The sequence below is a fragment of the Echeneis naucrates genome, chromosome 12, assembly GCF_900963305.1.
Source record: "Echeneis naucrates chromosome 12, fEcheNa1.1, whole genome shotgun sequence".
NCBI classification, from domain to species: Eukaryota; Metazoa; Chordata; class Actinopteri; order Carangiformes; family Echeneidae; genus Echeneis; species Echeneis naucrates.
The window spans coordinates 643,942-713,357 of record NC_042522.1 but is presented as its reverse complement, the minus strand read 5'-3'; the positions used below and the strand labels follow the sequence as shown (position 1 = coordinate 713,357).

Below are 69,416 nucleotides of genomic sequence, written 5' to 3'. Positions count from 1 at the left end.
CCAAAAAAAATGCCTGTTCCCCCGGGTCACATGCGCCCCACGACATCGCACCACGCCAAGGCAAGGGAAGGCAAGTTTATTTATAGAGCACAATTCCTACGCAGGGCTATTCAAAGTGCTTTACAGATACAGAAAAGAAAAATGAAAAGAAGGCAGATAAAATCATTTAACAAAACATAAATTAATAATTGAATGAATTAAATAAAAAAAAAAAATACAGATAAAATACTTTTAGTTGTCATATGCACACCGAAATGAAACAGTTTTCAGCCTGGATGTAAACGTTGTCAGAGTTGAGGCCTGTCTCACATCTTCTCAAAGTCTACTCCAGACTTAAAGCAGCATAAAACTAGAATGCAGTGGGTACCACATGAGACCACTCCCCGAGGTTCTCAGAGCCCGAGATGGTTCATATGGCTCTAGCATGTCAGAGATGTACTTTGGTGCTAGACCACAAAGAGACTTGTACACAAACAGAGCTTTTTTAAAGTCTATTCTCTGAGCGACAGGAAGCCGCAGAGACCTGAGCACTGGAGTAATATGGTCGTATTTCCTGGTTCTGGTCAGGACTCGAGCAGCGGCATTCTGGAGGTACTGCAGATGTTTTACATCTTGTCTAAAGAGTCCAGTGAGCAGAATATTACAGGAGCCTAACCCGCTGGATACAAACACATGGATTAATCTCTCCAATTCTGGTTTAGACAGTATTCCTTTGATTCTGGAAATGTTTTTTAGATGATGCTAATGCTGATGTTATTGATTTAATGTGGCTGTTAAAGTTCAGGTCTGAGTCTAAAATTACCCCTGAATGTCTAACCTGATTATTAGGTTTTAGAGAGAGAGTTTCGAGGTGACTGATAATGCTTTGTCTTTGTTTCTGTGGGCCACAGACAATGTCATCAGCTTTTTATGGGTTTAACTGGAGAAAATAGTTTTGCATACACTGATCTGTTCAATGCAGTGACAGAGTTTATCTATTGGCCCATGTTCACCTGTCATCAGATCTGAGTGTCATCTGAGTGTTAAGTTGTGGTAAAACACATAACTGCATATTAGCTGGCCTAATGGAAGCATGTACAGATTAAACAATAGGGGTCCCAGAATTAACCCTTGGAGCCCCACAGGTCATAGCCATTTGGTCTGAGACACAGTTGACAATTTCAACAAAGTATGCCCTGTCCTCGAAATAGGACTTAAACCAATTTAGAGCAGTACCAGAGATTCCCACCCAGTTTGCTAACTTCTGTAATAAGGTTACATGGTCAACTGTGTCAAAGGCATAGCTAAGACTGAGACTTTGCCTGTGTCTGTGTTCAGGCGGATATCATTAGTCACCTTGATTAGAGCTGCCTCAGTGCTCGGGCGAGGCCTAAAGCCTGATTGGAAAGTATCAAAAACACAGGACAGGAGAAAGTCAGTAAGTTGTTGGTATACAACCTTTTCAAGGACTTTGCCAAAGAATGGTAGGTTAGATATAGGCTGATAGTTGTTCAGTGCTGTGGCAATATGACTGCTCTTCTTTAGAAGAGGCTTGATGACAGTAGTTTTTAAGGCCTTTGGAACTGTTCCAGTCTGAAGTGAGATGTTGACTAGTTGGGCAAGTTGTGGTGACAAACTGCTCAGCACAGACTTGAGAAATCAAGTGGGTAACTCATCAAGGCAGCACGTAGATGGACTGCAGATGATCTCTTTGACTGTTTGTGAAATGTATCAGCTCTAGGTGTCTAGCTGGATGTAAAGTAGTTATTGGTGTTGTGGAGGTTATCAGAGTTTTAATTTCTTGAACTTTGTCATGAAAGAATATTAAAGAATATTGCAGACTCATTACACTTAGATGTAGATATTAGGTCTACTGGCAGTGAAGGCAGTGAAATTCGAGGGTTTGTTAATCTGTTTACTGTAGCAAACAGGACATGAGAGTTGTTACTGCCCCTCGTTCTACGCAAAGTCTGGTTGAACACACATAACTTTTCTTTATAGATCTCATAATGAATCTGAAGCTTTGACTTGCGTCATTTCTGTTTGGCTCTCCAGCATTCCTTTTTCTGTGCCCTGACTGAGTCTTCTTTACTCCATGGCGCTTTTTGCCTACTATTAACAATTCTAACCTTGACAGGAGTAATGGTATCCAAAATATTTAAAACACTTGCTGTAAAAGAGTTCAACAGGTCATCAACATTCAAATGCGGAGTATTTTCAAACCTAATCATTTCCATAAACTTTGTCCTTGTGCTGTTATTTATGAGTCTTCCTTGAACAACTGCAGACCCAGCTACCTGTTTGGGTGTAACAGACAAGTCGAAGAAAAACACAAAAATGATCAGATAAAGCAACATTGATGATGTTCACATTTAAGAAAGAAACACCCTTGGTAATGAGCACATCCAGAGTGTGCCCTCTGCTGTGGGTGGGCTCAGTCAAATGCTGAGTTAGAAAAACATTTCAAGGACCGCAGTGAGTTCTTCAGCGTGCCTGTCATTGGCTACAGCCACATGCACATTCAAGTCACCTGTAATGACCAAACAGTCAAAATCAGTGCACACAACTGAGAATAGTTCAGTAAAATCTTCAATAAAATTATTCTGTGGTTTGTAGAGGGTGATATAAAGTATGGAAGATTGTTTTAGCTCCATTTTGAATGACACATAATCAAATGATGAAAAAACCCCAAATCACAATTTGTGGCTAAGTATGTTGTCTCTGAATATGGCACAAACACCCCCACCCCTCTGGTTTCTTCGTGTTTCAGACACAAAATTGAAGTGAGGTAGACTAGACTCAATTAGGACTGCATTAGCTGTGTTTTCGTTGAGCCATGTCTAGGTTAAAAACATAAGTTTTCATCAAAATTGTAAGAAGAAATCTAATCTTTCTTAATCAATAGTTTTGATTAAGAAAGATTAAATTTCTCTGATTGGAGAGTCTAACTGTCCCTCTCTTATCTAATCCCTGTGGTTTGACAGTGGTTATTGTTTTAGAGGAGAACTGAAGGGAACCATTTTGATCCCAGATTTCACCAGAGTTTCAAGGTGATCAGGAAATCTCATGGATGACGTTGGAGAAGAGAACGACAGTGAAGCTTTTCTGGAGGGTGTAGAGGCAGCAGGTGTCCTAGGCCTGTGGTGTAGGTGATAGAGGAGCTGCTGCATCTGAAACCTATGTTGGGGATGCAGCAGGTGCTGCTGTAGTTGCTGTGGCCAAATCCTTTGCTGGGTCCTTGGTTAGTGAGGCAGGAGCCCTGCTCTCACTCCTCTCTTCTCTCTGTGGCAGCACAGGATCTGATTTGGGCCTAATCTGATGCCTCAGAGGATGGAGGAGGTTACCCGTCAGTCGTCTCACTCCACTTCTGTTCAGGTGTGGGCCTTTTCCATCAAACAGATCCTCTCTTTGCCAGAAAGCATTAAAGTTCTCGATGACATGCAGGCCTCTGGCCTCACAGACTTTGGACAGCCATGTGTTCAGTTGAAGCAGCCGGCTGAATTTTTTGATCCTCCTGTCAGCATTTGGGAGAGGTCCACTAATGAACGTGAGTATTACCACTTTATCAAGACTGTCAAACAGTTTATCAACGTCTTTTTTAAGATTTCAGACTGGTTCTTTATGATGTCCACCAGCTGCACCATGGCACTGCTGGAGGACTATGCCAATAGCAGAGTTAGGAGGGAGACGGGCTTCACGACTGAGGACCATAACGACTTCTTGGCCCATGATGATGACTGTCTGAGCCTTTTTGGATTCCCTAAAGCTATGCTCTTGGATCTATGTGCTGAACTGGGTCCAGCATTAGAGAGGGCAACACGCTGGAACCACGCCATATCGGTGCAGACGCAGGTCCTCATCCTGTTTTTAAATGCACAAAGTGTAGAGGTAACTGTCTTCAATAAAGTCCATGCATGGCGGCTTCCAGAAGTGCCAGGGGCCCACGTAGTATTGACAGCTTATCCTGACAGGAGTGACAGCCGTCAGGGAATACATATAGCAATGTACGTGGTCTGCAACAATGTGTTAGGGTTTTGTGGAGGTGAGGACCCAAATGCAGTAGCAGGTGCCAGCGGGGTGAAGGTGAATATTTTAATGTAAAGCAAAGACTTGATTAACAGAGCATTACAAAATCTTACTGAATAACAGCATTCCAAAATCTTGAAGAACACAGAGCATTACAAAAAAAAAAAAAAATCACTGAGCATAACAAAAATCACACAGAGCATAACAAAGGATCTGAGGCGAGGGGTGAACTGAACTGAACTGAAACCAGGACGTAAATAAAAACTGAACTGACAGCAAGGAGCTGGTAGGGAGCGGATTGGTTGTGAGGACACAAGGAAGAGGGGGACAACAAGACAGGTGAAACACTTTAGGGCAGGGGAGACAACCCACAGGCAGGAAACTTGACAGGACGAGATAAGGACTTAATAAAACAGGAAGCGACAAGACGCTGGAGACAGGACAAAAACCCAACAATTACATGTATGTGCATGCTGACTAGCGTTCCAGTAAGTCAGAAGAGTCTCACAGAGCCTTGAAAGATAGCCTAAAAACATATAAAAAAGCTCTCCGCAGTGCTAGAAGTTCATATTACTCAGCACTCATAGAAGAAAACAAGAACAACCCCAGGTTTCTCTTCAGCACTGTAGCCAGGCTGACAGAGAGCCATAGCTCAGTTGAACCAGTGATCCCCTTAGCTCTAAGCAGTGATGATTTTATTAACTTTTTTACAGACAAAATTCTCACGATCAGAGAAAGAATTTATCAGCTCTTGCCTACGTTAGATAAAAATCCCCTACTGAATACGGCAACTCCTGAATCAGCTGCAACGCCACTTTTACATCTGAATCTCTCAGAGCTAGCTTCTATAGTTTCATCATCCAGACCGTCAACCTGTCTATTAGACCCAGTACCAACTAGCCTCTTTAAAGAGATCTTTTATTTAATTGAGCTGTTCATTCTAGATTTGATTAATCTGACTTTATTTCTGGGTTATGTACCTCAGGCACTTAAGACTGCGGTCATCAAACCCCAGCTTAAAAAACCTAATCTTGATCCAGATGTTTTGGCAAATTATAGACCCATATCGAATCTTCCATTTATTTCTAAAATCATTGACAAAGCTGTAGTAAAACAACTACACGAGCATCTGGATGGGAACAGTTTGTTTGAAGAGTTTCAGTCAGGATTTAGAGCCCATCATAGCACAGAAACAGCGCTGGTTAAAGTCTCCAATGACATTCATTCATAATGGCCTCAGACAATGGATCAGCCTCCATACTTCTCCTTCTAGATCTTAGTGCTGCATTCGACACCATAAATAATAATATTTTTACTACAGAGACTAGAACGTGAAATTGGGATTAAAGGAACTGCACTAAGGTGGTTCAAATCCTACTTATCAGACAGACATCAGTTTGTTCATGTAAACAACAGCTCCTCCTCATGTACTGTAGTCAGTCATGGAATCCCGCAGGGTTCGGTACTTGGACCAATCCTCTTTACGCTTTATCTGCTTCCTCTAGGCAACATTATCAGGAAACACAGCATCAACTTCCACTGCTACGCTGACGATACTCAGCTGTACCTATCAATGAAGCCAAATGAAGTCACTCAGATAGTCAGACTGCAGGCATGTCTTGAAGACATAAAAGTCTGGATGACTGGAAATGTTTTACTTCTCAACTCTGACAAAACAGAAGTTATTGTACTCTGTCCTAAGCACCTCAGAAAAATACTATCTAATCATCTCATCAGTCTGGACGGCATAACTTTGGCTTCCAGCTCCACTGTAAGAAACCTTGGAGTAATTTTTGACCAGGACATGTCCTTTGTCCCTCACATAAAACAAGTTAGTCGGGCAGCTTTCTTCCACCTGAGAAACATTAGGAAAATCAGAAACATCCTTTCTCAGGATGATGCAGAAAAACTAGTCCATGCATTTGTAACTTCTAGGCTGGACTACTGTAACTCATTACTATCTGGATGTCCAAACAAATCTCTAAAATGCCTTCAATTAATTCAGAACGCTGCTGCACGAATATTAACAGGAACTAGGAAAAAAGATCATATCTCTCCCGTGTTAGCTGCTCTTCATTGGCTGCCAGTAAAATATAGAGTAGAATTCAAAATCCTTCTTTTAACGTATAAAGCTCTTATTGGCCAAGCTCCATCATATCTCAGAGAGCTCATAGTTCCTTACTGTCCTAGCAGGCCACTCCGCTCTCTAGATGGAGGTTTACTTGTGGTTCCTAGAGTCTCCAAGAGTAAATCTGGAGGCAGATCGTTCAGTTATCAGGCTCCTCTTCTATGGGACCAACTTCAAGCATCGGTCCGGGGGGCGGACTCTAGTAATTTTCAAGACCAGGCTTAAAACTTTCCTGTATGACAGAGCTTATAGTTAAAAAGTTAAAGTCCTCTACTCTTTAGCTATGCTGCTATAGGCCTAGGCTGCTGGGGGAAGGACTGAGCTTCTCTCTCTGTCTCTCTCTCTCTCTCTCTCTCTCTCTCTGTCACCCTCTCTCCTCCTCTCCCTCTTTCTCTCTCCCTCCCTCCTTGCATGCGCTGATAAGAACCATCAATCTTAAAAAACACAGTTTCACCCAGTTCTAAGCAATTATACTGCATTTACTAACCATATTTTGCCAAAGTCTCTGTCTCTCCCAGTTCCTCTCCTCTCTCTCCCTGTCCTCATCCTGCAGGTGGTGACTCATCGCCATCCCATGTTCCTGCAACACCTGCTGGTCCCATATTTCATGAATTCTTCACTACAGCTCAACTCCATGAACTTCATGCAGCAACATGTTCCTGCCTACACCCCCCCCCCTCCTCCAATGCCTGTCTCACTCTCTCTCTCTCTCTCTCTGTCTCTCTCTCCCACTCTCAACCCAACCGGTCGAGGCAGATGGCCGCCCCTCCTGAGCCTGGTTCTGCTCGAGGTTTCTGCCTCTTAAAGGAAGTTTTTCCTTGCCACTGTTGCCAAGTGCTTGCTCATCGGGGGAACCAGGGAGAGGTCGGGCAATTCCAGTTCAGAGCAGGAGGGAACACTGCTTCCCCTATCAAAAAACAGGGCAGACTGCAAGCAAGAGGCGTGACAAGAAGGAACCCCAGCTCTAAATCCTACCAATCTTCCAGTCTATATGGGGATTGTGTTTGATCAGCCAAGGGTGCCCAAGGATAAGGGGAGTTGTAGGGGTAGACAGGACATGAAATTGTATAGTTTCCTGAGAGATTGAATGTGAGTGGCTTGATGCGATGAGTTACTTTAGCCAGCAGGCGCCTGTCCACTGCCACCGCTGTCTGGGGTTCTTCCAGGGGTTCCAACAGTAGCCCAGCCTACTCAGCCAAGGCCTGGTCCAAAAAAAAAAAAAAATGTCCTCAGCCCCCCGAATCCACCAAAGCAATGTCAGCAATGAAGAGGGAGTTGTTAACGTGACTTAGGGTCTGGGGTAGAAGTGGCTTGACCCATCAGTACCCCCAACCTTACTGACAGGCTGCCCCTTTTGGCCGAACTGGACAGGTGGCAATGAAATGTCCCTTGGTTCCACAATACATGCACTTGCCAGCCTGCCTCAGTCTCTCCTCAGGGGTCAGATGTACTCTCCTGAGCTGCATGGGTTCATCCCAGGGGGTTCTCTGAGGCAGGCTGGTAGATGGAAAAGCAGGAGCACAGCGAGGCAGCAGTAGGGTTTGACTGGGAGTTTGGGCTCAATTTCAGTCTCGTCTCCTAGAGCATTGGCAGTTGTCCATCCTGTTGGACAAAGGGATCAAAGAGTTCAGGTTATTGGGTTCGATGTTAATTCATCCTTTAACTGTTCACTCAGTCCTCTCATGAAAGCAGCCATGAGAGGCTCCTCAGTCCAGTTCACCTCTGCTGCCAGAGTCCAAAACTCAATGGTGTAATCGGCCACTGTACGTGGACCCTGGGACAAGATTATTAAACGTAGAGAGACATTGTACTGGTAGTCTGGGTGGTCAAAAACTGCCTTGAACTCATTCAGAAACTGCTCATATGAGGTTTCACTAAATGAGCAGCGAGAGAATCTAGCCTTGGCCTAAGCTAATGCCGGTTGGAGCTGAAAAAAACGGTGCTGCATTACAGCACAAAACAAAACCTCCACAGAGATTAGGCTGACTGGCAAAAGGTTCTGGAACAGGAACTCTGCGGTCCTGTGGGCGTCGTCATGGGGGGGAAAAAAAGAAGCTAAATGGCAAAATAACTCTCTGCCAATCCCATGGCCCTACGTTGGTTATCAGATACCGCTGAGGACAGAGAGGTGAATAGTTAGAGTGGAAAATAGAGAGGATGTTTTTGATTGGCCCCAAAACAGGAAGTGGACCATCAAAGCCCCATGAGGCTGGGTGTTCATCAAGAGAGGACAGACAAACTGTTGCTGTGTGTTTCCCCTCCTCATATTCTGTCAGCTCTTCTTTGCTCCTCAGATATTTATTTGATATAATAATAATTTTTCATTTTTCTAAAATGAAACCATCATCAAACAAACACTACATACACTCATGTATATACACACAAACACATACCAGCCTGACCCCTGTTCATACAATACATACATGAGAATCAGAACTGGACCATGGAGCAATGGAAAAAGGTAGCATAATCTAAAGAATGGCGTTTTCCTTTATATTATGTGGTTCACCTTGGGAATACATGCAACAAAGATGTACTATGGGAAGAGGGCACGCTGGTTAAGGCAATTCAAAGTGTTGACTTGGCCTCCAAATTTCCAGAGCTCAATCCAATCCACTTTGTGATGTGCTGCAAAGATAGGTCCAATGTCATTGTAATTTCTATATTTTCCCCGATTTAAAGGATCTGCTGCTAATGTCTTGGTTAAAGGCATTTAGAGGTCTACTGGAGTCCATGCCCCAGCAGGTCAGGGCTATATTGGTGGTAAAAAGGGAACAATAAAATATTAGGCAGGTGGCCATAACGTTATGACTGCTAGGTGTATATATGTATGTATGCACACTTGGACACACACATGCTCATAGAACTAGTGTACAATCCTCTGCTTAGACTTCAGGTAGTGGGCAGGGATACACTGTGGTTTGCCTAGTGGAACAGACTTAAAAAGTTTCCATGAATGCTTCTGGGGCGATGAAGGGTAGGGTTTCTTAGAGGGTATGCCAAGATAACTGGTAGCATTGAACACAGAATCAGTTTTGTCGTTATTCAGTACCCTTTATGATGTAATTCACACATACATACACAGAGTTAAAGTATGTTTCACATTTAAGCCGACCACTTGCTCCAATTTAGTTTTCTTGGTAGATCAAAGAGATTATTATTGTTGTGGACGGGAGGAATGGTTTCCCACGGCAACAGATAAGGTCTCTGTTCAGAGAGACACACCCTACACACACACACACACACACACACACACACACACACACACACACTCACACACAAACCCACATCCAAAGTAGCAAACTAATCACCAGCTGAGGATAATGAGAATAGGACTTTTAAAAGTCTCTTTTCAAACCAACTTTGGCAACAGGACGCTCAACCAAGCTCTTCTGGCAGCTGCACAATGTTCACTGGCAGTAAGCAAGAGAACAGCTCCATCCTTCAGTTGCTGCTCTTACAATATGGACTGATTGACTAACAGTGCCCTCCATGCAGCATGTCTCTATCAATAAATTATCAACAAATTGTCAACTTATCATTTTACATTATAGTTTTGTTGACAAATTAATACTTAAATACTCAACTGATTAACAAAATTTTCCAGAAAAACTAAAAAAAAAAAGAAAAAAGAAAATCACATTTAACATGTAGAAAGCTAGTCTTTGACAATGCCTTAGGCCCTATCTTTGGTATCTGGTTTGTTAGAAAACGATATCACTCAATAATAGTGAGTTCATTGTATACTCTGGTACCACATGGTGCATCATGAGATGGCTTCCTCCCCAGGGCTTAAAATTAATTTCTGTTGCTGTTCTAAATAAATCACTGTTAGAAACAGCTCTCTCTGTTGGTCTGTCCTCCCTCTTGTTTACTCCCTAATCCTCCTCCCTCCCACTTCATTGCTGTCCATTTGTTCCTTTGCTTGTTAATGCTTTTTCCTTCTTTTTTTGACAAACTTGTCACATTCCTTTGCTCAGGCCTTTTTGATTATCCCTTTCCTTTATGTTTTGTACAATTTATTCTATGTGTATAATCACTCTATCAGGCAGTTTAAGTTGCTTCATTCCTCAGAATTCTCTCCCTAACAACTCTAATCTTTCTGCAGCCTCCCTCCCTTCCTACTCATTCCTGCCTTTCTCTTTTTCCTCCCTCCTCTCTCCTCTCTCCTCTCTTTCTTTCTCTGTCACTCAGCCACTCAGTATCTCTCCTTCACACCCATCAGCAGCTACTGTTCAGATCGAGTTGGATTAAGGATGTTTACTTCATGCATTTATCTCACAGTGGCCTAATAACACTTAATTGGCCCATTTGCTTAACGAGCTTGGCGCTGGAGGTTGATGCAGTGCAACTCAATGCAACATACCAGCCTGGAACGGAAGCAAAGAGACAGAGCAGGGGATGGTTATAACCAGGAGAGGTTAGTCTTGTTGACAGAGTTGGTAAGGTTTTGAAAGAAAAAAGTAATAGAAAAGAACAGAATTAGAGCAGTACTCTCTGTGTTTATTGCCCCATTTTTAATGGAGATAGGGGACTGTAACATTTGACTTGGTACAAGTGTACTGATTTTGGCTTTGCTGTAGAAGAAAGGAAGGATTTTAATTTTAAAAAGTAATGCAGAAGTAAAGAAAAACTGAAGAAAAATGGATGAAGGTTCAAGGGGTGAGGTTCAGTGAGTAGGCACAAGTAGTAGTAATGCAGTACTAAGCTTAGTGGTTTTGAAACCACATGAAAACATGACAAATTAAGTAGAAACAGAAAGATAATTTTTCTTTTTAGATAGATTATATGAAAGCGTAAAGCGTAAACAGCATGGAAATGGAGCAATATCCTTTTTTATGAGAAGAAGAGAAGATTAAGAGAGTAGAGCAGGACAGAAAGCATTAGAGGAGAAATTAAGAAAAAGGGGACGTTGAATCAAGCTATGGAGCTGCTTGAGGTGTTCTACCGCAGGAAACTCAGAAAGAAGCAGAAAAAAATGGAGCTGGGCAAGTCAGATGGGGCACTGTGTCGGTCACCATCAGAAGCCAGTGTCAACAGCCTGGCGACTGGTCTGATCTCCAAAGTCCTGAGGTTCACCTCCAGGTAAAATAATTCACGTTCAATTCATTCAGTGAGAATTGCTGTTCACATAAAGAGGTCTGTTTTTTTCACATTAGACCAAGAGCGATATGATTGTTGCTGCCATAAGACATGGAAATATGCTTCTGCAATTGAAAAAACAAAGCACCACAATAACATTATTTACACATTTTATTATTTCTTAACGTTCAAACTGAATGTGGTGTCCTATTGTATCATTTGTACCAGTTGTTAGTTAGGCTATAGTAAAAAGCAGTAGCTTGCATAATTTGATATTCAATTTTTCTGAGGAGGATGGAATATGCATGAGCCGTGTAACACGACGGCAATTGCATTAAATCTTCTATGAACTGGACAGTCATATATGGACTTGAATTGTGCATTGTTAGTTTTATACATTTTCCGTGGAATTACCTGGATAAACTGTCTTATTGCAAGGCAAGACTGAAAAAAAATTTTTGTATTTATTTATATGCATTAATGTCATGCAGACTTAAATTAAACATTAAACATTAAAACTAACCAAATCTAAGCACACCATACCACAATGTATTGGAGTGGGTGAATATCAGTCATGATTACAATGTGCTGAGATATTCCAGTCATGTCCTGTTATTACCCAGGATCCTGTGATTCAGAAACATTTGGACTTTCATGTCTCTCTCTCCTACTTGCGCAGATAAAATCTTTCCTGTTTATTTGTGAGGATAAATATGGAGCAGCAGAACATGCCAAGTATGATGAGGATGATGAAAGATTAACTGCCATGCAAACAACGTGTTGTGGTGGTTACTGGTTAGATAACACTTTGAAAATCATAATGCTGTTTTCATAAAGTTGATCTCTTTTATGTACTCAATGTATGTACTCTATATGTATGTGCAGCATTCCGGCTACCAAGCACAATCAGAGAAAGAATAATTTTTTTATTGATTTTATTTATTTTCCTCGCTACTATCGAGCCAAGTGCTTGCTCATCGGGGGATCTGTTGGGTCTCTTTAAATAATTGTATAAAGAGTTTGGTCTAGACCTGCTCTATATGTAAAGTGACTTGATGTGACTTTGTTATGATTTGGCGCTATACAAATAAATCTGATTTGGTTTGATTTGATTTGAAAGTTTACTGTAATATTTGCAGCTTTTTTTCCTAGACAATGATCATGTGATTTGTCACTTTTGCATGTAGGTTAGATATTGTTATTTCATAAATCTTTAGAAATATTTTTGGGATAATGTAAATAAAATGTGTCATTTATGATCATGATGATAATGAGTATTATTATTATTGTTGTTGATTTTTTTGGGAAGAGTAATGACAAGCATGTTATTTGAGGTTAAGATGTAATATTTACTTCACAACAAACATTTCCATCAGTCAGATTTTTAAACCAGGAATTCCGTATTTAAATCGTAACAGACGCAGTGAGCCAGCATCTCGTCCTCATTCGTGGCACTCAACAAAGCTTGATGAAGGTCCAATGGAGTTGGAACAGGACAAGATGGATACAATGGGTAGCACTTGGCACCCCACCTATAACACAAGGTCAGCACTCAGAAGAACTCAAAAAAACTAATATTCATGATTTGCACATGGACATAAATTTGACTCAGCTTTATCTTTGTAGCCAGCATGTTGTTACCATATAAAATATTTAAATATGAACATAATACAGAGTATAGCAATAAGAGGCAAATAGAAAGTCTATCCAATTCAAATTCAATACCAGGATTAATTTTGCATTTTTGCAAGATGAAGACAATTTTCCAAGTGAGAAAACTGTGATGTTCAAATCCAGTGTAAATTTCATCCAAACCAGACACAAAGATAACTGGTAAATATATATACACAGGATATGGCAATATTGTTGCAGTTGTTTAGCTATAAGTGGACATGTGTTACACCTTCTCTGTATTCTTTTCCTATCCCCCAATTAACAATTCGGGCGTTGGAAGCAAGGCAAATTGCAAAGATTAAGGAGGTGAGTGACTTATCTGTAGTGGCCATTACCTACGAAAGGTGGCCCAAGGAGGGTAAACGGGTGGACATAAGACAGGCTCATGCACAGCCGAGGTTCCTTCATGTCCATTCAGTTCAGTATTTTTGTGATATTCATTTCATGAGCCTTTTTCTGTCTATGTCTCTTAGTGCCTCAACCACTGATGTGCCTGGAGGCTTTGACTCCAGTGGCCGCTTTCTAAGGAATATTCCAGATCAATACAGCTCTCGAGGCAGCTTGGAGAGCCTGGACCCTACCCAGTCCTCCCAGCTTCACTCTGGAGCTCAGCATCACCACCCACTTGGCCAACACACCCTCAGTGGGTGCCTCCCTGCCTTCTCTTCCTGCCACCAGCTGTCTTCAGCCAGGTTCTTATACTGTCTTAAAAATGTGTGTAGGATAAATGAAGTTCCAGGCATGTGAGCCTCTCAGAGGAGAGACAATCCAAAGATTATAAGGTATAAGAGCCTTATTATTTATGATGAAAATTAGGAGATTTTTAGCTCAACATGATACCTTTGTCACTCTGCTATTATTTTCCTGCATGATTATTTTAAAAGTACCATTGTGTGATACATTTCACAGGTTACTCTAAGAAAAAATATCTCTCTTTAAATTGTCTGAATGATATGATTAGGGTTTTATACCTTTTCTTTGGTTCCAGGTCCTCCAACAGCATAGACCACCTCAACAGCAAACGGGACTCTGCCTATTCCTCCTTCTCAACCAGTTCCAGTATCCCAGAGTGCCTTGCCTCCACCCCTTCCTTCAGCCCTGTACGCTCATATTCACTAGAAACAGTCCATCAGAGAGAAGGGGAAAGTGATGTGATTCAACAGGATGACTTCCATTATAACCGGACAGTTTGTGACACAGAGCAGGGCGTATCTCATAAACATGAAAGAAATTCCATCTCCAATACATTGCTACACAACTGCGATTCTCATGGTCGAGGTGGGGCAAATCCAAGGCCAGGCAGTCGAGATGTGCAAGGTAAAGGTGCTGTTTCGGGGGGAGGGGGGTGGGTTAGAGTCTCTTGTAGGTAATGTGATTGTGATATGATAACATGACTATTGATCCTAGGTTCATTAGGTGGGGTCTGTTACCATGGCAGCAGAAGCAAAAGTAGCTGTTCAAATAGACACAGTGTAGGTCCAATATGGACCCCAGCAGCTAACCACAGTTCCTATGAGAGCTTGAAAGTGGCACCAGCTCCACCAAGGCGCAGTGACAGCTATGCAACCCTCAGGAACCATGAAAGACCGAACTCCTGGTCTAGCCTGGAGCATGCCCGTTCATTACGGTGAGTAGGATCTTTCATACCAGGTTGAATTTTCATCCAAAAATAGATAGATAGATAGATAGATAGATAGATAGATAGATAGATAGATAGATAGATAGATATACTTTATTTATCCCAGGCTGGGAAATTGCAGTGTAGCAGCAGCATTACACACAGAGACATCAAACAGCATAGAATAAGAATTAAAATATATACAGTAAAGAGAAAAAGTATATACAACAAATGGCAGTGTTGGTTTAGTGCAAAGTTAACTACTGTTTGTAGAGAATAAAGTGCACAGTGACTGTAGTGGTGACCAGAGTTATTTTAGCTGTTATTATACAGTGTGATGGCATGTGGCAGGAAAGATTTCGTGTATCTGTCTCTTTGACAACGAAGCTGTAGCAGCCTATGGGAGAAGCTGCTCCGCTGTCGGTCCACCGTGTAATGGAGAGGGTGCTGCTCATTATCCATAATGGATAACAGTTTGTTCAGCGTCCTCCTCTCCACCACAGTCTCAAAGGAGTCCAGTCTTAGACCAAGTGCAGAGCCAGCCTTCTTGACAATCTTGTGAAGTCTGTTGGTGTCGCTGGCTCTGATGCTGCTGCCCCAACATGCAACAGCAAAGAAGATGGTGCTAACAACAACAGACTGGTAGAATATCTCCAACATCTTGCTGCACACATTGAGGGATTTCAGCTTCCTCAGGAAGTAGAGTCTGCTCATCCACTTCTTGTACACAGACACGGTGTTAGATTTCCAGTCCAGTCTATTGTCGATCACCACTGCCAGGTATCTGTAGTCCTCCACCTCCTCCACCACCTCCCCTCTGATCCGTACTGGCTGTGAAAGCGTCTTCTTCCTCCTGAAGTTGATCACCATCTCTCTGGTCTTGTTGATGTTCAGCCTCAGGTGATTCTGTTGAGACCACTCTGCAAAGTTGTCTATCAGTGTCCTGTACTCCCCCTCCCCTCCCCCTCTTATACACCCGACAACAGCTGAGTCATCAGAGAACTTCTGCAGGTGACATGACTCAGAGTTGTACTTAAAGTCAGTGGTGTATAAGGTGAAGAGGAAGGGAGAAAGCACAGTCCCCTGTGGAGCTCCTGTATCACTGACCGCTACATCAGACAGCACACTGCCCAGACGGACAAACTGCTGGAGTTTGGTTTCCAGCTTCCTCCTGTAATTGTCCTTGCATGTCCTCAGCATATCTCTGAGTCCATGCTGCACTCTCCTCTGCTCCTCTCTGTCCCCAGACCTGAAAGCCAGTTTCTTCTCGTTCAGAAGTGCCTTCAGGTTGCTGGTGATCCAGGGCTTGTTGTTGGAGAAGCAGCGTATGGTCCGGGCTGGCATGGTGGTGTCCTCACACAATCTGATGTACTCAGTGATGCAGTCAGTCATGTCGTCAAAGTCCTCCCCATGTGGCTCACAGAGTACATCCCAGTCTGTCAACTCAAAGCAGTCCTGCAGTGCTTCAGTGACCTCATGCGTCCACTTCCTCACTGTCCTGGTGCACATGGGTTGTCTTCTCACCAGAGGGACAGACTTGGGAGTCATCCTGACTAAGTTGTGGCTGACTTGCAGAGAGGGCGGAGGGCTGTGGCGTCATATGCATCAATGGCATTGGCATAGAGGAGATCCGGCGTTTTATTTTCTCTGGTGAGGCAGTCGATGTATTGGTGAAAGTTATTTAAAGTTTTGTCCAGTGACGCATGATTAAAATCACCAGTAATAACCATGAATGCATCTTGGTGTTCAATCAATTTAGCAGCGGTGGAGCTGATGACTTCACAGGCTACCGCTGCATCAGCTGACGGGGGGATGAAAACAGCGATAACAATGGTGGCCTTGAACTCCCTCGGTAAATAATACGGGCGCATTCCCACAACCAGCAGTTCAATGTCTGGGTTACAGAGACGTTCCTTCACGTTAACATGTCCGGGATTGCACCACCTCTCATTCACATAAAGTGCAAGTCCACCGCCTTTTTTCTTCTGACTTTTGGAAAAGTCTCTGTCTCCCCGTACCAAACTGTAACCTGGGACGCTGCTGTCCGGGATGTGCGAGTGTAGCCATGTTTCACTGAAGCAAAATATGCTACACTCACGGTATTCCCTCTGGGTCGTCACTAGCGCTGCCAGCTCGTCCGTCTTATTCTCCAAAGACCTCACGTCCCCCGTTATAATCACTGGGGCCGCTGGTTTGTGTCTTCTTTTTTCCCTCCGTTTCGCTTCGGGCCTTCAGCCCCGGCGTCTCCTCCGTAGCTCCTGCAGGACCACAGGCCTGTCTCCAGGCAACAGCACTGGTTTACACAGCGCAATCAGTTGTTCACGAGTGTAAACAATGCTCCCACTACTGCGGCGATCTTCCCAGTTACAAACAGTCGGAAAAATAGGAGAAAAACTTGGAGGAGAGTAACAAGATTAAGTCCAGCCATTATCACAACTTTTACGGACAGGTTGTGATTAATCAGAAAAACACACAAAAAGAACGAACTAACAAATTAACGAAAAGTTAAAAAAAAAAAAAAAAAAAAAAAAAAAAAAAACACGACAAGAGCTGCGGCTACATGCTGCCACTAGGACGGTGCCAAGAAAGCTAAAAATATAGAAGATATGATAAAATCATAGGTACATTCCTTTAGTTTTAACTACCAAGGAAATCTGTATGGTCTGCAAGGTTGCTTTGGATTTTTTCGAAAAGAAATGTGAGAAATTAGAGAGCACATTCTAATGAAAAGATGATTGAAGATCCCTTAATTGTAAAATCAAGGGTTAGTGAAACAATGTCTCGAGTGACATACAATAAATGAAACCTTTTGGAATAGGGTGGTAGAATGTTACAAAAGACAATAGTATAATGGAGTAATGTTATATATTAATATACTATGCTAATAATGTGCTTGTGAATGCAGAATGTACATGTGAGTGAAATTTGACTATTTAATATGCACTTTACTCAGGTCTCTGCAAAAAGGTTCTTGGATTCATTCAAGTGGTGCTGTGGCCTCATTTGCAGGTATATTTTAGTTCTGCTGCTATACTACTCATTTTAAAAATAGAAACAAATCATATTGGGACATTTAAGTATAGCTTGGTGAATGCATTCCCATAAGATACTACTAATAAATTTTTTGTGTTGCAGGAAAACCTACTTACTCTATAGTAAGGTACAGCTACTATAGATTATGTCACATTTAATCATTTAATCCAGAATTTCTCTGTTCCCAGCCAAAGGCTCTTATGGCACAGAGTGTCAGCTCCACACAGTGATAGAGAAGAGTCCAGAGAGTAGCCCCACCACAAAGCCTCGGCAGGGTGGAGGCTTTTCCCAGCTGCTGTCACCTCCTGTGTATGATGTTCCCCAGCCTGAACCCAGCTACACACAGATTCCCACCTCCAACCCTGGGGCAGCTGCTTCTGCAGTCTACCCTGCTCTTGCAAAGGATAGTGTCCAACAGCACCACCAGGGGCTGCAGAAAATTGGAGGGAGCAATGAAGGAGCAAGAGAGGGCCACAAGGATGGAAAGACTGGCACTGCAGAAAACAGACAGCAGAATAAAATTTATCCTTCATCTTTCTCTCACTACTGTTACTCAACATCTGCCTCCTCAAAGCTCAGGACTCAAGCGGTTCAGGCAGACAGGTAATGATTTGATTTTTGGCTAGGCAAAAGCCAGATCCATAATCTGGCATTTCCACAGTGCGAAATAATATTTTCACTAATAGTTAGCTGAATGCCATGCACATGAGTTGCAGTTTCTGGTATAAATTTGTTTTATAAGAGAGTGTTTCGCCAACATTTTACAGTCTCGGTGAGGGGGGGTGAACACCTTGGATATTTGCGATTGTATATATGTTTGTGTATGTGTAAGCTACGGTTTGTCATTGGATGCTGTGGGTAGCTGACTGCAGCTGATGTGGGGGGCCGGAACAACACGCCCTCAGCCTGGGAAAGCAGGCAGCTCCAGGCCACTCCCCCAGGAGACTGCCCCAGGTCCAACCCATGCAAGGTCACGCAGGAAAACATGGGAGCAATGACCTCCACCCTGAGGCAGCCCACAGAGAGACAAAGGAACCAAACCAAATGAAATGAATGAATGAATTAATGAAAATATACTTTGAGTATGATTAGCCATCAACCTAAGCAGACATCACAACAGCAAAGCTTTGTAGATGCATGAACCTAACCAGTCCAGGTATTTCAATGAAGAACAACAGTCTTGTGCTGAACAATGCCATGCTCTGCTTTGTTATGTCAGGCAAAACAACAGAAACACAGACTATTTGATATAAGATTGTACTGAGATTGAGATTGACACATATCATGCTGAAAGCAATGCATCCCTGACAGTTACTGCTTTGAGGTATTCTATACATCAAACACAGAAAGTTAGAACTAAAGAGTTGCCTACAGTCTGCCTACATAAAGCGTACATTCTGGAGGTGAGGTAAACAAAGGTCAAAATTTAATTGATTCCAAGAAACGGCTGCCTGCTGTGTCAGATATGTTGTGTCAAATGACAATAATCTCAAATCAGCCCAATCTTCCTTAAATTTGTATGTTGGGTTGGGCTTTTATGTTAAATGAGATTATTTTAGATTATAGTAAAACCATTTTTTCATCTTTTGTATTGCGGTATTGTAGGATGGAGTTCTAAAGTACTGACAGGCATGGACAGAACATATTGGTCTGCAGGAAAAGAATTTGTCCAAATTGGCCCCTTATGCTAACTCAGTTTTTTTTTTTTTAATCTTATCTCTTTATTTTTATCAGACCTCAACAAGAAGAGTCTCACCATGAAAATTATAAACCCCACCAGAAACTATCAGGAGGGCAATCTGAGAGTCAGACAGGTTTTCACAGGCCCCACCACCAGGACCATCACAGTCACAGTTTCCAAGGGTCCAATGCCTATAAACGCCATGGATTCCATAACCATGAACACAACCACAGTTTCCATATTTCCCAATTCCAATCATCCCCTGGACCTAGCCCCCAATCCTCACAGGAGTGGAGGGACCATTACACCTCTGTCCAATTCAGAGGACAAAGGAGCAGGTAAGGAGGAATGGGTATTTTGTGATCTATGAATGTGGATTAAGAAAGTTCAAAACTGTTCATGGTTGAATAGCCCATACTGTTGTTGGATGGATTCACTGTAGTAGGAGACATCACAATTTATGATATCTTCTTTTACCCCTCTTGAGAACTTATGCTTTGTCATAATTTTCATCTACTCCTTCCCTTTAGATCAGTCGACCAGACCAGCAACTATTCAGACCCATTGGTATTCTCTACAGCCAGTCAGAGACAACATACCCAATTACCACCTCACCCTCAACCACAGGTTCCACCTCCCTCTACCTCCAAGACTTATTCCCACCATCATAATGACTCGGCAACTCTGCAGTACCAACATTGGGACCACAGAGAAGAGGATAAAGATGTAGAACACCCACTGAGCCGTCTGGAGATTGCACTTGCTGAGGTCCAGCAAGGCATCATCTCTGACAGTGGCATTTCGAGAAGTAGCTACTCCAACATACATAGTCTCTCAGTTTTGGAGAAAGTAAATCGTTTTGAGTGCCAGGAACATGCCGCAAAGGAATTCAAAGGAAGCTCAAACAATACACACAACAAAGCCACTCAACTGCAGGTAATTCCAATCACATTTTAAATTTTTAATCACTGTGTGTTCTATCACAAAACAGACTCCACCACTGTCACATTTGTGTGTAAAAACTGTTCTATGTTTTTTGATGTGGAACCAGATGACTGAGAGAGGCCACAGCACTCCCTGTGGAGCTGAGGACCTAAAAAAATGGCTTGAGAAAAACACCAAAGGGGCCAAAGCCCACAGAACTCTGAGCTACAGAGGAGGTAGAAATGACCACAATTACAGGTAGTCAACGCCAATACATGGATCACATTTCCATAAGTTAGAAATCCTCACTCCATATCATAATGAATCTTAATTTCTGAGTTGTGTTTAGGACTTCACCAGATCCCAGTTTAGTCCTCCAGAAGAGTCGTAGCACCTTCCAGCTGGGTGAAACCAGGAATGAGGAGAGCATCAAAGACTTTCCCCAGGGACACGACATCCAGGAAATGCCGGGCCCCATGCAGGACACATTCCACAACAGGTCAGAGTAGTTCAGTTGCTTCCTTATACTTTAAAGTCCTTCAGCAGGTTAGGGCTCTTTCTTCAATCCTGACAATTGAAACTTGCCCCTTACCAGATCTTACAGGGTATCTTTGAAGAACATCCAGTCTGAGGTCCTGCGTTCCACTTCCTTCAGACAGAGAAACCTCAAATCCTCAGTCAGTCCTCCAGCTCCAGCTCCTCGTCCTATGACCTCTGTTCCTACCAAGTACCACCCCCTAGAAAAAAAAGGGCCCAAGACGATGCCAAAACCACAGGGCATTGTCATTTTGGCACAGTCGCAACCACTGACCATTTCCCCTCACAACCAGAAGTGGCGCCATGTGGTTAACCCAGAGGTTCAGGGCCTGAACCCTCCAGCTCTTCCCAGTGCCCTGCCAGTGGGACCCCCTACTCTGGTACGGATCTGTGGTCGTAAGCGTCTGATGGCAGACCAAAAGAAGCGTTCATACTCGGAGCCAGAAAACTTGAACAAGGTTGGGGTTTCAGACACTGAGACCGCTGCCTTATTCAGGCGTGGAGGAGGTAATTGAGAAAATTACAAAAATCAGATTATACAGCTGTGTCATTTGACGTTTAACTCTTATGTGAACCAAAATCTCTCAATACTTACAATTGTTACACATTACCAGATAAAGAGGACAAAATCCCCTGAATCATATAATAGTTAAGTGTAACAGTGGGTTGGTAGAGAAAGATTCTCACAGTTGATACCTCAGATGCATTTATTTCAACTGCAGGAGACAAGAACAGCATTTACATTTTACTGTGTGGCAAGGTCTGGTCTCCATTGCATTAATTCCCTGGTCATACAGAATGAAATTAATTACACCCAAAGAAAAGTGGTGTAGCTCTGAAATAAGGCAGTCAAATGGCGCGAATATTGCACAATGCTATGCACAACTCCATCAATAAAACTATTTTAAAGACACATGAACGTCAGCAAACAACCGCCGGACATACTAGCAATAGCTTACATGTGTGATGACACATTACATATTTTATAAACCACATATCAAATTTACATTTAAAACACTGTAAATATAGTACGAGACTTCCAACAGAACTTACCCTCAGCCTTAGCCCCACAACACTGTGAGGGGGGCAGAGGGGAGGAGCTGCAAAACAAGGAGAGCTATGGTGGCTCACTAGGAGCAGAATGCAAGAACAGACAAGCCCAACAGAATGTCTTAAGTGATAAAATTCACAAAATAAATAAACAAATAAATTAATATTTCAAGTGCATTTTTGACTCTGTTTGCATAAGGTCACCATCATGTATTACCTTTGTCTGAACAAACATATCTGATGTTAAAAACACACCAAGTGAAAAAAGGTGTCACTGGAGCTCTCACGGTTCAGACACAGTTCAGACAGCTCACAACTGTGAGGCACTAATTCTAAGCAAAATAAAAGCAGAAAAAGTAAAATAAAAAACTTTGTCATGGGGTTTAGTTTTGGCAATGTCAATTAAGAGAATGGAACAAAACTTGCATTGTACTAATGATGATATACTTGATCTCCTTTTTTGTAAGACACCAGTGTAGCAGATCGACGGAGGATGTTTGAACTCGGAGTAAGTCATGACGGTGCAGAGATTTCTCAAAACATAGTATCAAGGCCTGACCTACGACAGCTTCAGCATGATGCTATTGCTGAGTATGTGGAGAGGAAGACAGGTGATGATGAAGGAAAGAGAAGTGAACCAAGGCCCCACACTACTTTTTCACAACCTGACAGTGGTAACCAAACAGGTAGGTGGAGGGGACAGTAAAGGGAAGATTAGATATCTAATAAAATAAATATTTAAGATAGAAGCTGAGACAGAAGTCAATAGATTAATTATATCATTGCTCTCTCCTTCTTTTCCTTCTTTCCCCTATACTCTCCTGCATCCCTCTATTTCTCCAGGCTCCTCCTTCTACTCTGAAATCTTCAGCCTCTCCTCTGCCTCTAGGGACTCTGACTCAGAACAAAGCTTTTGTGGAGAGAGGCATTTCTGCTCCACTCTCCCTCCCAGAGCCAATCTGTGCAACCTCCAGTCCAGCCTCTTCTACCCTGGTAGGGTGACAACTCCAAGGCCTCCAGCAAAGCCACCACTAAGGTAACCAAAGCTGCCTGCCCAGACTCTCTTTCCATGCTCAAGGTGAGACTTTCAACATTACAAATTCAGAGTCTAATGTTGTTCACGATAGTCCAGATGAAAATGTCTCAACAATGTAGAATTGCCATAGAATTTGGTGTCGACATGGTCATGTTCACCACTAGCCAAATTGTGACAACAATATATTTAAATATAACTTCACTTAACCTAAGTATTAACATGTATGTAGTGTAAATTTTAATGACTAAACCAGTATTACAGTTTCACAGTTACTGTCAAACTAATTTCTTGCTTTCTATTCTTAGTGATTCTTCTGGCTCACCTAATAAGCTGCAAGCCAAGGTCCTCCAGGATCATACCCCTGAAGCAAGTTTCAGCAGACAGTCTCTGAGAAAATATCCAGATCTGATGCTTCAGCAGCAGAACCCAGAGCTTCAACTTAACCTGGAACTGTCCAAGCAGCTAAATGGAGTCTTGCAGAGGGCAGCTTCAGATCTTAAATCTGGCAAATCTGCATCTACTGAGGATCTCCTGGAACAGGAGGAACATACAACTCCTCAACACCATCACTCCTACTCCTCCTCCACCATGGAGACACCAAGCCAGGTATCACTTAATTTCACAAAGGCTCAAAATAGCATATAACAGTGGGATGTAGACGTAGAGTAGATGGCTTCTTGTCTACTCCTACAAGCCACCAGAAACCACTGTATTTTGGTTGTGTTTGTTGCATCCCATGTTTACTGAATTTACTGCATTTTCTGAAAATAATTTATCCTATAATTATGAAATTACAAAATCTGAATGTGAAATTAGTTGTTTTGGATGAATGCTTGGTAATTTTTGATTAAACAAGCATTCCCTAAAACACTGAAAGAGTTAAAGGGGTTAAAGAAATTAATAAAAAGCAGCGCAAGAGAGAGAACAATACTAGAATAGAATGAATTTAATACATAGCAACATAATATCCACTTAAGGACAGAATATCAAAAAGGCATTTTCAAAATAAAGACCGACAGTCTTTATTACAATCTCACCATTCATCACAATGAAATATAGCAATTATTTGCAAAAAAAAGACAATCCTTCAGGCATGACAATTTATTGGAGAGCCTTTTGCCAATGAGGGAGATTTGGAAATTCCCAAAATCCAAAGAGTTTCCTGTGAGGTGCCAGAGAGCCTGAGATGATGCCTGGGCGCTGTCTGATGTGGATGATGATAAAGATAACAGAGCTCTTAAAAGAATGCAGAAAAGTACGAACAGGCAGACATACTGGCACTCTGTACTCTTACTTTAAACAATAGTTTTCACCGCAGGCAGTTGTCAGTCCTTTTCTATGGTTGAAATTTGAATTCACCCATATAATTTCTCATTTTGAGTGTGTTTTCAGCTACTTAGTCTTCTTCACTCAGAAATACAACATCTTTTCCAATGTGTCAGCTATGTCTGTTCATCTGTGAGACCTGTGAACTGATGAGTCTTTGCTCACTTGTCTAAAGTTTTGTTATTTTATCTTTTTTTTTCAGTAATGTATAATAAATATTTTCGTGCAAATTCGGCAATCTGACAGTCTGGGTGTCCACAGAGTCTCAAAGTTATAAAGACAGAAAATAAATTTTAATCTGAGCTGAGGTTAAAACCTCTATGTGTAATATCTGAGTATTAGCAATTTCAGGCAACAAACTAATGTCTAATGGGAAAATTAATGAGAATTGTTATAGGTGTGACAATCATATTGTGATTGTTTTCAATACTTGATCCTAAGCTCTGATTGGCTATAATATGAACATTTACTGAATCAGATGTGAAACCTGGTGTGATATGATCTTTGCACCTGGATCTACATCTCGTTTTATTCTTGTTTTATAAATGAGAGCCCTTGACTTCCTGTTGTGCTGGCAAAGGGGAGACATACAAAATATTAGGCATGTTTTCCCACTGTTAGGGCTGATCCTTGTACCTGTGCCATCTGTAATGTGTGTTAACTCCTGAGTCCAGTCAGCAGTGTTTGAGGTCATTTGTGGGGTTGACATACAACTTCAACCTACATCATGAATATTTGAATGATGTACTCAATATGAACACGAGAGTGTGAAATTATTTGCTTTGTAGTTAAAATAGATTGTCTTACTGGTATTGTAACTTTGATGGAGATTTGACACACTTACATACTGCAGACACATGAGATTTCTTGGCCCCATGGGAAATTCATAATTATATTGATTATTAATTTTATGAATTAGACACTGTAATCATAAAAAGAAATTGAACTCCGGTTTTAACAAAACTTTGTTTGTGTGTTTCAGAACTTCACTCCAATTGATGTCAGGGTGTGTGGTGCATTCATGTCTGAACCAGGATACTGCAGTCAAGTTGAAAATAGGTACCTCACATCTCCACTTATTCCCTGGATCAAATGCCAGTCAGGGCTTGCTTCATGTGCTTTATCAGTCTATCATCAGTCACTTAAATTTTTCACACTCCTCTTTTCACTGCATAAACTTCATTCATATGAACTTTAATATGAAATTAACAAATTAATCACTTTGAACAAGATGTGAGCCTGTGGTTTTTGGTTGCTGCAGAATTAAAATATTGTGGGATTTCAGATCTATAGCCTTGCCAACTTTAGTTTAGTTCTCTTCCATAATAGGCTCCACAGTCCAGCTGTGCATGTCTGCTGTTGTGCCTGTGTGTTTTAAAATCAACTGTGGCCTTATTACTCCATATTCCCTTCTGTTGGCATAACAGAGTGAAAGAGATGGAAGAAGGAAAGAGGCAAAAAAGAGAAAACAATGACAAGGAAAATGAAAGAAAGGCCTGAACAGAGGACATTAGTTGTATTAAGAAAAAGGGGAGAGATAGTCAAGGGTAGAATTAAAGGCAGATGAGAAAGAAATGAAAGCAAGAAGTAAAGACAGTAAAAAGGAGAGCTATAAGGAGCAAAAGAAGTGGAATTAGGGAGGAAATGAGAGGGAAAGACAATAGCTTATTTTTTTTAATTAGGGAAACATAAAAGCACAGGGAAAGGAAAGGAAGTTAGAAGAACTACTGTGAAAGAGCAGATATACAGATGAGATAAGGTGAGAGGGTGTTGAATCAATCTCGGAAAGAGGAAAAAATACAAGGAAGAAGCAGAAGACAAAGGATACAGGAAGTGAAACACCAGAGGAAAAGAAAACCAGGAAGAGAATGATGTAAAGGGATAATGGGATAATGGATGGGGGGTTGAACAAAAGTAAAATCATGTTTGTTTCATCTTCCATTGATGTGAAATAGTTTAAAAGCTTGAAGATTAATTAATCTAAAGATGGAGATAGGGTATTTTGAAGAGTGATAGTTCAAAAAAAGGTGATATCATAAGGAGGCAGGAGGGAGAAACTGAGGAATTTCAATAGGTACAAAAACATAAACATAAATAAAATACCATCTAGGGTACACAAAGATTTATTAACATTTATACTCCGTGGAAATGTGAAGACTGCACTGTAAAATGTCATTAGTTATCATGACTTACAAAAATCATGTCAGCTTCTATGACTTGCACAATGAACAAGTAAAGTTGAATGGAAACTGGATGTTGCGATAACAAATCCTTACTTTGTGTAATCTATTTGTAACTGAGTTTACATGACTGAGTGCACTTGATAATTTATTTCAGGTTGAGATCTTGATCAAGTATGGAATACTCAGAATTATTATTTCAAACAACTAAATAATTTCAAGTGGACTACCCTGAATCTGTATTCCAAATAACATGTTTGTTTAAGCTGACTATTGTGTCATATGATACAACTTGGAATCCATTAGTAGTGTTTACATAAACATCAACACTACTAAAACAATGAAATTCGATTGCCTTTATAAAACCAAGTTGATGATACTGATGCCACCAGTGTGTTAAACATCCATTAATCCTTCATGACAAAAAGTTTCAATGGCGGTAAAATAATCACAATTGCATATAAAAACTAGAGCAGTAGAAAAAAAAATTAACTGATGCAATATGTTTTTAACAAAACAATGAAAAAATACAGCAGCACAGCAGCATGATTGTGGAGAGCTGGGTGTCCACGTGGTTTGTGTGGGACCTGGACCATACAGGAGCACAGTATTCTTCTGCAGAGAATCCAAGGGCCAGTGTTGAGGTGTATAGAGTGGCGGTCGATGTGCTCCATTTTGCACCAGCAAGCTTGCTGAGCCGGTTGTTCCTGGACTTCACCTTAGCTGCCATCCCTTTTATATGTTCCTTGAAGGATAGGGTCCTGTCAAGGGTCACTCCAAGGTAGACTGGATTAGGGGTATACTTAAGTGGGAGCCTACTCAGGTGGATGTTAAGTTCTTTGCCAGCTTTTGTATTGTGGAGCTGGAACACAGTGGAGACACAGTGGTTTTAGACGCCAAGTTTTGCAATCCTGGTCCAGTTTGGTGAGGTCTTCGGTGAGCATCCGTTCCAGTTGGTCGAAGTGTGGTGCTTCGAATGCCAGACAGATGTCATCTGTATAGATTAATTTACGGGATTTGGTGCTAGGTAGGTAGTTAGTGTAGAGGCTAAACAGTGTTGGAGCTAGAACCGAGCCTTGTGGGAGCCCATTTTTCCGTGTTGTCCATGCAGTGGTGTTCTGACGGAGGTGAACTCTGAACCTCCGGTTGGTCAAGAGGGTTTTGTTGGCTGCTGTTGCCTAGGCAGGAAGCACCTTTATGAGTGTCAGTAGGAGGCCTTTGTGCCAAACTGGCAGCTGGCAGCTGTGAGGTCAAGGAACACAGTCCCTGCCTTTTCTCAAAGTCTTTTCTCAAAGCCCTTTGTTGGTGAAGGTAGTTAGGGCACTTCACACTGCAATCAGACTTAACTATTGGAAGATACTAGGGTTGTGAATGATAAACTGATACGACCGGATATTCAGTTTTAAAGTGAGAGATATGGTTGCGTCGGTAGCAGCCTCCTGAATCGATATGAATAAGCCAATGAAACCATAGCTGAAACGATTATAGAGTCATGGATCGGGTATCGCGAGACTAGCAATTATGCTTTACAGTATGGTTTGCGCCTCGAAAACAATGTGAGAGCTGTGGCTGCCCGAAAAACGACTCTCACGCATGCTCCATCGCTGGCCATGACGTAGTGATGGGAATTCTAGCTTAGAGAGCTGATTCTTTTGGCAAGGCTCACTAAAAAGAGTCAATCTTTTGGCTCTCAGATTTTTTGTCGCTTAAATTAATTTACTACCATAAATAATGTTACAAAATTGGTTACAAAATGTAAAAAACGTGCATTATATCAAATGTTCATTATTCATATATCTTATCATACGCAACGAGGACCAGAGTGCTCCGAAAAGTAAATACATCAGTAAATCAATACAAACACAAAGACCCTTCTCAATTACAGAAAAGGTCAAATCTCTGATTGTATACTTATTTATTCATCGACTTTTAACTATTTAGTGTGAAACAGCAATAAATACAAAAGGAACAAAATAAAACCAATAACAATAAAAAAAAAAAAAATTAAAAAAAAAAATATATATATATATAATAATATATATAAATAATTATGAATAATAATAATATAATAAAAAAAATTGTAAAAAAAAAAAAAAAAAAATGGTGTTACAGTTTCAGTCTTTAGAGAAGATTGGCATTGAGAAAGGCCTCAGCTTTGAGGGGCTGCTTTTGTTCCTTCCCTCTGTAAAGAAGATTCACTCAGAGGGACGGATGTGGCCACAATACACAGTCTCCGTGCCATCACATGTGTAAGGCGTGGGTAGACTGTAGCCTTGGTCACCCATTCTGCCTTTGCTTGATCAATGAAACTGAAATACATCAAAATTTAGCTTCTTTTCCTGCCACTCATTTTCAATTCCCACCTGTTTCCATCATCTCTGTGTGAGTGTGCTGGTGACTTTTCTCTCTCTGTGCTGTGTGTAGCTCCTGCTCAGTGCTCATGTAGCTGACGTGCAGCTTGAGCAGAAAAAAAAAAGAAAAAAAATTGAGCAAGTCCGAGCCAGGCAGGAGCCGGTTCCTGTCGTTCATTTCAAAGAGCCGTATTGTTCATGACTGACACATCACTACCATGATGGAAAACTGATAACAGCAATAACATTAACAACTACTGCTTAAAGTTTTCAGTTCATAACATGTTTATATTGAAATGTCACAGCTTTGTTACATACCTCAAGTGTTCAAAACACTATGCTCAGGCTGAAATGTTGCACTGTTACTATTTTTACCTACCTCCAACAAAATGATGTCAATTCAGCAAATGTTTTTTTGGTCCTGGGGCGTTGTTAGGTGCGTTTTAGGGGGGCTTTTCTTTTATAATTTTTGCCAGTGCTACGCAGCAACAATGCTTGGGGATATGTGGTCTGTAGAATTGGTTTCTTTATTTTATAATGTAAGATTAAGGTCTATATCAACAAATGTTAACAGTACAATCGAATCGAATCGTTATCATTCTTACACTGTATCGATTGGTATTGAATCATTCTGTATTAAAAATATATAATTTTTTAATCTTATAGTAGCCTGTGTATCTAGATGTGTATCGAATCGTCTGTCACAGAGATGTGCAACCCTAGAAGATACGCTGCCAAACAGCAGAATGTTTCTCAACGGTTAATAAAGTATTTCTGGTTCAGATCCAAAGAGCATGCAGTGATGTACAGAGTGACCGGTGAGCTTGGAAGAATTATTTTGGAGAACCCAATACAATAGTGATGTGTCATTCCAGAATGATCTGGATCTGAGAGCCGGCTCTTTGAAGCCATTTTTTTTTTCACTGCTTTTTTCTGCTAGATGTGTGGTGGCGTCTGTGTGCCCATGCTGAGCTGAAGGGGGAAGGGAGGGGTTACAAACACACACACACACACACACAGCACAGTGAGTACACAAACAGGAGAGAGGGAAAGAAAGTTTGTGTACTACAGACAGAAACAGCAAGCTGAAAGGTGAGGAGCCCCTTTTCAGGAGGCCAAGGCTTCAGTCTGCCCACATCTAACACATGTGATGGCATGGAGACTGTATATTATAGCAACATCCATCCACTTAGAGAAAATCTTCTCCAAAATAGGGCAAATAATAATAAAACATATAATATTACTACCCTGCAACCATCCAACCAACCAATACTAACCTGGAAATAGAAAAGCAGTAGAAGATGGATGGATGGATAGATAATAATACCAACCGAGAGAATAAACCCCTCTAAGCTGAGGCACTTTGTTTTTACCTGAATGCTGCTTTTTTCTTTTTGTAGTACATATTTTAATATATATTCTGTTGTACGATTCTTTATACTTGACTATGTGGTTTCAAGGTAAAAAGTTAAACATTTTTCAATTCAACCATAGATTGGACCTTTTTCCAATTGAGATGGATCTTTGGGTTTTTGTACTTATAATAAAATTATTTATTATTCGTTGTATTTGGCTCCAAGTCCAGTGTGTAATATATATGAATAAAGCCTTATAAATAATAAACATTTGATACAATGTATGTTTTTTACATCAGTATTTCATTTTACGCATAAATTAACATTATTTTTGTGATGCCACTTGGGAGCCAAAAGAGCCTGAATTCCCATCACTAATACCCAAGGCTTAGAAGATCTGCTACTAACATCTTGGTGCCACATACCACAGCTACACAGGTCTCACTCTCTCTCTGTCACTCAGTCATTTTCTACTGCTTATCCGTAAGGGTGAAAGGGGGTGCTGGAGCCTATCCCAGCCAACATTCCAGTCAAGGGCAGATTACACCTCAGACAGATTGCCAGGGTGCTACAGAGGTCTAGTGGAGTCTACTCCATGAAGGATGTTGTGGTGGAGGACATGTACTGTATGGCTGATGGGTGTGTTACTCTGTTAAAACTGCACTTGACCACACCTCATTGTAAGAACAACTCATGAACACTCAATTGAGTGAAAGTGCAAATGCTCTAAACAACTATAGCACAAAAACTGCTGTGTTAGTTTATGTGGGGTAATGTTTTGGCTATTCTCTCTTTTCCTTTCCAGTAGTGAAGGCAAAATGTTTATGCTGAGGATTGTACAAGAGAAAATTGGGGCATCTCTAATATCTCATGCGCTCATCCGATAGATAGATGAAGACAACTGGATCCATTTGCTTGTGTTACAAGCAAAATCTAATTATTAGTTCATTTCCATTATTCTTGTTTTTAAACCACAAGTTGTCTTGGTGAACAGAGTAAAGGAGTGAGTGCGAGACAGACTGGTGAGGCCAAGTGCACAAGAGACACTAGTGCACATTTGAAGTGGCATAGGAAAAACGCACACCAGAAAAAAGGAAAATATTTTGGAAGTATGCGCAGGTTGAGCAGTTTTTATTCAAATGTATACAAGCCTTGTTGGAGTCTTGTTATATTGGGTTCTACCAGTGGAGTTTTTGTTGAAATTATGTCTTGAAAATGTGACACCACACTATTTGATAGATATTTGACCAGGAGATATGGAGAGATCTAATGGGTCTCAGTACCGCCAGTGATGGGATGGCAGTATTGATTCCAACATCTTATTATGAGGATTATACTTATATGTGGTTAATGCAAAATCTCATTACGGTACATTAAATTCAAACATTTATCTTCACCTGCTTACTTTAGAATCTATGATTAAAATGAAATGAATTCCTCTTATACATACTCAAACTCAAACAAAATTACACTGTCTGATTACATGTTACATTACACTGTCTGACAACCTTTCTTTGATTCTTAAATGATCTGTCTTTATTTCAGACCTGCTGACATTCAGGTGTCACTTTGTGGTCATGTTTCTCCTCAATCATCCCAAAACTGTCTAAACATCATACACTCTGCAGGACATTTAGGTGAGTGAAACGCATGAAAATGATAGCCTTGTGAACCCATCCAATCATTCTTTGATCCATGGATCAAGGGTATGTGATAATTATTTATACTTTATACTGTGACTGCTTTTTGGATTCTTTCCCTGATTATTTTTGTGCTCTGAACCTAGACCCAGGCTGTTTCTACATGCCTGCTACTCGTAGAGAGCAGCAAATCACACACAGCAATTCCACTTTGGCAGCCTCTGGTCTGACCTGCCCCCTCTTCTCATCTAAGACTCAGGATGGTAGTGGCACAGAGAGGCAACCAGGTGAAAGGCTGAGCCTGGCCAACCTTGGAGCCATTGCTTTCCAAGGCATAATGCAAGAATGTGCAACCATGAAGATTACTACCTTCAATGAAATCAAATCAATGGTGCCTGAAGGACAAACAAGGCACAGTTTGACCCACATCAGCATATTAGAAGACACTGCAAAGGAGTTTGCACAGCCACCAGACAGGAAGGAATTGAACACTGTGTTGTCTTCCTCTTCTGTCCATGACCTGCCTGTCTGTCTTAGAATCTCTGAGTCCAGTCACTTGAGTGCCATTGCCCAACAGCAACCTTTAAAAACCTCTGAAAGCCAATCACAGAAGGATCTTGATGAGGTCTTCCTCCAAAATCCTGTCTCTTTGTCACTTCGTCCTCCAGTCAAAGAGACACAAATCATAAAGGATCCTCCTCCCTTCCGTGGCTTGAAACAAGATACTCTTCACCAGCCTGAAGAAAGGTTTGTTGTCAAATATTTCCATATTCAAACTTGAATTTTAATATTATCTTTATCTTTTTTGATGTTGTACTCTCATGTTCCTTTTTCCATTTCTTTTTTCCTCCCTGTATTTAGTCCTAATTCTGAACTCTTAAAGTCCAGCTTCCCCCCCGGAGAGTCATCCATTCCGACCCCTCCAAGGTCCCCTTCCTCCTCAGTTTTCCAACACCCTGTCCTCCCCACCATCACTTCAATAACTACATTTACCACGACTGAGAGCAGCTTAGGTCTTGAGTACCAGCTGCTGCCAAAGAGGGAAAAGACAACTGAGGACATGCAAGTGGATGCACTGGCCCAACAGCTGGTGGGTAGTCAGCAGTTAAGTCCTCTACTGACCAGCTAGTTATGATCCAACTTGTATAATAAGTATGTCATCATGTTGGGTTGAGGGTTGTTTTGTATACCATATATGACTATATCTTTCTTCTCAAAATCGAGTCTTAACTTTATCTTTGGTTTGAACTCACAGTCAGACTTTTTTAAAGATGTCATGTTTTCACACCACTACAATAGATTTTAAATAATGTGATTAAAGTTTGAAATACAGCTAAATAAACTGAACTTATTAAAGTGTTAACTGTTAAGGTATAACATTTTCTTTTATACCTATTGCCTCATCTTCCAAGGATAAAGTAAATCAAGTGAAATATAGGGCCCTTTTCACATAGACAATATAAACTCTTTTTACAGCCAGTGGAGTTGCCTCTGATGGTCATTAGGTAGAATGCAGGTTTAAGGCACTTCAGCAGTGGCTTCACTGTTCAGCCTATGTCTATGTCCATTTTTATATACAGTCTGATTGTGATCTTTTTATTGTTGTTATTATCATTATCTTCATATCATCATTACTGTCATTGTTGTATATAGTTCTATTTCTTCCATGTTTATTGTACCCAGGTGCTGCAGGACAGTTCTCTGGCGCCACTCCTGGACACATGGATGGGTAAATCAACTGTTGAGCTTATGGAGGAGATCTTTCCAAACAGTAAATTATTTGATAAATTGCAATGGCAGCACAAGTGCTGTGGCTGCTTGAACAACAGGTAATTTTGACATTATATGTTTTGTCTTTGGATATTCCTAAACAATTGCATCAAACCATCTAGGTCAACCATTTTTACTGTATGTATGTAGAAAAAAAATATGGTTTCAGTATGAGCAGTTGAATAAAATCAATAAAATCTAGTTTTTAAATAGTGTTTAAATAGTGACGCTCCCTCTCCAGGATCCAAGATGGCATGCACTTTTCTGTTTTAAGGACAGGAACGAAGAAAAGGACAGAGATAAATGCAGAAGACAATGAGAAAGACCTCAACACAAGAAAGGTTAATATATATATATATATATATATAAAATCTATATAGTAATTAATTATTTATATATATATATGTTGTTTATTTTATTTTTTGCTATGTAAAGCATACTCATGCTTTCCACTGCTCTTCCTTTCTGATGCTATAATTTGTTTCCATCAAACATCAAATCAGTACCAAGTCAAATTCTTTCAGTGTTTAAATTTTTCCCTGGTTGTCTACCAGGTGGAGCTGTGTGAGGCCCTAAGGAACAGTGTGAATGCTCTGAGGCAGGAGAAGGAGCTTTTGTGTGAGGAGCAGAAGCATCACCAGGCACTGGGGGAAAGCATCAATACACTTTTACAAGAACAACTTAAAACAAATGAGATGGACAAGTACAACATGTTCATTGGTAAAATAAACCTATCACTGTGAAAATTGTATAATGTATGTTTTGATGATATTTTTTATTAATACTCAATGACTGGCACGTCCATACAGCAAAAATGTTGTACCTGTAATGTGTCAGACACCTTTGGTTATTTACCTAGCTGTTCGTTTTATCGGCCTGGATTTGTTTGCAGGGGATTTGGAGAAAATTGTAAGCCTGCTGCTCTCCCTGTGCAGCCGGTTGTCAAGGATCGACAAAGCTATGTTTGCTCTGGAGAGAGGAAAGCTGACAAAAGAGGACACAGCGGAAGAAAGGGTGAGATAGGACAACATTTACCATATATATTACTTTACCTTAGGTCGGTTATAAATCTCTTTGCCTGTAATTCTATTAAATTCAAAATATGTTTTATGCATTAATTCTGCACAGAATTTGAGCAAAGGGGGATGTTTTTGGACTTTGGGAGGTAGCCCACACAGCCAAAGGGAGAACATGCAAATTCTCCACATTAAGCTTTCAGTTCAGAGAACAAACATCTGCAACATTAAATAAATACAAATATACAAGACCAACTGCAACACGTATAATAGTGAACCAGCATACTGCTGCAACTATTAGTATGATGCTGAGCCTTACTAGCAATATTATTGGTGCAAGCAGCAGCAATACTATCGCTACTATGGGTACTATGACTGTTAGCACTGCTATTTACTTCAAAAGATGTGGGATGTCACTCAACTTTTTTTGTTGATATCACTGATGTGATTTACCAAATATATAGATGATAATGCTAAACCACATCTTGCCATTTTGGTAAAAAATATAAAGTTTTCCTCGTTATCACACTAGCAGTAGTCCAATGGTGCATTTCTTGTGAGTGGTCATGTAATATAACTAACTCGCTGGCGGACCCAGGCGAAGTGCCAACAGCATCTGAGACAGTACCAAAATACGGTGTGATCACATAAATTCTATGTTGGTATTTCCTGTCCCACCATCTACCACAGAAGAAAGACTAGTTTGCCACACCCTGCTGTCAAGACTGCCATGATATAGCAAATATAAATATCCAGTGTCCATAGGTTTTTACTGCCATCTTGTTGTAGAATCATTTACTTATTTGTTGTGTACTATCAAAGTTTTGTCCTCTAGCTGGAGGATCTGATAAGAAACCAGTTTCCTTAACAGGATTAATAAAGCTTCTAACATCATTATCATCAACCCACACAGACAGGTAGAACTTGTGCACACCACACAAAAAGGCGTGGGGTTTTGTTCTTTTTTAATAATAGTTTCTTTTGGGTGCTGCATTGGTTGCTGGGAGCCTGGCTGGAGCCTTACTGTGTGAAATGGATTGTGAATTGGATGTTAACACCACATCTACATTGAAGGAAGTTAAGAATCCGCCCAGAGTCCGAAAATATCTGTCGTAGGTTAAATTACTTCTGACTGTGTCATGAATGGCCAGCCCTGTTATAAGCTGATGAATGAATGACACATGATGAAAAAAATATATATGTATGTCACACCCATGTGAATCATAAAAAATTTGCCCACTATTTTGGATTATATTCATTGATCAAACATAACATTATGACCATCTGCCATTGAATTGCTCCCCCATTTGCTGCCAAAACAGCCCAAACTCATCGAGGCATGGACTCCCCTAGACCCATGTAAGTGTCCTGTATGTCGTGAAGTGGGGGCCTCCAAGGATCAGACTTGTATGTTTCGCCCGTCCCATAGACCATAATTAAACCCTGGGGAATTTCGAGGCCATGTCAACACCTCAAACTCATTGTTGTGCTCCTGAAACCATTCCTGAATAGTTTTTGTTATGTGGCACAGCACATTTCCCCTCTGATACAGCCTTCAAAAGGGTGTACATGGTCTGCAGCAATCCTTAGGTAGGTGGTATGTGTCAAAGTAACACCCATATGGATGGGAGGATCCAAGTTTTCCCCGAAGAATGTTGCCCAAACCACCACACTGCCTCGTTCAGCTTTCCTTCCCTCCATAGTGCATCTTGGTGCCATGTGTTCTCCACATATGCAATGCACATGCACCCCGTCATCCGCGTGATGTTAAAGAAGTCCTGATTCATCAGATCAGGTAGCTTCTTCCATTGCTGTGTTGTTCAGTTCTGATGCTCATGTTGCCATCATTTGTGCTTTCAGTGGTGCACAGGTCAGCTGAGCACTGATTGGCCTGCAACTGTGCAGTCTCATACACAACAAACTGCAATGAACTGTGTAATCTGACACCTTTCAATCAGAATGAGCATTAACTACTTCACCAATTTAAGCAAGAGCAGCTTGTCGTTTGGATTGGATTACATGGGCCAGAACTTGCTCTCCACATGCATCACTGACCCTTGGCTGCCCATGACCCATGAGATTGATGCAGTTATAGTCTTGCAGCTAAATATATATACATTTTTTTATTTTAGTGCATGTCTGTGACCATCCCTGGAAGCTAGGTTGTGATCTTTATTGAGTGAAATGTGTGGCCTTTGTGTGGCAGGGAGGGCAGTGCTACTCCTCAGTGACTATAAAGGGGAATAAAGGACAGAGAAGATGTGGAAAGATGGACAGGGGAAGGGAAGCAGGTAGTGTTGGTAGAAATGAGTGGGGTGAAGGATGCTGTGCTTTTCCTGTTATCTCACACGGGTGCCCATTTTAGGGAGGATTCATCAGTTCTTCATGATGTGACCCAATCCAAGCTGGCGAGTGACACCACACATGCAAGTGTTCATTACATAAATATGAGTGAGACAGTGAACTACTGGAGCCACTTGGTGCACTGCAGTCACCAGTGTTCCAGGTGGGCAACAGCAAGCACCCCTGGACCGCCCAAGCAAGTGCATGACAGAGCAGGGTAGGAGGGCCCCATGCTCCCCCATCACCCCTCCACCACCACCCCGCCGCCTGCATCTGCCACCAGCTTCACACACCTCGGACCCCACCCCCATCTCCCAGACGAGCCAGAGGTACCCCACCGACTGAAGAGACCCATCTGGGAGCTCCTGTGGTTCCCCGGCTGCCGGACCCAGGCGAAGTGCCCAAAGGGGGAAGGACTGCAGGAGCAGAGGGCCATGGAGCCGGACCCTCGCCCCCAACGCACACGGGCCAAGGAGACCTCGGGAGGAGGAAACCTCAAAATCCCAGACAGGAGCCCTCGGGCCCCCTAACAAGGGAGAGAGGAAGGGGCGAGGCACCACCGACTGGCCAGCGCCAGACCGATAGAGACCACCAAGGAGCTGCCCTGGACCCAGCACCATACAGCGTGTAAATCATATTTATCAGGCAGATATCACTTTGTTCATGTTAACAGTGACTCTTCCTCACACACAATTCCCCAGGGTTCTGTACTTGGACCGATCCTTTTCACCCTATATATGCTTCCCTTAGGCAATATTATCCAGAGGCACAGCATCAATTTTCACTGTTACAGTATGTAGATGATACTCAGTTATATTTGTCAGTGAAGCCAAATGACCTGCAACATTTTACTTGCAAACTCAGAGAAAACTGAAGCCCTTAACACATGAGAGAAGCATTATCTGGTCATCTCACCACCCTGGATGGCATTACTTTGGCCTCCAGTTCCACTGTTAAGAATCTTGGAGTAATTTTTGATCAGGACATGTCCTTTCTTCTTCATATAAAACTATATTTTATATTTACAACTTTCTTTTACTTATGCAACATTGCAAAGATCAGAAACATCCGGTCTCAAGAGGATGGAGAAAAACTTGTGCATGCATTTGTTACCTCTAAATGAGACTGCTATCAGAATGTCCCAGCAATTCTCTGAGAAGCCTTACTGTGTTAGCTTCTCTTAATTTGACCAAGCTCCATCATATCTAAGAGAGCTCATAGTTCCTTACTGTCCTAGTTGGCCACTCTGCTCTCTAGATGGAGGTTTACTTGTGGTTACTAGAGTCTCCAAGAGTAAATTGGGAGGCAGAGCTTTCAGTTAATCATCTGTGAAACTTCCAGTATTGGTCTGGGGGGCAAAATACAGTGCTACTTGAAAGTTTGATAACCCTCCAGACATCACTGTTTTTGTAAAAAAAAACAAACAAACAAACAAACAAACAAACAAACAAACAAACAAAAAAACATTAAAATAAGCGTATTGTACATATATCCAAATCCCAATTTGTAAAGCATTGGCTTCCAAACAATGGACGCACACACAGAAGATTTAAATTCATTATTTAATTCTCCAAGCAAGTTGAGTTTGATTGTGACCAAATAATTCTATTTTGGACTCATCTGTCCAGAGAATGGATTTCCAGAAGGCCTCTGTTTTTTCCGGAGTGCTCTCTGGCCAAGTTGGAAGAGCACCTCTGGGCACTCCAGTTTCCTCCCATCATCCAAAGACATGCATTTCTAGGTTCACCAGTGACTCTAAATTGATCGTGGGTGTGAATGTGAGCGTGAGTGGTTGTTCGTCTCTGTTCATGTCTGTGTGTTGGCCGTGTGATGGACTGGCGACCTGTCCAGGGTGACCCCGCCCCTCGCCTGGAATGTTGGCTGGGATTGGCTCCAGCAGCCCCGTGACTAGGAAATGGAAAAGCAGTAGAAGATAGATGGAGATGCCACTTATGTAGGCCAAGAAAGTAGCAGAAATGTGTAGAAAGTACTTTTGAACGTATTTTGTTGAAGGTGTACAATAACAGTTACTTTTCTCATTTCTTAACCACTCCCCCACCCACCAAGCATACAAACAACAACAACAAATAAGAAGAAAATAAGTAATAAATATAAAAAATGTAAAGAGCACAAATCAAATTTATTTTACAAACAGGATGAACAGTATATAAGTGTCTGCCCATGGTCTTTGCAGACATACTTCACATCACATTTATAGCACTTCGTACTTGTTTTGTGGTCCTTCTTTGAGGGGCAGAATTGACACTGTCTGTGAACTTGTTTGTGTGTATGTGTGGGGTCATTGGAGGGGAGATGCCGCATATGTGCAAGAAAATTACAGTTTTGTCTGAATTCAGTCAGTATCACACATAATCTCAACTTCTCATTGTATGTATGTGGGGGGTGGGGCTTTTGTGTTTTTTGTGGTGTGAAAATTATTGTATAGCTGCCAGGTCAAAAAAGACCCTTCAGTCAATCTTTGTATCCTTTTTGTATACAGATGTCATGGGGAATATGAACAAAGGCAATGTTTCCAAGTGCATGCTCTTGGAGGAATATGATGGGTTTCTTTAACAACTCAATGGTTTAGACCTGCTCTATGTTTCAAGTGCTTTGATAGAAGGTCTGTGGAGAGTTTGCATGTTCTCCCCATACCTGCATGGGTATCCTCCCATCATCCAAAGACGTTAACTTTGGTTAACGTTTGGTTAACTGCTGACAGTAACTGCTGACACTAAATTGTCCGTAGGTCTGAATGGGAGTGAGATGGTTGTTTGGCTCTGTGTGTCGGTTCTGCAATGGACTTGCAACCTGTGCAGGGTGTACCTCACCCTCGCCCAGCGTGAGCTGGGATTGACACCAGCACCCCTGGACTGAAGATAAAGCCTCAATCGCACAGTTGCTGTTGCTTTAATGACCATTTACATTTTGTAATTTCCAGATGAGGGAGTATTAATAATCAGTAGGGCTGTGTTGTAAACTAAAGGCATGTTTGTTTTCTTTTGCTCTTTAGGACTCACTCAACCACAAACGCTTTCTGCTTCTCTGTCAAACTGAAGATGCCTGTGAGCTGAAGGAGAATTTGGACAAGAGGCAGCAGGTGGTCCATGCCATCCTCTCCAGCTACCTTACTGAACCACAGCTCCAGAACTACCGCCAATTTGTAAGCACTAAACCCTCCCTTATGATCCGCCAAAGACACTTGGAAGACCTTATACGACAGCGGGAAGAGCAGATAACATGGTTGGCTGAGAGCATGCCAAAGAAACTGGCAGATGCTCACGATTGTTTGAGAGCCTGTCAATTCCTTCTGCCAAGTCCTGTGCCCTGCTCTTCTTCGTATCTACCACTACTTCCAGAATCTTTGATGCCAGGCCCTGTACACTCAGTCAGGCCTATCACTGTGACCTCACTATGATGTTATGGCCACTGCTACAGGTGGCATTATAGAGTAGGAAGTAAAGAAGGCTTAGCTATCTAAAAAATATTTTGAAGTTTGAGTGATGCTTTAAACTGTATATGTCATGAATGAAGAGCCTGAAGTGGGCTCTGTCCACAGCTACACAACTATGCAGGATCAATACATGAGGAAGGAAAGATTTTAATGGATCTCATTGCCATTTGTATTCACACTGACTGTATAATACACTCTTTTCGAGTGTGGTATAGACTCAAACCGCTTCTAGTGTTTCTAATGATCACCTGACCCACTGTTTTTCTCTTTTAAGGCCTGTCAGGAGCTCAAGACCTCTTATCATTTTCCTTTTGTCAGATGAATTAGAAACTCTCTGCTCTGAAAACTCTTCTACTATAGAAGGGATGCAACCTCTATTAATAGTATAAAGTGAATTCTTTGTCAAGTAAAGTCATGAAGTCCCAGTCATATTGGAAGTCTCATTGAGCAACTTCCCATACTATTATCTGCAAAATTTTTATTGCTAGAAATGTTCACATAGCAACTTGCAAAAACAACTAAATTTTGTAGACCACAGCACACAACACACTTTTGTTTTGAGAAAAGTGTTATCCTCTACTTATTGTTGCATCATCCTACTGCCACTGCCATCTGTGTCTGAAGCTTGTAGCACTTTTAGCCATTCCACCACTGTTTGTGGTATAATTTAATGCTGGCAAAACGAATGATGCTTTTTCAATGTGTGGTTAGCTCCTTGATGTCCTTGATGTCCTTGATGTCTGAATTTATTTACATTTGTATAAAAATATTTGTGTTTTTTGCTTTCAAGCAGATGTTAAATGGAGATATTTAATTTGAGAATACAATATAGAATAAATATAAATGTAGGTATGATGCAGGTATGCAGTTGATTTTATTGATGCCAAAACTACACAGTAAAAGATAGTGTCAATGGAACTCTTAGAGAGTTCACTTTAACTCCGTTCTAGATAACATTTGGTCCCATTCGAAATTAGAGTAAAATTTACTTACCTAGTTGATTCTACTCAATTCACGGTCAAAATGAAAATGAAATGTGTAAAAATATTTAACACTGTTGTTTGTTCACACTGTTCAAAGAGATATGATTGCACTTTATAGAGCTAATTTTATTAAATTTTAGTTTAAAAATTACACTAATGTGTAGTAATATTCAATTTTCATATATCTACAGTGTTATTCATTACATCTACGTCATATGATGCTATACTGCTATGTTCTATCCTATCAAATGTAAATAAACACAAAGTTACAAAGTCACAGTAACAGCATTTATTGAGTCTTGCCATAATTGCCCTAATTATAATGTATATTTTTGTATTTTTCTACAATACAATATGCTTACCAAAGGAAGTAATATGGAACTGTGTTGTCCACTCCATATGACATTTGTATGTCGAAAGGCCTAGGATACTGAACGTTGTCAACATGAAAAACAATAAAGTCTTGTTTAGACCTGATCACTTCATATGCATGGAAATGTTCTTGAAAAGTATTGTACATAAAAGGCAAAGTGACCAGCAACAGTTTCTCATGTATTATCAGAACGGACTCAAATCTGGTTTTAAAAAAAAGAGGGATTTCAGATTCAACTTTGCCACAAATAACCAGATCTGGTCGGTAAACAAACCCATTGTGTTTAACCCAATTCACTTTCAATGAATTTAATAAGCATGAACTCTTCTCACCAAAAACATAAGGAAGAGATGCATTACGAGCTATTTCTTGATAGTGAGCAGTGTGGGTGTCTTTGGTGCACAACACTATTTTGTAAGAATCTTCAATGAATTCAGTTTGAAAGTAATCGTTTTCAGCAAAACTAAATCTGAAAGAGTATCTTGCACTGAAAGACTCCGCCAGACCAAACAAGCTATGTAAGCCTAAATTATCACCTGTAACCTGTATCACACTGCCACGGACATGACCATCATATAGTGGAATTACAGTACCATCACTCTCTACCACTTGAATGTCTCAAAGAATGGGAGCAAGAATTTCACTAAAGCTGCAACGTTTAAGATCTTGTGCATGAAATAGGGCAGGCACACAGCTGTATGCTTGTCAAAAGAGAATTCCATTTTGGAGAGAAGTTTCTTAAGGTAAAATATATTGCACCCAATTTATGAATACCTCCCTTGGAACCGAGAGGATTTGCAACCTCAAAGTCGTCATAGAACCTCTGGATCTGCACTATGTGCTTTTCAGTTGAAAACAGAGGGTGAGTCTTAAATAAAGATCCATCACAAATATGATACGAGTCTTGCGTCATCAGTGGATGAGTCATTCAACATTTCTGTGATATGCTGACTTTTAAATATTGACTGCAATGGAGATAGAATTGGAACATACTTGAATTTATCTTGAACAACTATCTGATCAGTTTCGTTTTTTATTTCACCTTGTGTCAAATCTTGAGCCAATTATACATTCAACTGGTTGTACAGTTTGCCACTTGTCTGACAAAAATTTTGATCGTTTGTGTTCTGAATTAAGAACTGTGAAAGGATTCTCTAACTCTTCAAAACATGCTTCAACTTTCTTGCACATTTCAGTTTCTCTTTCATCACTAAATACACGCTTAATGAGGGTTTCTTTAGCATGTTGCTGGATATCTTGAACAATCTCTTCCATGGAAATCACAACAAGATTCACTTCACCTGCTGCCTTTAGATCAGAAATTACAGCTGCACGGCTATTTACAAGGTCTGCTGAAGATAACTCTGATTCAGGCTCTAAATATTCAGACAACACGTCAACATCAGTGGCATTAGTCATGTCAAGAACACTTTGATGAAGTGAAAAAAATAAAAAAAACAAAAAAATCACCTTCTTTTACAGAATCAAATTAATTGCTTATGTGGCACTTGTTCAGATGCTTTCTAAAGCCAGAAAAGCTACCAAAAGAACATGAGCATCCCACTTGCACATATTTAAGATCAAGAGTCTTTCCAGCACAGAGACCATGAATTACCTTAAGGTGATTTATAAGACTGTTTAGTCCACCATGGTGACTTTTGCAAAGAAAACACTTCATTGTTTGAATTCCGGTGGATACTAATGTACCATTCTTGACCGCAACTCTGCAACTCTGGGAGTTTCCTTTGTTTCCCCAATGTCAATGTTGTAAATAGTGGTTTGTAGGAAAGTGAAGAAGTTGGTCAGTGTAGAACTGTAGGACGTGCCGATGACATAATGGGCTTTAAAGAGTTCGTCAAGGGCTCCCACTGAACCTTACACCTTACATTGAAGGGCATGTTGGTCAGTAACAATGAAGAAGGGGTGAATGCTGCTTTGTGTGCGTCCCTGAGTGAGGACGTAGGGCTGACTGCTCTGGGTGATGTTGTTCAGATGCTGCTGTATACTGGTTCCGGCCTACAACAAAACACATTAATCACTGGTATTTAGTGACCAACCTCTGACAACAGATCAGATCACCTCAGACTGTGCATGAAACTAAGGCGATGGAAAGCATATTTTAAACAAACGTTCAGCATACCTTTTGGAATTTGATGAGGTGATCTACAGCCTGAGCTGCAGACATTTCTCCTGTCCTTTTTCGTCCTTGTGCAGATGGTGGTAGGAGATGTAGCAGCAGCAAGAGCATAGACATGTCACTGTCCCAGCCTACAGATCAACAAACATCAACACTATGCTACAAATACATTTAATTGGTACACTCCCCAATATAACTAAAAATGGTGATTAAAAACAGTTCCAGTCATACCATTCTCAACTTCAGCAGCTGACTCATTACCCCAGGAGCTCTGTGGTGGGTGCCAGTCTACGGCTTTCCTTTATCACTTTAGGTCTGAAATCGGTGTGCCACCTTTCCAAGAATTTGTAGGCAGTGACCTCAACAAACAGGAGTCTGAAATCTTGTTGACTGTAAAGCAAAAATACAATGCATAGAAATCAGTAATGAGTGACACTGCATTGGTGTCACAGAACGAATCAAAGGAATGACAAAGAGGAGACATGACACATGAATTCAAGCCAAATATTTATTGTCAGAGTTCTCAAATTATCTAAGACAAGTCAAATAGTGTTAATATGTAGGTCAGTGATGTATGGCAGCGGTCCCCAACCCCCAGGCCGCGGACCAGTACCGGTCCGTGGGTCTTTTGAACCGGGCCGCGCAGAAAGAATAAATAACATACATTATTTATGTTTTATTTATTATCTGAATCTGAGCTATGTTTTATTTTGAAAAATGACCGGATTCTCTCCGTTACATCCGTCTATGACTCACTCTTGAGCTTGTCTCGGTCACGTGATACGTTACCGCTAAAATTAAACCCACAAGCTAGCGAAATGATTAAAAAAGGATAGTTTCTTTGTGAAGGGGAAAAGGCCCAGTGAGGAGACAGAAGAAGAGCCTGTGACTTCCATGAAAAAGAAAGCTGCATTTAGGTTCGGGGTTAGGGGGCAGAGAGGATGTTACGATGACGCTGCTAATAAAGTTGCATACGAGTGCACAGTGGATTCACGTTTATTATGACATTTAGAAAATAGCACAGTTTTTATGCCGATCGTATAATTTTATTTTGTTGCATTTATACGCCACACCTTAAAGGCTGGTCCGTGGAAATATTGTCTGACATTAAACCGGTCCGTGGCACAAAAAAGGTTGGGGACCGCTGATGTATGGCATGTATGTATGTATGTATGTATGTATGTATGTGTGTGTGTGTGTGTGTGTGTGTGTCTGTCTGTCTGTGTCAGGTGTGAAAAACAAAACACCAAAAGCTAGCACCAGGAGAACCCAAACCAACCACAACCCATATGCCCAGTGTAAGAGAGAGAGAATGGATGAATCCTTCAGTTTATATAGCTGAAGAACAGCACAGGTGTGAATGGGTGCACTTAATGTTGCCCCTCCCACATAGGAAGTGAGGTAAGGGAAAGAAAGACACCCCATACAGAAGACCAGGGGAAAAGCTGGGCTGGGCTGTCACAATGGGATATTTCAGTGATTCAGCTAAGGAAGATTTCTTAGCAGTCCTGGTGTGTCCAGAAACCGTGGGAGGACTGAGAAGTAATTTGTTGCTTTCTTTTCATCATTCATCATCCCCACTGAATGACAATAAATCAGGATAGCTTTTATCTTCTCACAGACAGTGTCTTCATCAGCATAGTGTTTCAAAACTACAATAGCTGCTCCCACATCCTCAGATAAAACTATCTCAGTAGTGAAGAGTCTGGATTGACCATGGCCTGGCCCACCAACTTAAGACAAAACACAGTTTTAGTTGACTCCTGCATACTGTAAGGTCGGGACTCAGATGCAGAGGCTTTGCAAGACAGACTTTGTTCTTGGCAGCAATATCCCAGAACCGAGTGATAAAAGGAAACAGGGCTATGAAACATTAACTTAAAAAGGGATGGCACTAGGTTCTAAATCACTAGAAAACAAAATCACTCCTGAAGGAGGTTTAAAAAAAAAACAAAAAAAAAAAAACAAACAAACAAAAAACACCTCTACACTAGAGGAACCAAGAGGGGAAAACAAAAAAACACTTTGTAGAGGGGAAAAACCTGACTAAGAAAACAAAAGAAACTCACTCACGCTACTAAGCAGAGGATCAAAGATAATTCTATAAAACGTTACTGGAACTCAAAATTAGTCTTAACAAGGAAAACATAAAAGCTTAGAACATTAATCTATCCAAAAAGAATCTACAAACAAAAAGTCACTCAAACAGAGGATACACAAAAGACTATGGAAAAAGAGCTAAACTCAGGTATGGAAATTATAAACAAAAATTCACTCAATCGAGGAACAAAAGCTAACACAAAGAATCGAGGTCTGTAGCAGGGACATGAATCGACAACACACTGGCACAAGACAAGGGGAAGTCACACTAATTAAGATGTGTGGGTAATTGGGAAGAGGTGGAAACAATGGTAATCAGGGAGACGCACAGGATGCATGAGGAAAGGCACGAGAGGAGAGTTAGGAATTTCAAAATAAAACAGGAAATGACAAGACAAAATAAAACCAAGACAAGACAACCTCACCACGGTGTGACACATACAGATTTCTTCAATATCATATTTAAATGATAAGTAAACTTACTTTTGGGAAGTTTGCTAACTGAGGCATCTCTTTCCTCTCCAGTTTTTCTTTGAATGGTCTTCAACCTCCATTCAAGGTATCCCAAATCACTCTCTGGATCATACTAATGTTCCTATTTAATTAAATACAAGCAGACTGACTATGCCATCAACATTTCTAAGGGCAATTATGTGTTTTATTGTTGCAAGGACCCTTTTACTTACATATCCATGCTGCAAATATTGGTCTTACAGATATGGAAACAGATCAACTATCCCCTGCGCATACATCACTCTGACACTTGTAGGGGGGGGATGTCGTAATGCAAGAATTCAATGACGGTCACTCAATCCGCATTGGATAACGCTTATCCAGTTTATCTTAAATGTTCCAACCACAGTCAAAAAACTCACCCAGGGCATGTGTTCGATTAACAAACCAGAAATATGTTCTCTCTAAATTAATTCATTGAGTTTATGTACATTAAATGATTCATTCTTGTTGGTTTAACATGAATTAAAGAAAAATCAGATGATTTAGATTCATTCATTTCAATCCAATGAGAATGAGGTCCTTCGAATCAATGACTCTGACATGGATAGCTACTGCGCATGCGCCACGCCCACCGCCGTCGCTCTGCCGGCGTTTGTAATGGCTCCTCATTTTTCAGCGAAGAGCCAGGCTAAATAACTGATAGACGATCATGAGTTGGAGCTGCAGTTCTGGGAAGGTAGCAAACGTCTGTGTAAATTTGTTAAAACTATTAAGCTTTGAAAGCTGTGGTGCAGTAACTTATGTGTGATCTCGATAAAGACATATGTCCTCGCCAACAGAAATTGTTTCATTAAGGTTAAGTAATAGTCTTAACATTTCAGTGTACGCAATTATAGATATTGTAATTTGCCCTATTCACTATAGAAACAGTGTGTTGCATTTCTCTTTTTACCAGAAATACATCCCAAAATCAGGTAGTGTCCCCTTGCCCTGAGATTTGTATGCACCTCAAAAATACATGGTAAGTTGTTAATATTATTATTATCATTGTGTGCCAGTTATCTAGTCGGCATGTAGCACTGTACCGGTAGTTTATTAGGCCTTGCCCCCCACCCCTCTCTCACCCCCTCGCCCTGTAATTGGGTATTTTCTATTTGAGGAAATGTATATTTATTTATCATATACTAATGTTTTCGATTTTTTTTTTTCTTTTCTTTTCTTTCAGTGACATGTATGTGGCAGTGCAAGCACTGTGACACCAGAGAGAGTAGCAGGTACAAATTACTTAAACATTATAAACTATATCATCATTATGGAAGAAGCCAACATTTTCTGTGTATATATGTAAATTGTCCATGCACGTTCAAGACGTGGAGTGGACTGAACACCCATGTCTATAAAGCTCATTCATCACAGGTTACACAGATAACTTCCAATTCAGTAACTTTTAAATGTGAGTTATGTGAATGCAGTGACCTCTCCACTGAGAAAGATTTTTTCGTTCATATTGGAACACATCTGCGAAGTAACGAGACAGTTGTTGTGTTTCTTGGTTGCCCTTTCAAGACAAATGTTTACAGTACATTTTACACACACAAAAACAGGAAGCATCATCCACACACACTGAAAGATCTCAAAGCCAGTGTAGTTACATTTGTGGACCCGTTGCAAGTGTCAGATATCTCTGATAATGTGAGGGCTGGTTGTTCTGCAGATGTATTATATGGTGAAGTTGAAACTGAGTCAGTGACAGAAAGTGATGACGGTGCTGTTGAAAATCTTCCAGAACTAATTGAGAAAAAATTAGCAGTTATATTGTTGAAATTGGAGCATATATTTCATATTCCAGCAAAAGGAGTAGATGAGTTATTGGAGGAGTTGCATTTTTTGTTAAGTTCAGCTAGTGCACCTGTCCCAAAACGTACAGTTACAGATATTTTCAATAGCCATAATCTCCATATCGATCAGGCTGTTATTGAAGAACTTGCCAATTCTGTCTGTGCTTCTAATCCTGTGGCTAAAACTTTGGGCAAGTGCGGCTCTCTTGCCACATCTTATAAAAGAAAACAATACTACAAGCTAAATTTTAAGGTTGTAGAGCCTGTTGAGTATATTTTATCTGTAGACCGAAGGAGGTCATTTCAGTACATCCCTTTATTGCAGTCATTGCAGGTAATACTGAGTCACAATAAATTACTGAATAGAGTGATTGAAGAACACATAGCTCAAGAAAACAGAAAGGATTGGCATGGTGATCAGCGGGTTTACATGTCTTTTCGAGATTATAAAAAAAATAATAAAAAAAAAAAAAAGCTTTCTAGCAGTTGAAGAGTTGAGAATTTCCATAAAACTTTATATTGATGATTTTGAGGTTTGTAATCCTCTTGGGAACTCACGCAAAAAGCATAAGCTTTGTGGCGTATACTGGGGCTTGGACAATTTGCCTCCTGGCTCTCATTCTGTACTGTCATCCATTTATTTGGCTGTTGTTTGTAAAAGTGAAGTTTTGAGGAAATTTGGGTACGAAACAGTCTTGGATCCACTTTTGAAAGATCTGGTCATTTTGGAGCAGCATGGTGTGTTCATCAGTCTGTTGAACAGGTGTATCAAAGGCACTGTGAACGGTGTAATAGCTGATAATCTAGGAGCCCATGGGCTGGCAGGTTTTGTCGAAGGTTTTTCTGGGGAATACATCTGTAGATTCTGCACTGCCAAGAAATCTGAAATCCAATCATTGACTGCTGGTGTGTTTGAGCGTAGAACGCGGGAACTTCATGAAGCCCATTTGAAGTGTGCACTAGAAACGGCAAATTCGTGCTGTGGAGTTAGACGGGATTGTATTTTGAGTAAGAATCTCACCCATTTTCATGTCACTGCAGGCTATCCTCCAGATGTAGCACATGATCTGTTCGAGGGCATAATACCTGTGGAGCTTGCTCATTGTTTTTCTCTTTTGATCTCTAAAAAGTATTTCAACTTAGAAAAACTTAACAATTTAATCCAAAATTTTGAGTAAAAATGGGGGGATAAAACCAATCAGCCTCACACAATACCACAGACTTTCTCAGTTAAAAAAAGCATTGGTGGAAATGCACATGAAAATTGGTCTCTGCTTAGATTGTTGCCTCTGATTATTGGTCCACTTGTTCCCAAGGATGAACCTATATGGCATGTTCTTTTGGATCTCAAAGACATAGTGGAGCTTGCCGTAGCCCCTGTCCACTCTGATGAGTCGATTGCATATCTTGAGTGTAAAATCAGTGAACATCGCCAGAGATACCAAGAACTTTTTCCAAACAACCGTGTTCTCCCTAAACATCATTATTTGGAGCACTACCCTGCTTTGATTCGCCTCTTTGGGCCTCTTATCCATAAATGGACAATGAGATTTGAGGCGAAACATAGTTTCTTCAAACAGATTACCCGCCATACCAACTGTTTTAAAAACATACCTCTCACGCTTGCCAGAAAACACCAGCTCACAATTGCCTCAGACTTGCACTCTTCTGACCATAGGACACCTTTGGTGGTAACTAGTGTGTCATCAGTACCAGTTGATGTTTTGCAAAGTGACATTGCAAGTGCCATTAAGCAAAGATTACCGGATGAGACTGATGTCCATATTACACAAAGTGTGTCATACAATGGTATGAACTACAACAAAGGAATGATTGTAGTCCATGGGCAATTATTTGGTCTTCCTGAGTTTGCCGAAATTCTGCAGATTTGTGTTTTGCAAGGCAAGATATATTTTATTGTGAAAAAGTGCTCCGCTTGGTATAGAGAGCACTTTAGATCTTTTGAACTTGACATGTCACATGTGAGAGACGTGTCTCTGATTGAGCATGGGGAACTACTTGATGACTATCCGTTAGCTGTCTATTCAGTGGGAGGCCTGCGTCTGGTTACTCTGAAGAGACACATAAACTTACTGGAAAGACAGAAGTAATGTTTGTAAGTATTTTTTCCCCCACATCACGTGGCACAGTAAGTTGTAAAATCATGCAAGGTATGATTTTAATGATGAGTGTATTCATTTATTATTTTTAAGTAATCAGTCAAGTAATGAAGTCCACAACCAAAATATATTAATTTATGTTATAAGACAGAAAATGATCAAATTTGAGGAGCTTGGAGCAGAGAATGTTCAGAATTTCTACCTGATAATTTAATTCATTGCCTAAATGTGTACAAGCAAAACCCATACACGCCCTTCATACCTGGATTTAATTTAATTTAAATGTTAATTTGAAAGGGACAATGCATGATGAACATCAGGAAGAATACAGATATAAATATGTCAGCAGATATGTCAGTCAAATATTTCAGAGTTAGCAGCACTGCTAATTTATATCCTTAGTGCCTTGGCAGATCATGTACAATTAGATTTTCACTATGTATAATTTAAATTGGATTAAGGTAAATTTGGACCCTAAGCCACACCAAAAAGCAATTGGGGCTTGGAGTTTTGAACTTTATACACATTGGCTTACCGACTGAATCAAATGTGTTTAGTTAAAAATCAAATGGTACTTAAAAGAATGCTATTTAAGTTAAATCAGAATAGCTGTAAAGCAGAGTAATACATAAGATAAGATCCTAGTTTTAACAAAAAATAAATATCAACACTTGTCTAATTATCATTTATTGTAAGAGACTCTGTTTTTCATTGTGAAATATTCAACCAGTGTTTTTTTTTCTGTTCAGAAAGTCTGCAGGTCTTTAAACTGGTTAACATTCATCCTCTTCTCTGTCCTCCTCCCTCGAATCTCTGTCCTCCTCTCTCTTCTCTGTCTCCTTCTTCTCTGTCCTCCTACCTTGTCTCTGTCCCTTTTTCATTGTAAAATATACAACCAGTGTTTTTTTTTTTTTTTTTGTTTAGGTCCACACAATGGCCCAGCCCATAAGACTGAGAGTTATCCTCGGTGAAGATGATGCCAGGAAACTAGTTCTGCCAGCAGTGATACCGGACTCCATACAGGAATTGTGCCAGACAATGAAGACAAGTTTTGGACTGCAAGAAGATTTTCGGCTTCAATATCAAGATGCTGATTTTGGAAATCAGTTTGTGAACCTGTCAGTGACCTCCGAAATACAAGATAAAGCAACTATAAAGATTGTATACTTATGTCCTCACAACAATGATGACAAAGTGACATGTCAACCTCTAGCAGTCCAAGGCTTATTAGATACATCGTCAGTCTCCTCAGTTGAAACGGATAATACAGACCCCATTTCATCTTCAGGTTCATCATCATCTACAAGGCTGTCAGTTTGGCCAAGTGTCTTCACAATCCCTAGTTTCAACTATGATGCTGAACTGCAACTTGATAAGGCCAATGTCGAGTGCAGTGTTAGTGGAAGTCATTTTAGCCCCTCACCAAAACTGAAATCACACATTTTGGAACGGCTGGCTGAAGAAATCATTAAATTCAAAGCCTACCCAACTGACAATGATCTGAATAATGTTGCAGAAGCTCTTGTGAAAAAGCATCCTTGTCTGAAGGAGCAGGGATCCTTTAATGGCTGTTACGGGTGGAAGATTAGCCTCAAGTATAAAATGGCCAACTTTAGGACCAAACTAAGAGGCCTTGGATATCACGAGGTGACCATAAATTCTCTGAAGAACAAGGCCCAAGACAAAGCAGCCTTGAATGTGAAAAAGCCCAGAAGAGCGGAAGTTAATTACTGTCCGCAGCATCCAAAAGGAGAAACGACTGACACTCTGGAAAACGAGAGAATTGTGCTGCTTTCAGAGATTAAGAAGAGAAACAATGACCATGTAGTGGCACTGAAAATGGAAAAGACTTTCTCATATAGAAGGCAAGAAGTTCTTCAAGGACAGCCCCTCGTTGTAGACTTCAAAAGCAGATGGCCAGCTCTGTTTACTCAGAAAGAGGTGAATGTCCTATATGTGCTCAGGTTTTATGTATACCTCGGAGTGTGTGCACACAAGTACAGGAGGATAATGGCAAATCAAATGACCAGTTGGTTGAAGCTATTTAGAAAGGCTTCAGGTCAGGTCTTAACATTCATTCTCTCTCTGTCCTCCTACCTCTTCTCCTCTCACGTCCTCCCTCTTCTCTCTCCTCCTACCTCTTCTCTCCTCCTCTCTCCTCCTCCCTTGTCTGTCCTCCTCCCTCTTCTCTCCTCCTCCCTTTTCTCTGTCTTCCTACCTCTTCTCTGCCCTCCTCCCTCTTCTCTCCTCCTCTCTCCTCCTCCCTTGTCTGTCCTCCTACCTCTTCTCTCCTCCCATGTCTCTGTCCTTCTACCTTGCGAAACTCTGAAGCATTTTAATTTTCGAAAAATCTTAAATCGTATTAAATGTTTTCCTTCCACCACAATATCATGATTGAACAGCTACAGTAGTAATTCACTGTTCATTCCTCCTGTGCTGCATATTGTTGTGATGTTCAAATAGGATGAGTGACAAGTGTATTGTTGGTGTTTTTCAGATCGACAACGAGTTCATGCGCATATCAACTGTACCTCTCCTATCCACATTCTTTGCAGAGCTCGACCAGTACTCTCCACGCATGATGGAGCTCTTAAAAGGGAAAGGTGGAGCAGCTGGGGAAAAAAATTAGACAGATAATGGTGGCCATTTCCAAGGTTTGTATTAAATTGTGTAGACCTATGCTTATGAAATACTTTTTATGTCCCTGTCATGACTATTACAGAAGCATAAATCTCTATGTATGTAAGCTAAAGTTCCAAGAATCCTGGTTCCCTTTTTTCCACAGGATGACACAATACATACACGACGAGCATGCATCCTGAAGTCGTTGTGTGTCTACCTGAACGAAGACCATGAAAAACTCATTAAGCAATATATGGTGAGTTACATACACCAAGTGTAACAAAGTAGCCAGTCAGAGAAAGCACATATTTACTTGCTGGATGTGTTAAATTTGAAGCAAAAATTAAGGGTGATAAATATTGCATATTTAAACATTAAAACTCTGTACAACTAAAGTACATTTTGCTTTGCCCTTGTTTTTAATCATCTGCTATTTCGAAACGTTTTTGCAAGGTTGAAAACTAGAGATATAGAATTGCCTGAATTCATGTTTTAAATTTCTTAAAATTATGTTATTAACAATTTTAATATATTTAGTACAAAGGCGGGCCAGGCCTTCCAACCTTAGATTTCACTTTGTACCATGTTTTTAATGTACGCATCTGTATTACTTCTGTACATCTCCAAATGTACAACTTAATTTGTACTTCATAAAATTATATTTCCATACTTTGTCTAGACTCATAGCAAATGTATTTATTGTCATATTTTACTCCATAGAGCACAGACACTGAGGCCAACTCCTCAATGGAACAAACTGTGATGGGAGTGTACATCATACAGACTGAGGGTGCAGAGCCTGGAGATGATCCAGAGGACATTGGTGTCCTGATTGAAGGTGTGGAGGTCCTCAGTGGTTTGGGGGACCCTGCGATGGCTTGTGCACTGTTATTCGGACTGATATACTGTCTGAACCTGAGCTACCCACCCGAGCTCAAATGCACTTTCGAAGTCCTGCAGAAGATTCTGCTGAAGCTGAATGGGCAGAGGTTGTCATCCAAGGCACAGTTCCTAAAAAACAAGCTTATAGGGTAAATAAGCCTGATGAAGACTGATTCAAGCATGGCATTAATCCACGTCTGCCAATGCAGATTTTTGTTTTGAAAGTTCAAAATTAGAAGAAAAATGTTCCAACAGACAATTTAGTTTGCACAATGACTGAGATTAAGATTTTCATCTTGTTGAAGGCTCCTATTTTTATTTAAAGATTTTTATGACATTTCTTTTACAGTATTTTTTCACCATTTCAGATTTTCTTTTAAAAAGAAAAGGGTGCACATGTGTTGATTGTAATAATTCAGTGTTTAAAGTGATAAAATGCATATTTTTATAGTTATGCAAACATTGTATTGCATTGTTAAGATTGTTTGAGGCTGTTTTTTTTACTGAGTCTCAATTATATTGTTTGGAAAATATTCTACAAGCATTTTTGACAATGGTTGAAAATGAATATTGCATCTTGAATATTAAACGTTAAATGACAGAAGTGCACATATTTTTGTAAGACTGTAAACACAAACTCCTAATACAGCATTCCCAAATGCATCATTTAGTTAATATCTGACACAAACAACATGAGTCCTGGAGAAAATTGATTTAATTAATTTTTTCAAGGATTTGAGACATGCATTAAAGACAAAGATCGGGTGTTGGTTCTGTGTCGCACCCAAGTGCTAAAACTGTTTTTGCATGTTCTTTATGTATGTTAGTGGATCTTTGGTAATTTAATTAAACATAATGCTTACACTAACAGTGAAAACAACACTAAAACAAGATATTAGTATAACAGAACATATATTAGTTCATCCAACAAGATTTACATTAGGTTAATGGACAAAACTTGTATTAGTTCATCCAACAAGATTTACAATAGTGTAACAGACAAAACCTATATTAGTTCATCCAACATGACTGAATTATGTTGTACTAACTTAATTTACTTTAATCAGGATAACACAATCAAGATAGACTGACTTAACATGATTCGTTTAGATGGAATATAGGTGGCAAGGTAAAATTATGTTCATCCAATGAATTATTTTTTTGAGTGCATTGATTCAAATTTTAAAGCTTTAGTATCACCCTTGTTATATTCTTTAAGTAGTTGTGATCTTATGATATAATGAGTTTTATTTTTTCACAAAAATTGAAAAGTAACTGAGTTAGCTTTTTTAATATTATTTGAAGAGACATAAAAAGGACTGACAAGGATAGATTAATTTAGAAATACCTTCTGCTTTAGATAGAATAACTACCAAAAAATAGTGAGTTCACTAGTTAGATTTCTTGATATCTGTTATATATAATACTATAATATAATACAGTATAATACAGTGATATTGAGGTCTTCCCTTCTAATAAAATCTTTGGATATCATTATTCCTAAATACTTTACTTCAGATTCAACTTTGATTGAAGCAGCTGAGGAATCCACACATGTATGAATAGGAAGCAATTCACATTTCTTTATATTAAGGGATCATTGTGATGCTTTGGAAAATACAGAAATAACATTAAGGGTTTTATCCACCATGAATGTATTTAGATGTGTCATCTGCAAATTGAATAATCTTAAATTCCTTTCCAAAAATGGTTATACCATGTATTTCTGGATCGTTATTGATAAGCAATTTTACTAACTGAGTGGTCAAAATAAGTGAATTTGTTGAGATTGGGCATAACAGCTGAATACCATGTAGAACCTTAAATCTAAGGGTCATCCCAGGATTCAGAGACACATAACTGTATATGTCAGTGTAAAACATTTTAATTGTATCACAAAATTTTTTTCAGAAACCCAAAAAGTGTCATGCCTCCAATAAACATATACGTATACAAGTTGCTATAAAAAAAAGAAAAAATCCTCATTTACCATTACGTTACCAGGAAACCTGCTGTCAAAATCTGCTGAGAACTGGTAATTGATAAACGTGAAGTCAACACTCCACTGCAGAAAGCTTACAAGAAAATTAACGATCTAAAGGAGGATGTCCAGTGTCTCTCCACAGAGCTAGCAAAGAATGCACAACTCTCCAACCTCACCAATCACCTCCCCACACTGTCCAGTTTCATTCTAAGGCCCAGTCCCAATACACCCCCTACCCCTAAATTTTGTGCATTTCTGTGAGGGTAGTGGTGTCCCAATTCCTTTTTTCATGTAGGGGTAGTGAGCATAACGAGGGGTAGAGGCTGTGATCGAGGGTTTTCCGATGCTGACTTCCCGAGGAAGCGCCAGTGAAAATTTTCCAGAATGCTTCACGTCATCATTTGCATACTGAATCAAACAACAATGGCGACCCCCAGAGAGCAAGGGGATGTGGAGAAGTCAGAGAAAAAAAACACAAAAAAGAGACAACAGCCATTGATGGTGTATTCTTCTCCGTACGAACAGGGTGAGGGGGTTACATACGAAAATAAAATAATGCAGATTGAAATTTACATGAACCATAGCTTCCATGTTGCTGCTGGGACTACATAGCTGCGTACGTGTCCGAATGTGAACTACGCAGTGGCGTAGCAAGTGGTGTCCCAATTCCTAGGGAAGATTACAAAGTTCTACCCCTTGTGGTTTCCTTGACCTGGCTGCAGGTCTTTTGAAAGGCTCACTCTTAGTCTTTCCCACTCAGACTGGAAAGGTGAAAAACCAGTCCACCTGGTCCATACTCAGAATTCCTATCAGAGTTTTCTGAGTTTATATCAGAATTAGTACTCGGTACAGATAAAATCATTATTCTGGGAAATTTCAAAATACATGTTGATGTAGAAAGCGACAGCTTTAGTTCTGGGTTTCTTTCCCTACTAGACTCAATTGGCTTTTCCCAGCATGTGAATGAACCCACTCACTTCTACAATCATATCCTTGATCTTGTTCTAACATATGGCATTGAAATTGACAAGCTAACAATTCTTCCCCAAAATTCTCACCTGTCTGACCATTACCTTATTACATTTGAGTTTACTTTAGCGGGCTATAGAAGATGTTTATCTGAAGCTGCTGTGGCTAAATTTAAAGAAAACATTTGGTCATCATTCCCAACAATGCCATATCTAAATTCAAATGAGGATTTCTCCCATACACAGGTTGATGACCTTGTGACTAGCACTATGGCCACACTGCATTCGAATCTCGACAATGCCGCCCCTCTCAAAAAGAAAGTATTCAATCTGAGGAGGATATCTCCCTGGTATAGTTACCAAATCCGTGCCTTGAAGCAGACATCAATAAAATTAGAAAGAAACAGGCGTTCCAATAAGTCAGAAGAGTCTCACAGAGCCTGGAAACATATAAAAAAGCTCTCTGCAGTGCTAGAAGTTCATATTACTCAGCACTCATAGAAGAAAAGAACAACCCCAGGTTTCTCTTCAGCACTGTAGCCAGGCTGACAGAGAGCCATAGCTCAGTTGAACCAGTGATCCCCTTAGCTCTAAGCAGTGATGATTTTATTAACTTTTTTACAGACAAAATTCTCACGATCAGAGAAAGAATTTATCAGCTCTTGCCTACGTTAGATAAAAATCCCCTACTGAATACGGCAACTCCTGAATCAGCTGCGATGCCTCTTTTACATCTGGAATCATTCTCACCTCTGAATCTCTCAGAGCTAGCTTCTATAGTTTCATCATCCAGACCGTCAACCTGTCTATTAGACCCAGTACCAAATAGCCTCTTTAAAGAGATCTTTTATGTAATTGAGCCGTTCATTCTAGATTTGGTTAATCTGACTTTGTTTCTGGGTTATGTACCTCAGGCACTTAAGACTGCAGTCATCAAACCCCAGCTTAAAAAGCCTAATCTTGATCCAGATGTTTTGGCAAACTATAGACCCATATCGAACCTTCCATTTATTTCTAAAATCATTGAGAAATCTGTAGTAAAACAACTACACGAGCATCTGGATGGGAACAGTTTGTTTGAAGAGTTTCAGTCAGGATTTAGAGCCCATCATAGCACAGAAACAGCGCTGGTTAAAGTCTCCAATGACATTCTAATGGCCTCAGACAATGGATCAGCCTCCATACTTCTCCTTCTAGATCTTAGTGCTGCATTCGACACCATAGATCATAATATTTTACTACAGAGACTGGAACATGAAATCGGAATTAAAGGAACTGCACTAAGGTGGTTCAAATCCTACTTATCAGATAGACATCAGTTTGTTCATGTAAACAACAGCTCCTCCTCATGTACTGTAGTCAGTCATGGAGTCCCGCAGGGTTCGGTACTTGGACCAATCCTCTTTACGCTTTATCTGCTTCCTCTAGGCAACATTATCAGGAAACACAGCATCAACTTCCACTGCTACGCAGACGATACTCAGCTGTACCTATCAATGAAGCCAAATGAAGTCAGTCAGATAGTCAGACTGCAGGCATGTCTTGAAGACATAAAAGTCTGGATGACTGGACATTTTTTACTTCTCAACTCTGACAAAACAAAAGTTATTGTACTTGGTCCTAAGCACCTCAGAAAAATACTATCTAATCATCTCATCAGTCTGGACGGCATTACTTTGGCTTCCAGCTCCACAGTAAGAAACCTTGGAGTAATTTTTGACCAGGACATGTCCTTTGTCCCTCACATAAAACAAGTTAGTCGGGCAGCTTTCTTCCACCTGAGAAACATTAGGAAAATCAGAAACATCCTTTCTCAGGATGATGCAGAAAAACTAGTCCATGCATTTGTAACTTCTAGGCTGGACTACTGTAACTCATTACTATCTGGATGTCCAAACAAATCTCTAAAAGGCCTTCAATTAATTCTGAACGCTGCTGCACGGACATTAACAGGAACTAGGAAAAGAGATCATATCTCTCCTGTGTTAGCTGCTCTTCATTGGCTGCCAGTAAAATATAGAGTAGAATTCAAAATCCTTCTTTTAACGTATAAAGCTCTTAATGGCCAAGCTCCATCGTATCTCAGAGAGCTCATAGTTCCTTACTGTCCTAGCAGGCCACTCCGCTCTCTAGATGGAGGTTTACTTGTGGTTCCTAGAGTCTCCAAGAGTAAATCTGGAGGCAGATTGTTCAGTTATCAGGCTCCTGTTCTATGGAACCAACTTCCAGCATTAGTCCGGGGGGCGGACTCTTCAGTAATTTTCAAGACCAGGCTTAAAACTTTCCTGTATGACAGAGCTTATAGTTAAAAAGTTAAAGTCCTCTACTCTTTAGCTATGCTGCTATAGGCCTAGGCTGCTGAGGGAAGGACTGAGCTTCTCTCTCTCTCTCTCTCTCTCTCTGTCTCTCCCTGTCACCCTCTCTCCCCCTCTCCCTCTTTCTCTCTCCCTCTCTCCTTGCATGCATTGATAAGAACCTTCCTTCTTAAAAAAAAACACAGTTTCACCCAGTTCTAAGCAATTATACTGCATTTACTAACCATGTTCTGCCAAAGTCTCTGTCTCTCCCAGTTCCTCTCCTCTCTCTCCCTGTCCTCATCCTGCAGGTGGTGACTCATCGCTATCCCATGTTCCTGCAACACCTGCTGGTCCCATATTTCATGAATTCTGTATTACAGTTCAACTCAATGAACTTCATGCAGCAACATGTTCCTGCCTACACCCCCCCCCCCCCCCCCCCCCCCCCCCCCCCCCCAATGCCTGTCTCTCGCGAGTGAGAGGGAGGGAGAGGGGGAGAGAGGGTGATAGGAAGAGACAGACAGAGAGCGAGAGAGAGAGAAGCTCAGTACTGAACGGTTTTCTTTATGTAGATTGGAGACTTTATTCTGCAGCACATCTGTCTCCCTCTTATTCTCTGTAACAGACATTGTGTTTGCGATATGTTTTTCAAAACTTTTTAGAAGTTCTTCTCTGTTCATCCATCTTTCGGGATAAGGCTTGTACCACTTGGAGACTGGTAACACTGGTGTCATCTTCTTCCTTCCTTCTTTCCTTTCATCCTGCACTTTCATCCTTTTTCCTGCAACACCTGCTGGTCCCATATTTCATGAATTCTGCACTACAGCTCAACTCCATGAACTTCATGCAGCAACATGTTCCTGTCTACAACCCCCCCATGCCTGTCTCACTCTCTCTCTCTCTCCCACTCTCAACCCAACCAGTCGAGGCAGATGGCCGCCCCACCTGAGCCTGGTTCTGCTCGAGGTTTCTGCCTCTTAAAGGAAGTTTTTCCTTGCCACTGTTGCCAAGTGCTTGCTCATCGGGGGATCTCTTAGGTCTCTTTAAATGAATTTATAAAGAGTTTGGTCTAGACCTGTTCTATATGTAAAGTGCCTTGATGTAACTTTGTTATGATTTGGCACTATACAAATAAATCTGATTTGATTTGATTTGATTTTTATGATTCAGGGTTTATATTGGAGTGTGGGTCAAATTTTGTCTTTGTTCAAGCCTCACAAGAAGCTGTGGCATCGTAATCATGGTCAAACATGCTAACAGGCACGCCTTTCACAAGTACCAAAAAACTTTGTTGTTGTTTTTTGGATAATTTCTCAATATAATGTAATATTGTGCAATTTAGTTAAATGCTGTTGAGTTGTTGAACAAACGATCACGAATCAAGGACTAAACTAAATCTTTTAAACAGAGCCTGCAAAGTTATTGCCACTCACTCCGCCATCTTACAACCTCGAAAACATCTTGTTGATGTACATAGAGCATGGATTAATTCGAGGAGCGACTCCCTGATGAAGTCAGAAAATATCAGCACTTCTCAAGCCTGAAGCTAAACAAAGAATCAACTAGAGCTGACAATAACCATTCAGGAAAGGAGCGCAGCCCCCTACCGCTGTGGTGGTGAACTGTTCCACAATGAAATGGGACGGAGAAGTTCAAAGAGATGGCTTCACGGCAATGGCAAAGGTGCAGCATTGATTTAACGCAGGACCAAAAAAACTAGGCTTCATTGAGGAAGTCAGAAAATATGAGCACCTTTACAACTCCTCAAGTCAGAAGTTAAACTAGAGACAACGATATCAACTAGTTGACGCAGGATCATAATTGCGGGGAAACCCACAGAGAAATTCCATGGGAATTGAACCCATGACCTTCATGCTGGGAGGCAACAGAACTACCCCCTATGCTACCATACTTTCATTTACATCACATTAATTTTAATTAATGTGCTTATACAGTATAACTGCCTCACTGAAACCAGTCATTAACCAGTCAAGTGAATTATTCTGGTCCTTCATTCCCCTACAGCAGAGGTCTCCAAATCCAGTCCTGGAGGACCACTGTCCTGCACGGTTTTTGCAAGTTTCCTGATCAGACTTCAGCAGAGCTTGATGACGAACTGATCATTTAAATCAGGTGTGTGTTGTGGCTCCCAACTGCCAGGCAGTGGGCCAGATAAGACCTGGCAGTGGCGCTCAACGTGGTTTTCCAATCTTCCAAATCAGCTGTTGCGTTCTTCCAACATTTCTTGGAGTCTTTTGAGGTTGAGTTTTTACTCAAAGTACAGAAAGTATTTGAACAAACAGCATGAGTGGTTAGGACTCCAGGGACAGACCCCATGTGTGTGTGATTTCGTTGTTTCCTAAGATCTATCACAGCGCAATACATTTATATTAGTTTTTTTGTTCTTAACATAGTCATTTTTAGCTCATTTAGTAATTGACATGGTAATATTTGTGCTCTTCGGTGTCTATTATAATATTATATGTGTTACATGTATTCTTTATTATTCAGCCAGGTATTGCTCACAGTTTTTCTAAATTTTCCTTCAACATGTCCTGGAGCAGGAAATATCTAAAACATGCAGGACAGTGGCCCTCCAGGACCAGATTTGGAGACCTCTGTCCTACAGGTTGATAGTGCAGTGTGAAAAAAGTGATATTAAAGTTTCTTAAAGTTTGTCTCGGTAAGACCAGACTGCTCTCTTTATCTTGGCTTTTTGTTCAGATCTCAGTTTGCAGTGGAAAAACTGAAACACTTGTCCTCTCTTAACCAAAAGTTCACAGTGCAGCAGATCACAGATAACCTTTTAAAAACCACTGAGTGTCAGGATGGTGGGAGGTAACTGGATTACCCAAAGTAAACCCACACATGCACAACAAGAACATGCAAACTCCACACAGAAAGGCCGCCACATTCGCACACTTTACATTGTTGAAAAAGGCTAAGGCTACATGTCATCTGTTTGTCTCCATGTGCCAATATTGAAATTGGTTTTTGAGGTGAAATAAAAATATGAGCTATGAGAGCTTGATTAAAAGAAAAGTGAGCTGCCTGTCTCATGATTCTATTATATATTAATAATAAATTCACACTATGGGCATATAGAATATTTTTTCACACAAAACTCACCTGTAGTAGATAGGGCATTACAAATGTGATGTACTACAGCAAACAGAATAGTAACTGGACTTTTTATTTTTGGTGCACATTTTTCTTGGCGTAATACTGAAACGTGTAATTTAAAGACGGTCCCAAAGTGGACCACGCCGAGTGACGGTAGGTTGACAATGTGTAGCCGCATTATTCTGGTAAAACTTGAAATCGTGAGGATAGTTTACAGTAATCATTTAGTATATCAAAGTATGATTACGTATCTATAAGATACAGTCTTTAATCATGCTGGCACTGCCGTGGTATTCGATTAAAAGCACAAATAATAACGAATGTCAAGCTAATATCGAATAACCAGCCAACTTCACCACGGTCTTCACACGCACCCGACAAATCGGTGTCCAGGGGAACATCATCTGACGTAATGCCTGACAAGGAAACATCACCTATGATGGCCCGGATTCTTTTGTCCACCTCTGTGGTGCAGACATCCTCTTGGCCTCCACTAGTAGTTTTTCATTGACTGTCTTGCTTTTGCTAGACGTCTTTTTCACACCATTTTTTTACTTCTGTAACAGTGCGACGAACAGGCGACACGGATTTTTACAGCACTTGTGGTTTTTCCCCACTGCTACGCTTTTGCCGGTCCTTTAAATCCGCTGCTGACACTGCCAAAATGACCGATTTCCCTTTATGCATCTCACTCAGCAGGACCTCGATCTCTGAACTGGTAAAGTTCCTCTTCTTTGTCTTTGATGCCATTTTGTGAATAAACACCTCCTGACAAGCGTGGTAGGTCGCGCAGCCTTATATGGAATTATTGGGGCGGTAATTATTCTCGTGAACGCGCGCTCACTTACGCACAGGTGGATGCTTCATGTTTACGAGGGTCATTTACGCAGTTGTCTGAAGTTAAGAGCGTTTTTTGAATCTGACGTGGCACACTCGTAGGAGCCCACTCTAGGAGAAAAAGTAAGAGAAAGTTACAAGAAGAATACGAAAATGTTGTTGCATGAGGCCCATTGCAACTGCCCCCTTGACTTGTGACAGGGACATCCGGGTTATCCGCATGTGTGCTGCAGGTTAGACCAGGGTTTCACACCTGATGTGGGCAGAGCTTATTTTTTTTCCTGATTGAGAAAACTCCCCAACCTTTGAACCTGGCAGAGGCTGATAGAAAGAAAGAGAGAGAGAGAGAGAGACAGACAGAAAGAAACCGATTTATAATGGCCACGATTTTCACTCAGGACGCGGTGTTGCATTTCCTGCAGAACCACGGAGGTTCCGTGAAAAACTCGGATCTGCTTTTACACTTCAGAATCTTCATCCGGAACCATGCAGACCAGGACAGAAATCGGGAACTCTTCAAGAAGTATGTCAACTCTGTGGCGACAGTCAAGCAGCAGGAGGGTGTCTCCTACGTCGTTCTCAGGAAGAAATTCAGAGGACACATTCAGGACGACGTTGGCGAAGTCTTTAACATGACGGCGCGACTCTCAGCCCCACAGAGCAGCGAGTCTGGCCGGACTGGAAGAACGGAGGAGCAAAGGCTGAAACCACAGCTGAGCTATGCAGCAACAGCGGCGGCATCAGAGAAAACGCCTGCTCAAATCATGCCTGTGGCTGGAATTGTGATCAACAATATCATCCAAACAAAATTGAACCCGAAACAGAGCCAGCAACGGGTAAACAGCGCACCGAATCCTTCTGGTGGATTAGCAGCAGTACAGGTGGTATCCCAGGTATCTGAGAAAACAGACCGAGAAAGCAACTTGTCGAAGCCTGTTGTTCAAGATCGACGGTCTACGGTGGCACAGCACGGAGTGGGTGTTGGCTTGCATCCTGCAGTTACACCAGGGATCTCTACAGGCAGACATTATTGGGAAGACAGAGAGCAGGTTTCAGTCTGTCATAGCTCTGGAGGGAGAGAAGTTTGTCAGCAGTATGAGGCAGGTCCTGGTCAAGAGACACCTCTTTCTCCTCAGTTTGCCCCACGGTGCTTCAGATACAGACAGAGCTATAAATCAGCTATTTCTTATGATGAAGATGACAAGGTCACGATAAGTGCTCCTCTAGGAGACACAGGAAGAACCATCTCCACCTCCTTGCCTTGCATCATAGACACACTTGCACCTCCGTTGGTTGTCTCTGCTTCCTACTCTCCATCGGAAAGGAATATACCTAAAATTCACATTCAGGATGTCGAAGAGAAGGTGCAGCCTCTTTGTTACCCGGATTGGGGGTTTGAGTCAGAGGCTTCACACAAATACATTATCCCCCACAATCATCAAAAATCGCATGTTTTAGGCACTCAGCTGAAACCAAGACAGGATCTTCATCAACCCCAAAGGTCGTCATTGTCACTGAGTCACAGTAGTAAACTCTCTCCCTCATGTGATGCTGGCTTTTACAACAGTGACAGGCCCCCATCTTGTTCCTCCAAAGGATCAGAGTGGAACAGCAGTTCCATATCTCCACAGGCCAATGCAGGTATTACAACAGTCTGTATATGAATAATTATATATCATATCTGATCAGAGTTTTCTGAAGATTGTCCATAAATACTAAGAATAGATTAAGAGCAATAGGAAGGATATTCTACTCGCAAGAGTATTCATATATATATATATATTTATTTTTTTATTTTATTTTTTTTGCCTTAAACCATGTGCTTAAGGTTAAAAATGGTTAAGGCCTCATTTAGTTTTCTGTCAACAGTGCAATGATGTGTGTGAGCAAAAATCTCTATTTTGGCGTCATCTTCCCACAAGCTACTTTTTTGTGTCTGTCAGCAGTGGGGTCCTCCTGGGTTTCCTACCATAGCATCCTGTTTCAGTCATCTGGCAACGGACAGTGCTAGCTGAAACTGTTGCACTATGTGTCAGCATGTCAAAGGTTGAATAAGCTTTTCGCTCTCTTAACTGGTTGCATGTGTTATTTCTGTATTGCAAGCAACTGTTTCTTGCTACAGCTGACTTTAATGACAAATAAGAGGCCCATCACATGAAATAGAAGCTTACAATTTTTGAGAAGGTGCCAGTAGTTAAGCCCAGTCTATTTTTGGAGTTGTGTGTCAAATGAAGTCAGGCTTAGCTTTATTTATTTATTTATGTATGTATGTATGGATGTATGGATGTATGGATGTATGGATGGATGGATGGATGGATGGATGGATGGATGGATAAGCATCCATCCATCCATCTTCTGCCACTTTATTTGGGACTGAATGGTGGGGGCTGCAGTATAAGCAGAGAAGCCCAGACCACTCTCCCTGAACACATGCTGTAGTTCTTCCAGGGGGATCCCCAAGCGTTCCCAGGCCCTGGACCAGCTCTATATGCTCTACATGGTGCTTGAGGGTTCCTGGGAGGTTGCCAAACCAGTCCATATGTTTTGGGGACAAGGCATTTGACTGTATCCTCTTGGCATTCTATGGGAGGTGGTCTGGGAATATGGGGTCAGGAACCTTTGCTACAGGCTGTAGTCAGACCAGGAGTTTGCTTTGCATTGATGGCAGTAAGTCGGACCTGTTCCCAGTGCATGTTGGACTTCAGCAGTTCTGTCCTTTGCCACCGGTCCTGGGGCCTCTTTTAAAAAACTGTGTGTAGAATCCTTTCTAAAAGTGTACTACGCCCAAAAGCCAAAATCTGCGTGCACCAAAAACTATTCAGATTTATAAAACCCTGCGCACACTTAATGCAATTTTTCTTTTATAAATCACAGACTGACTACAAGTGTGTGCACCTGTGTTGGCTTCATGTCGTGCCCTGTACACACCTACTTTAACCATATATGGTCAATGCAATGCACCTCATGAATGCGGCCTTCATATTAAATAAGACTCAGCTACATGTGTTATGTCATGTTGGAAAAAAATGGCAGATGGAAGGAAAGGTTAAAAAAAGAAAAGTTTCTGAGGTTCCACCTCAGAAAAATGTCTTTTGCAGACATTTGTCGGTGGAGGCACAAAAAACCATCCTGTTAGGAGGTTAGGAGGAATCACCAACCAAGGGAAGCAAAGTGAGTGGCAACAGGTTGCTGCAACTAGGAACACCGTCAGTGGGACGGAGCTCACGGTGCTAGAAAAAAAGTGGTCCGATATAAACGTACATCTTTTTATTCCTTTAGGCAGCACATGTTTGTATTTATACAAATTTATAGCTTAAGTCCTCCCACCGCCAGAGCGTGGCTGCAACTGGGGGTGGACCTGACACCGATGCACACAAAAATCACATCCATCACTGGCGTCATTCTGGTACGCCTGCAAGTGGTCGGGTGCTCATCGAGTCCTGAAGTGAGTCTTGCACCCTGTTCATATCCCGCTTTCTTGCCCTGCCTCCAGGTCAAAATGCTGGGGGGTGGGGGGATACCATTCTTCTGTGCCATATTGTGTAACAGCATCCTTATAATATAGCACAATTTGGCAGGATGGTAAAGAAGCCTGCCCTCCAACGCATCCAAAACATGCCACCAGCAAAACGTCTCATAAGACAGTCATCATCATGGGCCAATAAGTTGTTATGGTCCTCAGCCATCCTCTCCTCCTCCTGTGCTCCAGGAGTGGACAATATGACTGAAAGACAGTGGTGATTGAATATAGAGAAGGGATTTTGATGTAGAATTTTCAGCTAGATTCTAAGGCGATGTTTCCGAAACAATTACTCGGTACGATGCAAAATACAGTCTTCCCACTCTCCATTTCTTCAATCTGACTTCAGTTCACCACCACATCGTCTGTGTCACCAATGCCCCTTTTCCTCCAAACTATGTGTATGCATGGGTTTCCGTAATTTCTGTATGGGTGCGCACATTTTCCGTCAAGTCTGTTTTTCATAGATCACAACCTTTATGTAGAAGTGACGCATGCAAGTTTTAGGTCCCGTTTTGTGCATATGCAACGTTTATAAATGAGGCCCCTGTTCATTATTTTTGTAGGTGTGGCCAGGGAGTGTCCTAACCACGGGATTTCACCCTTGCTTTTTGCAGGCGATGTTGTCCTGTTGGCTTCACTCGAGCTAGGACCTCCAGCATCTACAGGGACAGTTTGCAGCAGAGAGTGGCAAAGCAATCACAAGAAATAAACACATGCATGCCAAAGCATTTGTAATTTCAATTATTTTCTGGGATAAGTGGTGCAGTTATGTGACAAAAGTGTAAGGGTGCCGAAAGGGTGTCAAAATGACATATATTTGCAACATAATTTTTTAGAGTTGTTCACGGGTTTGAGAACTACTATTTTGAAGCCAAATGCTTTAGCTTTTGGCCATTGCTATGTTTTGAGGAGAAACCATATGTGAAGGTGTAGGTGAGGAGTAGAAATGGTTATTAATAGCTCTGTACTTCATCCTAATTTTCAGGTCGTTCCATGTAGTACAGTTGGTCAGTCACATGGTAGCCAAATCTAAATGCATGCTGTGCTTTATGGTCCATTTTTGCTAAATGGGGGCACACTGTGATTTTGTTAGGAAAATGTTTAGTGTGGTAACAAATCAACCTTTAACTCCTTTTTAAAACCAGTTCACTTTTCAGACTCAGACTGTCCATTTTTATATACTATGTTCTCAACACAATAATCTATTTCTTTTTGTTTCACTCATGTTAAATACTTTTAAAGAGACCTCTTAAATGTCACTTACATTTGCAAAAATCAAGACTCAATAATTTTTCTGTCCTGCCTTTGATAGGGATCATTTGAAATTGTAGTTAAAACCTGACATTGTCTGAAAGTAACATTTCAACTCATTTTACATGGGTTATGTGAAGTAGTTATATATGGATGGAATGCGAAGGGTGGTGCCATCTACATAAATGTGTTTTAGCTACTTAAAATCTCCAAAAAAAGGCAGCAGCAAAAATATCAATCAGTTGTAGAATGTGTCTAATTTTGAATATTGAATTGCTTTATCTTACAATGTATATTCCTTCAGAAAAACATTTTTCTAGAACTACTTGTGACAAGCACACTTAAACTTCACTCTTATCAGACCTAAACAGCTGACCTATGAGGTAATATAGTATTCACCATAGTTCCGCTTGTGTGTAGTAACATAGCAGTTCAAAAATTGACAAATTTTACTTCCAAACAGTAGCATGATGAAGCAGTGAAACTATCTTCTATACTTTTTTTTTCCCCTTTTGAGAGGGTTTTCTGTATTTGGTTCACACAGACTCTTTAACTATGTACAGCTACATTTGACCATTCCAGGTCAAATAATCCAGATAATAACTTCCAGTTATCTGACTTTCACATGTCATCGGATGAAACATAGTAAGAATACTGGACCCTTAATTTCATCCAACAGGTGAACTCTATGATGACCATGAGGAGGTAGAGTCCAGTGAGGGATCTACTTGGGCACCAGTGCTGTGGCAGAGGCCAACAGTCACCAGGCGGGTCAGCAGCCATTTGAGGAACAGGATGTGCCGCAGTCTAGGGGCTGATCTTGACCAGCTCCTTCAGGAGGAGGCAAGAGGAGGAAGTGAGGCAGCTCGACTGAATCGACTCCATCTGATCTCTTCATCACTTAGCCTTCCCTACAACCTTTCATCCTCTTCACTGTCATCCTGTTCCACACCGCCTCAATATTGCAGCCTTGCCGATCTGGATGATGAGAAAGGAGGGAGAAGGATCATCACTGCTGTCACCTCCTCCACCACTCATTATGAAGAATCTGGGAGGCAGGTAGTATTTATCCCTCAAACAGTTTTTCTTATTGCTACAAATTGAGATTTTTTTATGTTCACTACAATTCACCAGTTCATACTCTGGAAGCTGGAGTTGTAGAATAATCATTAGCTACTGTTCAACAACTAAAGATGAACCCGATGGTGATCCAATGTTTTTTTGTTTGTTTCAGCTTAGACAGAATTGAATTTCAATGTAGATGTAATATTTCTGCCAAAACTATAACACTAACACCTCCTGAGGTGAAATTGGAAAAGGAAAACACTCTTCTAAGTTATGCTCAGCTATTTATCATTGGCCTTAATGGCTATAAACCTGTCTGCAAATTGTAGGTTTAGGCCTACAGTATACATCTTACAAATTCAGTTTTGTGCTGCTGCTGCTGCTGCGGCTCGATGGTAGCCCTTGCTGGCTTGCACCAATCCTGGCAAGTCAGGTGATGGTCGATCCATTTGGAAAATACATAGTTTTGCCTGAAAAGGCAATCTTGAAAAAGGCGTATGCAAAATATAAGCCACATGGTCTTCTTCACTAGTTCCCGCCATTTCCCTGTTCCCTAAATCGTCTTGTCTTTCTCCCCTCCACTCACTCACTGTTTTAGTGGGTCACTTGATCTATATATGTTCTCCAAGACATTTGCGAATACCTGGAAGATGT

At 40.8% G+C, this 69,416-nt stretch overlaps 2 protein-coding genes across 5 annotated transcripts in view; both read left to right on the top strand.

The window, feature by feature from the left end:
- Positions 1-10,402: 10,402 nt before the first annotated feature.
- Positions 10,403-41,663, top strand: shroom3 (shroom family member 3). 3 transcript variants are annotated; one of them, XM_029516648.1, is made up of 25 exons: positions 10,403-11,218; positions 12,634-12,759; positions 13,363-13,473; positions 13,534-13,581; positions 13,878-14,206; positions 14,297-14,516; positions 17,461-17,516; positions 17,729-18,143; positions 19,275-19,559; positions 19,752-20,157; positions 20,273-20,403; positions 20,495-20,644; positions 20,741-21,189; positions 22,200-22,418; positions 22,576-22,768; positions 23,074-23,374; positions 25,077-25,153; positions 31,526-31,617; positions 31,767-32,367; positions 32,482-32,710; positions 33,304-33,449; positions 33,632-33,731; positions 33,945-34,110; positions 34,283-34,404; positions 39,763-41,663. In XM_029516648.1, the coding sequence occupies exons 1-25, from the start codon at positions 11,058-11,060 to the stop codon at positions 40,165-40,167; spliced, it is 5,538 nt and encodes a 1,845-aa protein (XP_029372508.1). In that variant the 5' UTR covers positions 10,403-11,057; the 3' UTR covers positions 40,168-41,663. The 3 variants fall into 3 exon arrangements, with proteins under 3 accessions (XP_029372508.1, XP_029372507.1, XP_029372506.1); XM_029516647.1 differs by having other exon boundaries at positions 10,404-11,218; positions 13,363-13,581; positions 33,665-33,731; XM_029516646.1 differs by having other exon boundaries at positions 10,405-11,218; positions 13,363-13,581.
- Positions 41,664-62,946: 21,283 nt separating this feature from the next.
- sowahb (sosondowah ankyrin repeat domain family member B) overlaps positions 62,947-69,416 on the top strand; it is a 16,914-nt gene continuing 10,444 nt past the window's right edge. Inside the window, exons 1-2 of one of the 2 annotated variants that reach the window (XM_029516007.1) lie at positions 62,947-64,564; positions 68,377-68,756. In XM_029516007.1, the coding sequence (XP_029371867.1) occupies positions 63,301-64,564; positions 68,377-68,756 (1,644 nt within the window). In that variant the 5' untranslated portion in view covers positions 62,947-63,300. The remainder of the gene's footprint in view (positions 64,565-68,376; positions 68,757-69,416) is intronic. The other variant, XM_029516005.1, reaches the window with a different exon arrangement.

What these genes read in the sequence shown, in the direction of transcription:
- shroom3 (XM_029516646.1), top strand. Translation starts at nt 11,058, where the DNA reads ATGGAGCTGCTTGAGGTGTTCTACCGCAGGAAACTCAGAAAGAAGCAG. An exon ending in TTCAGAGGACAAAGGAGCAG is followed by an intron (nt 19,560 to 19,751) that starts GTAAGGAGGAAT and finishes CCTTCCCTTTAG; the next exon opens with ATCAGTCGACCAGACCAGCA. An exon ending in ATGCACTGGCCCAACAGCTG is followed by an intron (nt 32,711 to 33,303) that starts GTGGGTAGTCAG and finishes TATTGTACCCAG; the next exon opens with GTGCTGCAGGACAGTTCTCT.